The sequence below is a fragment of the Macaca fascicularis genome, chromosome 10 (genome assembly GCF_037993035.2).
Source record: "Macaca fascicularis isolate 582-1 chromosome 10, T2T-MFA8v1.1".
NCBI classification, from domain to species: domain Eukaryota; kingdom Metazoa; phylum Chordata; class Mammalia; order Primates; family Cercopithecidae; genus Macaca; species Macaca fascicularis.
This window is the reverse complement of record NC_088384.1, coordinates 51,519,006-51,591,094: the sequence shown is the minus strand read 5'-3', so window position 1 is coordinate 51,591,094 and position 72,089 is coordinate 51,519,006. Positions and strand designations below refer to the sequence as shown.

Below are 72,089 nucleotides of genomic sequence, written 5' to 3'. Positions count from 1 at the left end.
GTCACTGCGGGCTTCTTGGTTGCAAATAGGGAGACCACAGGCCATCTTGAGGAACACTTTATGTTCAAGTGCAGAAAGCAGCCAGGATTTGAACCCAAGGCACTTGGTCTTCTGTGGCCCTAGCCAGACTTAGAATTTGGCCCAAGGCAGGACAAGCTCACTCGGAGCAGAATGTTGGTAGCTGGGGTCTGTGCATGCCAGGCAAGGCCAAGCTGACTCAAAGAGCAGCCAGCCATCTCTGCAAGGGCGCACCTGTAGCAGTTGGACCAGCTGACAACCTCACCCACTTAAGGAAGCAGAGATGGCCAGATTCTAACAGCCTGAGTGGCTGCTGCCCGGTGGCTGATGGAGCAGAGTCCTGAGGAAAAGCAGATGGCAGTGGGGCCCTACCTCTAGGGTAGAAGAAATGGTGTACCCTGAGCAGCATCGAGTGAGGTTGGTGGCTGGTCTACTGGCTCCTGGCACACCCTTGCAGAAGTGGTTGGTTGCTCTTAGAGCCAGCTTGGCCTTGCCTGCCCTGAACAAGCCTCAGTATAATTATTGTCTTACAAATGGAGCCATATAGAGGAAATGAGCAGCAGGCTCAGGAGCGGGGTGTGCACTGCCTTGAGGGCTCCAGTCCATTCCTCAGGGCTCAGATGGCACTGCAGGATTCTTGGTTGCAAAGAGGGAGACCACAGGCCATCTTGAGGAGGACTTTCTGTTCAAGTGCAGAAAGCAGCCAGGATTTGAACCCAAGGCACTCGGTCTTCTGTGGCCCTAGCCAGACTTAGAATTTGGCCCAAGGCAGGACAAGCTCACTCGGAGCAGAATGTCCGTAGCTGGGGTCTGTGCATTGCCAAGCGAGGCCAAGCTGACTCAAAGAGCAACCAGCCACCTCTGCAAGGGTGCGCCTGTAGCAGTTGGACCAGCCTTCAACGTCACCCATTTAAGGAAGGAGGGATGGCCAGACTTAGAAATTGGCCCCACGCAGGACAAGCTCACATGCAGCAGTGTCTGTTTCTGGGGCTTGTGCATGCCAGGCAAAGCCAAGCTGGCTCAAAGAGCAGCCAGCCAACTCTGCAAGGGTGTGCTTAGAGCAGGTGGAGCAGCCACCAATCTCACCCACTCAAGGAAGCACGGATGGCCAGATTCCAACATACTGAGTGGCTGCCACCTGATGGCTGATGGAGCAGAGGCCTGAGCAAACGTAGATGGCACTGGGGCCCTACCTCTAGGGTAGAACTGATGTACCATGAGTGATAGCGAGTGAAGTTGGTGGCTGCTCCAACTGCTCCAGAGGCACTCTTGCAGAGGTGGCTGGTTGCTCTTTGAGCCAGCTTGGCCTTGCCTGGCATGCACAAGCCTCAGTGCTACAATTGTCTTACAAATGGCGTCATATTGAGGAAAAGAGCAGCAGGCTCAGGAGCCACGTGTAGGCTGCCTTTAGGCTCCAGTCAATTCCTCAGGGCTCAGATGGCACTGCGGGTTTCTTCATTGCCAAGAGGCAGACCAGAGGCTGTCTTGAGGAGGACTTTAAGTTCAAGTGCAGAAAGCAGCCAGGATTTGCGCCCAGGGGCCTAGGCCTTCTGTGTCCCTGGCCAGGCTCAGAATTTGGCCTCAGGCAGGACAAACTCACTCAGAGCAGCACTTTGGTACCTGAGGTCTGTGCATGCCAGGCAAGGCCAAGTTGGCTCAAAAAGCAACCAGCCACCTCTGCAAGGGTGCCCCTGGAGCAGATGGAGCAGCCACCAACCTCACTCACTCAAGGAAGCAGGGAAGGCCAGATTCCAACAGACTATGTGGCTGCCACCTGATGGCTGATGGAGCAGAGGCCTGAGGAAAAGCAGATGGCACTGGGGCCCTACATCTAGGGTAGAACTGATGTATCATGAGCAGCAGTGAATGAGGTTGGTTGCTCATCCACTGTCTCCTGGCACAGCCTTGCAGAGGTGGCTGGTTACTCTTTGACCCAGCTTGGCCTTGCCTGGTATGCACAAACCTCAGTGCAACAATTGGCTTACAAATGGAGCCATATAGAGCAAACGAGTAGCAAGCTCAGGAGCAGGATGTGGGCTGCCTTTAGGGCTCCAGTCAATTCCTCAGGGCTCAGATGGCACTGCAGGCTTCTTGATTGCAAATAGGGAGACTGCAGGCCCTCTTGAGGAGGACTTTATGTTGAAGTGAAGAAAGCTGCCAGGATTTCCCCCCAGGGGACTCGGCTTTCTGTGGCCCTGGCCAGACTTACAATTTGGCCCCATGCAGGACTAGCTCACTTAGAGCAGAATGTCAGTAGCTGGGGTCTGTGCATGCCAGGCAAGGCCAAGCTGGCTCAAAGGGCAAACAACCACCACTGCAATGGTGCGCCTGTAGCAGTTGGACCAGCCGACAACGTCATCCACTGAAGGAAACAGGGATGGCCAGGTTCCTGCAGCCTGAATGGCTGCCTCCTGATGGCTGATGTAGCATAGGCCTGAGGAAAAGCGGATGGCACTGAGGCCTTATCTCTAGTGTAGAAGATATATGTACCCTGACCAGCAGTGAGTGAGATTGGTGGCTCGTCCACCGGCTCCTGGCACACACTTGCAGAGGTGGGTGGTTGCCCTTTGAGCCAGCTTGGCCTTGCCTGGCATGCACAAGCCTCAGTGCAACAACTGTCTTACACATGCAGCCACATAGAGGAAATGAGCAGCAGGCTCAGGAGCGGGGTTTGCACTGCCTTTAGGGTTCCAGTCAATTCCTCAGGGCTCAGATGGCACTTCTTTGTTGCCAAGAGGCAGACTACAGGCCGTCTTAAGGAGGACTTTATGTTCAAGTGCAGAAAGCAGCCAGGATTTATACCCAAGAGACTCGGCCTTCTGTGGCCCTGGCCAGACTTAGAATTTGGCCCAAGGCAGGTGAACCTCACTCGGAGCAACATGTTGGTACCTCGAATCTGTGCATGCCAGGCAAGGCCAAGCTGGCTCAAAGGGCAACCTGCCACCTCTGCAATGGAGCTCCTGTAGCAGTTGGACCAGCCTTCAACCTCACCCACTGAAGGAAGCAGGGATGGCCAGACTTAGAATTTGGCCCCATGCAGGACAAGCTCACATGGATCAGTGTTGGATTCTTGTGCCTGTGCCTGCCAGGGAAGTCCAAGCTGGCTCAAAGAGCAACCAGCCACCTCTGCAAGGGAGCGCCCGGAGCAGGTGGAGCAGCCACCAACCGCGCCCACTAAAGAAAGCAGGGAAGGCCAGATTTCAACAGACTGAGTGGCTGCCACCTGATGGCTGATGGAGCAGAGGCCTGAGGCTCCTGGCACACCCTTGTAGAGTTGGCTGGTTGCTTTTGAGCCAGATTGTCCTTGCCAGACATAGACAAGCGTCAGTGCAACAATTGTCTTACAAATGGAGCCATTTAGAGGAAATGAGCAGCAAGCTGTAGAGTGGGGTGTGTGCTGCCTTTAAGACTCCAGTGAATTCCTCAGGGCTCAGATGGCACTGTGGGCTTCTTTGTTGCCAAGAGGCAGTCCACAGGCCATTTTGAGGAGGACTTTATGTTCAAGTGCAGAAAGCAGCCAGGATAGCAATCCAGGGGACTAGGAATTCTGTGGCCCTGACCAGACTGTGAATATGGCCACAGGCAGGACAAGCTGACTCAGAGCAGCACGTTGGTACCTACGGTCTGTGCATGCCAGGCAAGGCCAAGCTGGCTGGAAGAGCATCCACCCACCTCTGCAACGGTGGGCCCGGAGCAGGTGCTGATGGAGCAGAGGCTTGAGGACTCTGCCTTCTGTGGCCCTGGGCAGATTTAAAATTTGGCCCCAGGCAGGACAAGATCACTTGGAGCAGCTGGGGCATGTGCATGCAATGCAAGGCCATCCTGGCTCAAAGAGCAACCAGCCACCTCTGCAAGGGTGTGCCTGGAGGAGTTGCACCAGCCACCAACCTCACCCACTCAAGGAAGTAGGGATGGCCGGATCCCAACAGCCTGAGTGACTGCCACCTGATGACTGATTTAGCAGAGGCTTGAGGAAAAACAGATGGCACTGAGGCTTTACCTCTAGGGTAGAAGAAATGAGGTACAGGAGTGGCAGTGAGTGAGGTTGGTGGCTGGTCTACCTGCTCCTGGCACACTCTTGCAGAGGTGGCTGGTTGCTCTTTGAGCCAGCTTGGCCTTGCCTGGCATGCACAAGCCTCAGTGCTAAAATTGTCTTACAAATGGAGCCATATTGAGAAAAAGAGGAACAGGCTCAGGAGCAGGGTATGTGCTGACTTTAGGGCTCCAGTCAATTCCTCAGTGCTCAGATGGCACTGTGGGCTTCTTCATTGCCAAGAGGCAGACCACAGGCCATCTTGTGGAGGACTTTGTATCCAAGTGCACAAAGCAGAAAGGATTTCCACCCAGGGGCCTAGGCCTTCTGTGGCCCTGACCAGAGTTAGAATTTGGCCTCAGGCAGGACAAGCTCACTCAGAGCAGCACTTTGGTACCTGAGGTCTGTACATGCCAGGCAAGGCCAAGTTGGCTGAAAGAGCAACCAGCCACCTCTGCAAGGGTGCCCCTGGAGCAGGTGGAGCAGCCACCAACCTCACCCGCTCAAGGAAGTAGGGATGGCCAGATTCCAACAGCCTGAGTGGCTGCCCCCTGATGGCTGAAGGAGCAGAGGTCTGAGGAAAAGCAGATGGCACTGGGGCCCTACCTCTAGGGTAGAACTGCTGTACCATGAGCGGCAGTGAGTGAAGTTGGTGGCCTGTGCTTTATGTTCAAGTGAAGAAAGTAGCCAGGATTGAAACCCAAGGGACTTGGCCTTCTGTGGCCCTGGCCAGACTTAAAATTTGGCCCCAGGCAGGACAAGGTCACTCAGAGCAGCATGTCCATAGCTGGGGTGTGTGCATGCCAGGTAAAGCCAACCTGGTTCAAAGGGGAACGAGCCATCTCTGCAATGGTGCGTCTGTAGCAGTTGGACCAGCCTTCAATGTCACCCACTGAAGTAAGCAGGGATGGCCGTGTTCCCCCAGCCTGAGTGGCTGTCTCCTGATGGCTGATGTGGCAGAGGCCTAAGGAAAAGCAGATGACACTGAGGCCCTAACTCTATGGTAGAGGAAATGATATATCCTGACCAGCAGCGAGTGTGATTGGTCGCTGGTCCACCGCCTACTGGCACATTCTTGCAGAGGTGTCTGGTTGCTCTTTGAGCCAGCTTGGCCTTGCCCGGCGTGCACAAGCCTCAGTGCAATAATTGTCTTACAAATGGAGACATATAGAGGAAATGAGCAGCAATCTCAGGAGCAGGGTGTGTGCTGCCTTTACAACACCAGTCAATTCCTCAGGGCTCAGATGGTACTGCGGGCTTCTTCATTGCCAAGAGGCAGACCACGGGCTGTCTTGAGGAGGACTTTATATTCAAGTGCAGAAAGCAGCCAGGATTGCAATCCAGGGACTAGGCATTCTGTGGCCCTGGCCAGACTTTGAATGTGGCCACAGGCAGGACAAGCTCACTCAGAGCAGCACATTGGTACCTGCGGTCTGTGCATGCCAGGCAAGGCCAAGTTGGCTCAAAGAGCAACCAGCCACCTCTGCAAGGGTGCGCCTGGAGCAGGTGCTGATGGAGCAGAGGCCTGAGGACCCTGCCTTCTGTGGTCCTGGGTAGATTTAAAATTTGGCCCCAGGCAGGACAAGATCACTCGGAGCAGCTGGGGCATGTTCATGCAAGGCAAGGCCATGGTGGCTCAAAGAGCAACCAGCCACCTCTGCAACGGTGCACCTGGAGCAGTTGCACCAGCGTACAACTTCACCCACTCAGGGAAGTAGGGATGGCCAGGTCCCAAAAGCCGGACTGGCTGCCACCTGATTGCTGATGGAGCAGAGGCCTGTGGAAAAGCAGACGGCACTGAGGCCTTACCTCTAGTGTAGAAGAAATGAGGTACACGAGCGACAGTGAGTGAGGTTGGAGGCTGGTCCACTGGCTCCTGGCACACCCTTGCAGAGTTGGCTGGTTGCAAGCCAGTTTGGCCTTGCCTGGCATGCACAAGCCTCAGTGCAACAACTGTCTTACAAATGGAGTCATATAGAGGAAATGAGCAGCAGGCTCAGGAGCAGGGTGAGCGCTGCCTTTAGGGCTCCAGTCAGTTCCTCAGGGCTCAGATGGCACTGCAGGCTTCTTCATTGTGAAGAGGTAGACCACAGGCCGTCTTGAGGAGGACTTTATATTCAAGTGCAGAAAGCAGCCAGGATTTCCACCCAGGGGCCTAGGCCTTCTGTGTCCCTGGCCAGACTTAGAATTTGGCCTCAGGAAGGACAAGCTCACTCAGAGCAGCACTTTGGTACCTACATTCTATGCATGCCAGGCAAGGCCAAGCTGTCTCAAAGAGCAACTAGCCACCTCTGCAAGGGTGCCCCTGGAGCAGGTGGAGCAGCCACCAACCTCACCCACTCAAGGAAGCAGGGATGGCCAGATTCCAACAGACTGAGTGGCTGCCACCTGATGTCAGATGGAACAGAGGCCCGAGGAAAAGCAGATGACACTGAGGCCTTGCCACTAGGGTAGAAGAAATTAAGTACCTTGACCGGCAGCAAGTGAGGTTGGTGGCTGATCCACCGGCTCCTGGCACACCCTTGCAGAGTTGGCTGGTTGCTCTTTGAGCCAGCTTGGCCTTGCCTGGCATGCACAAGCCTCAGTGAAACAATTGTCTTACAAATGGAGCCACACAGAGAAAAGGAGCAGGAGGCTCAGGAGTAGGGTGTGGGCTGCCTTTAGGGCTCCAGTCAATTCCTCAGGGCTCAGATGGCACTGCGGGCTTCTTCATTGCCAAGAGGCAGATCACAGGCCGTCTTGAGGAGGACTTTATGTTCAAGTGCAGAAAGCAGCCAGGATTTTCACCCAAGTTCCTAGGATTTCTGTGGCCCTGGCCAGGCGTAAAATTTGGACCCAGGCAGGACAAGTTCACTCAGAGCAGAATGTCCATACCTGGAGTCTGTGCATGCCAGGCATGGCCACGCTGCCTCAAAGAGCAACCAGCCACCTCTGCAAGGGTGTGCCCAGAGCAGGTGGAGCAGCCACCAACCTCACCCACTCAAGGAAGCAGAGATGGCCAGATTCCAACAGACTGAGTGACTGCCACCTGATGACTGGTGGAGCAGAGGCCTGAGGAAAAGTAGATGGCACTGGGGCCCTACTTCTAGGGTAGAACTGATGTACCATGAGCGGCAGTAAGTGAGGTTGGTGGCTGGTCCACTGGCTCCTGGCACACATTTGAAGAGGTGGCTTGTTGCTCTTTGAGCCAGCTTGGTCTTGCCTGGCATGAACAAGCCTCAGTGCAACAATTGTCTTACAAATGGAGCCATATTGAGGAAAAGAGCAGCAGGCTCAGGAGACGCGTGTGGGCTGCTTTTGGGCTCCAGTCAATTCCTCAGGGCTCAGATGGCACTGCGGGCTTCTTCATTGCCAAGAGGCAGACCAGAGGCCATCCTGAGGAGGACTTTATGTTCAAGTGCAGAAAGCAGAAAGGATTTCCACCCAGGGGCCTAGGCCTTCTGTGGCCCTGGGCAGACTTAGGATTTGGCCTCAGGCAGGACAAGCTCACTGAGAGCAGCACTTTGGTACCTGCGTTCTGTGCATACCAGGCAAGGCCAAGCTGGCTCAAAGAGCAGCCAGCCACCTCTGCAAGGGTGCGCCCAGAGCAGCAGGAACAGCCACCAACCTCACCCACTCAAGGAAGCAGGGATGGCCAGATTCCAACAGACTGAGTGACTGCCACCTGATGGCTGAAGGAGCAGAGGCCTGAGGAAAAGCAGATGGCACTGGGGCTCTACCTCTAGGGTAGAACTGATGTACCATGAGGGGCAGTGAGTGAAGTTGGTGGCTGCTCCACCGGCTCCTGGCACACCCTTGTACAGGTGGCTGGTTGCTCTTTGAGCCAGCTTGGCCTTGCCTGGCATACACAAGCCTCAGTGCAACAATTGTCTTACACACGGAGCCATATAGAGGAAACGAGTAGCAGGCTCAGGAGCAGGGTGTGCACTCCCTTTAGGGCTCCAGTCAATTCCTCAGGGCTCGGATGGCACTGAGGGCTTCTTGTTGCAAATGAGGAGACCACAGGCCATCTTGAGGAGGACTTTATGTTCAAGTGCAGAAAGCGCTTGGATTTAAACCCAAGGGACTCAGCCTTCTGTGGCCCTGGTCAGAGTTAGAATTTGGGCCTAGGAAGGACAAGATCACTTGGAGCAGCTGGGACCCGTGCATGCAAGGCAAGGCCATCCTGGCTCAAAGACCAACCAGCCACCTCTGCAAGGTTGCACCTGGAGCAGTTGCACCAGCCACCAACCTCACCCACTCAAGGAAGTAGGGATAGCCAGGTCCCAACAGTCGGACTGGCTGCCACCTGATGGCTGACAGAGCAGAGGCTTGAGGAAAAGTAGATGGCACTGAGGCCTTACCTCTAGGGTAGAAGAAATGAGGTACACTGACCATCAGTGAGTGAGGTTGGTGGCTGGTCCACCGGCTCCTGGCACACCCTTGCAGAGTTGGCTGGTTGCAAGCCAGCTTGGCCTTGCCTGGCATGCACAAGCCTCAGTGCAACAACTGTCTTACAACTGGAGTCCTATAGAGGAAATGAGCAGCAGGCTCAGGAGCAGGGTGTGTGCTGCCTTTAGGGCTCCAGTCAGTTCCTCAGGGCTCAGATGGCACTGCGGGCTTCTTCATTGTGAAGAGGTAGACCACATGACGTCTTGAGGAGGACTTTATATTCAAGTGCAGAAAGCAGCCAGGATTTCCACCCAGGGGCCTAGGCCTTCTGTGGCCCTGGCCAGACTTAGAATTTAGCCCCAGGCAGGACAAGCTTACACAGAGCAGTGTCAGTTTCTGGGACCTGTGCATGCCAGGCAAGTCCAGGCTGGCGCAAAGAGCAACCAGTCACTTCTGCAAGGGTGCGCCTGGAGCAGGTGGTTCAGCCACCAACTTCACCCTCTCAAGAAAGCAGGGATGGCCAGGTTCCGACAGCCTGAGTGACTGCCGCCTGATGGCTGATGGAGCAGAGCGCTCAGGAAAAGCAGTTGGCACTGTCGCCCTACGTTTAGGATAGAAGAAAGGATTTACCATGTCTGGCAGCGAGTGAGGATGGTGGCTGGTCCACCTTCTCCTGGCACACTCTTGCAGAGGTGGTTGGTTGCTCTTTGAGTCAGCTTGGCCTTGCCTGGCATGCAAAAGCCTCAGTGCAACAATTGTCTTACAAAGGGAGCCATATAGAGGAAAGGAGCAGCAAGCTCTGGAGCAGGGTGTGCGCTGCATTTAAGACTCCAGTCAATTCCTCAGGGCTCAGACGGCACTGCGGGCTTCTTCGTTGCCAAGAGTCAGACCACAGGGCATCTTCAGGAGGACTTTATGTTCAAGTGCAGAAAGCAGCCAGGATTGCAATCCAGGGGACTAGGCATTCCGTGGCCCTGGCCAGACTTAGAATTTGACCCCAGGCAGGACAAGCTGACTCAGAGCAGCACATCGGTACCTGCGGTCTGTGCATGCCAGGCAAGGCCAAGCTGGCTCAAAGAGCAACCAGCCACCTCTGCAAAGGTGCGCCTGGAGCAGGTGCTGATGGAGTAGATGCCTGAGGACTCTGCCTTCTGTGGCCCTGGGCAGATTTAAAAGTTGGCCCCAGGCAGCACAAGATCACTCGGAGCAGCTGGGGCATGTGCATGAAAGGCAAGGCCATCCTGGCTCAAAGAGCAACCAGCCACCTCTGCAAGGGTGTGCCAGGAGCAGTTGCACCAGCCGCCAACCCCACCCACTCAGGGAAGTAGGGATGGCCAGGTCCCAAAAGCCGGACTTGTTGCCACTTGATGGCTGACGGAGTAAAGGCCTGAGGAAAAGCAGATGGCACTGAGGCCTTACCTCTAGGGTAGAAGAAATGAGGTACACGACTAGCAGTGAGTGAGGTTGGTGGCTCGTCCACCTGCTCCTGGCACACCCTTGCAGAGGTGGTTGGTTGCTCTTTGAGCCAGCTTGGCCTTGCCTGGCATGCACAAGCCTCAGTGCAACAATTGTCTTACAAATGGAGCCATATTGAGGAAAAGAGCAGCAGGCTCAGGAGCAGGGTATGAGCTGCCTTTAGGGCTCCAGTCAATTCCTCAGTGCTCAGATGGCACTGCGGGCTTCTTTTTTGCCAAGAGGCAGACCACAGGCCGTCTTGAGGAGGACTTTATTATATTGAAGTGCAGAAAGCAGAAAGAATTTCCACCCAGGGGCCTAGGTCTTCTGTGGCCCTGACCAGACTTAGAGTTTGGCCTCAGGCAGGACAAGCTCACCTGGAGCAGGTGGAGCAGCTGCCAACCTCACCCACTCAAGGAAGCAGGGATGGCCAGTTTCCAACAGACAGAGTGGCTGTCACCTGATGGCTGATGGAGCAGAAGCCTGAGGAAAAGCAGATGGCACTGGGGCCCTACCTCTACGGTAGAACTGATGTACCATGAGCGGCAGTGAGTGAGGTTTGTGGCTGGTCCACAGGCTCCTGGCACACCCTTGCAGAGGTGGCTGGTTGCTCTTTGAGCCAGCTTGGCCTTGCGTGGCATGCAGAAGCCTCAGTGCAACAATTGTATTACAAATGGAGCCGTATAGTGGTGAGGAGTAGGAGGCTCAGGAGCAGGGTGTGCGCTGCCTTTAGGGCTCCAGTCAATTCCTCAGGGCTCAGATGGCACTGCGGGCTTCTTGGTTGCAAGTAGGGAGACCACATGACATCTTGAGGAGGACTTTATGTTCAAGTGCAGAAAGCAGCCAGGATTTAAACCCAAGGGACTCGGTTTTCTGTGGCTCTGGCCAGACTTAGAATTTGGCCCCAGGCAGGACAAGCTCTCTCAGAGCAGCACTTTGGTACCTGCAGTCTGTGCATGCCAGGCAAGGCCAAGCTGGCTCAAAGGGCCACCAGCCATCTCTGCAAGTGTGCACCCAGAACAGGTGGAGCAGCCATCAACCTCACCCACTCAAGGAAGCAGGGATGGCTGGATTCCAACAGCCTGAGTGACTGCCTGCTGATGGCTGATGGAGCAGAGACCTGAGGAAAAGCAGATGGCACTGAGGCCTTACCCCTGGGGTAGAAGAAGTGATGTACCCTGACTGGCAGTGAGATTGGTGGCTGGTCCATTGGCTCCTGGCCCACCCTTGCAGAATTGGCTGGTTGCTCTTTGAGCCAGCTCGGTCTTGCCTGGCATGCACATACCTCAGTGCAACAATTGTGTTACAAATGGGGCCATATAGAGGAAAGGAGCAGCAGGCTCAGGAGCAGGGTGTGCACTGCCTTTAGGGCTCTAGTCAATTTCTCAGGTTCCCACAGCCTGAGTGCCTGGCACCTGATGGCTGCTGGAGCAGAGGCCTGAGGAAAGCAGATGGCACTGAGGCCCTACCTCTAGGATAGAAGAAATGATGTATCCTGAACGGCAGCAAGTGAGGTTGGTGTGCTGGTCCACCGGCTCCTGGCACACCCTTGCAGATTTGGCTCATTGCTCTTTGATCCAGCTTGGCCTTGCCAGGTATGCACAAGCCTCAGTACAACAATTGTGCTGCAAATGGAGCCAGACAGAGGAAATGAGCAGCAGGCTCAGTGGCAGGGTGTGTGCTTGCTTTAGGGCTCCAGTCCATGCCTCAGGGCTTGTATGGCACTGCGGGCTTCTTGGTTGCCTCCACAAGCCATCTTGAGGAGGACTTTATGTTTTAAAATGCAATTCAAATGAGCATAAAACATTTACAGCCTAGGAAAAGGCTTATGGCATTAGAATCCTTATTTATATGATTATTTTGTGTTTTTTTGAGATATGGTCTTTGTCTCTCATCCAGGCAGAAGTGTAGTAATTTTGTCGTAATTCACCACCGCCATGAACTCTGAGTCCAATCCATCCTTTTGCCTTGGTCTCCCAACTAGTTGGAGCTGCAAGCATAAGGCACCCTGCCTGGCTAGTTTTTTAAATGTGGTTTTGTTGTTGTTGTTGTTGAGAGTATGGTATCATTATGTTGCTCTGGCTGGTCTCAAATTCCCGGCCTAATGTGATCTTTCTGCCACAGCCTCCTAAAGTGCTGGAATTACAGGCATGAGCCACCATGCCTAGCGTAGAGTATTACATTATTTTCAAAGTCTTTTTCTAAGATCCATTTATTGACTTTGGCCTAAATAACTCAATATAATATCTCAGAAACTTTTTTTTGACAAATTTTGGGGCATGATGATGAGAGAAGGGGGTTTGAAACTTTCTAATAAGAGTTAACTTGGAGCCATTTAAGGAGGAACAAACACAAATTATCAGAAAAATAAAAGAAAGATCAAGTGCAGAAGTTCTGTGGCAAAGATGATAGTAAAGAATATATGATTGTGACTCATGGTGGCTTTTACTTTGTTCTTGAATTTCTGAGTAACTTAAGGGTTAACATTTAAAGAATGTATGTTATAGATAACATTTTATTGCAAGTAAATGTATTTCAAATTTTGTTACTGGTTTTGTATGAGATTATTCTCAGCCTCCTTCATTATCAAGCTGTATTATTTTATTATGTAGTTTGATGATCTTACAACACAGCTGGGAGCTGTATCTTCAAAATATGTCTATTTGACTAAATAAAATCAAGTTATTCAATGGGAGTTATTATCTATGAAAAAAGTACAACAGGAATGTAAAAAATTTCAGGAGGATAAAAATATGTTGGAAGAAGAAATATTAAATCTTAAGATGCTTATGGAAAGAACACACTGGTGAAGACAAATTGGTGACGTACAAAATTATAAATTGGATCTAGAAGAAAGCTCAATGCAGGCAATAGAAAAATGAGTAGAAATCCCTTTACAGGTTAGTTTGTAAAATCAGGTAAATTTATTTATAATGTGCTTCTATTTATTTCACTGCAAATTATATTTTGGAGATACATATATATATCCTCTGCCTCTCTAATAGCAATTTGCATTGTAGAATTCTAGCAATAAGGTGGCATCTGTTTTTACTTTCAAATATTTAAATTTCCATCATTATAACAAAATTGATTTTTCAGAGTAATGATTCTCACTGTGGAGTCATTTGATTAATAAGACCCATTGGCATAAGATTACATCTTCTGACTGCAAAAATCCTGGAAGAAAAACTAGGAAATATTCTTCTGGACATTGCACTTCGCAATGAATTTGTGGGTAAGTACTCAAAAGCAATTGCCAGAAAAATGAAAACTGACAAGTGGGATTTATTTAAACTAAATAGCTTCTTCTGCACAGCATGAGAAACTATCAAGGGATTGAACAGACAGCCTACAGAATGGAAGAAAATATCCACACACTATGCACCTGTAATCCCAGCTACTCGGGGGGCTGAGGCAGGAGAATCATTGGAATCTGGGAGGCGGAGGTTGTAGTGAGCTGAGATCACGCCATTGCACTCCAGGTCGAGACTGCGTCTCAAAAATAAATAAATAAATAAATAAATAAAATAAAAACAAATAAATAAAAGCTAGAAGTTCTATGAAAACATTAATGCACATATAATCTTTTAAAAATGTTTATTTTTTCTCTAGAGATTTCAATACCTATTCTAGCTTATTACAGTAACCTACAGTTTATATTATATCAACTATGGTATAAAAACCTTAAATTGTATATTTCTGTTTCCTCCCTCCTTTACACTATTTATGTCATGCATTATAGTCTCAAATATTATGAATTCCATGATGTGAAGTTACTCTTTTAAAAAAAAATTTAGACAATCCATGATCTTTGGAGCAATGTAAAATAATTGGGCTACATATCTTTATATCTTCCCTGGCACTCTTTACTTCTTTGAGTAGTTTCAACATTCATCTGCTTCCATATTCCTTTTGCCTCAAGAAATCGTTTTGACGTTTATTTTAGTGCAGACCTGTTAGCAAGGGACTCTTCCAGTGTTAATCTGAAAATGTCTTCATTTAATTGTTATTTTAGTTATATAGTTAATGGATATAAGATTGGGGACTGATTTTTTTTTTAGTTATTTAAAAATTTTGTATCATTGGTTTGTGACTTGTAGAGTTGCTGACAAGCAGTTCACTGTAATGTTTGTTTTTGTTTATCTCTGTAGACAATGTTCCTATTTTTCTGTGACTGAATTCAAGATTTATGCTAATCGTTGGTTTTCATCAGTTAGACTAGTGTGATTATTCTAGCATTCTTTAAATTTTTTATTAATCTTTCCTGGAGCTATTTGAGGTTGCTTGGGGTCCTCAGTCATCTTTTTCAAATTTTTCTTCTCTCACACTCTGTTTTTAATCTCCTTCTGGAATTCCAATTAATTGTATTTTAGTTAATTTTGTATTAGCAGAGAATTCTTGGACTCACCGGAGTATTTTATTTGCTTGGTTCATTGGTTTATTTTGTTTTCCTCTTTCTTCCCTTTGTGCTGCCATTCAAATAATTTGTGTTGGCCTAATATAAAATTTTCTGCTTCTTTCTTAACTCTGATGACCAGTCTGCTAATCAGCTTGCTGATGTAATTCTTCATCTCTGTTCTCAAGCTTTCACTTATTTCTAGCTTTTGCCTTTTACTGTTCCCATCTCTGCTGAAATTCCTCATTTTTCCATGCATGTCTTTTTTTAACTAGATCCTTTAACATTTTGATCATTATTATTTTAAATTACTTGCATTTAGTTCCAACATCTGAATTATCTCTGAATTTGATTCTATTGACTTTTTATCTTTTGAAAATATTATAACTCATAACTCAAATTTCTAACTTGCTTTTATGTGTCTCCCAATTTCTAAAAAATGCAAATCATCAGATGTACAAAAACAGCAGCTCGTGAGATAATTACTTATGTCAAGATTGTTTTATGTTTCTGTTTCATTTTGGTTTGTGTCATGCTATTAGTGTGGGCAGGAACAAAGGCTGGTTTTTGCTGTGGTGTCTGAAACATTCAGTGAACCATGTAACTTCAATTTCTCCAGCAGTAGGCTGCCATACCATGTGCCTTGTGTGGGGCCTTAGGCTCTGCAGGGCATATGCCAATGCTCCTGTTCCACAGTTACCTTCCGGTAGTCCTTACCACCTATGTCACAGAGAGGGTCTCTCTCCACTTTCTTGTTCCTCTCTAACTGTAGAACATCATTTCTTGTGTGTGTGTGACTATGCAGAAAATTGAGGTTGGGAGCAGAGGGATGATTCATGTTATTTTGGAGCCACTTTCATCATCGGAGTCTCAGAGAAGGGATATTTTTAGCACTTCGCGACTCTTATTCCAGTGGGAGTCAAACTGTCCCTTATCTGTGTTGGTTTTTGAGGAAGAAATAATATCTTGCCTCCTCCCACCTCAGTGGTAGAAAACCTTTGATTTATATCATTGAAAGTTTTCAAACCCACCATAAGGGCTAACTCTTTTCTTTCTCCTTCCATAGGAACAATGCACCTTTGTCTGTGGTCACTGGATGGAGATTTTCCAACCCTTTACCACAGTAGCACGACTCTGCATTAGTGCAAAATCCTGGGCCCCAAAACAATCCTTGTTCCTCTCCTGATGGAGAAGTATTTTTCCTCCATCCGTGCCCTAGAAGCAGTGATCCTTTGCCTGGTCTCAGGTGGGGTGGAGTAGGGTGTGAGAGGTTTCTTAACCTTCTCTGAAAGCTGATGTGTTTTGCTTCTTCTTATCTCCCAGAAACAGTAGACTTTTGCATGGCTTGTGTACCTAGATGCTTTTAAGCCACAGCAAATTAAGCGTTTTGATTCTTAGGAGAGAAGCAAATGTTCATGTAGTCCATTTTTTTCTTATTTATTTTTTGCTTTGTTTTCTTATTTCAGTCATGATGAGTTGAATATGATCATGATTTTCCAGTTAAGCCGCTTGCATTTCTAAAATTTTACTAGTCCCCCTTTGGTCTTTCAGCACTAAATCAAATGCAGATAATCATCACTTGTGTGAATAAAGTGTTTTTATTGAGAACAGAATTGTTCATATACACACGAATGTGGATATTATCTACTTAGCACAATATGTCATTGTTTCAAAATGTAAAATCTGCTTTAGGCTGAACAAAGAATGGTTCTTGAAACTATTTTCCCTTTGTGATCAATTAAAAAAACCCAGTACTTTCTATCTGATGGGTAGATTATTAAAATAATTACATACCTGATCTTCATTTTATGTTCTCTCTCTTCAAGATATTTCCTTCAAAACTACTTTGACTGATTAGTCTCTTTTGGATTACGTTATACTCTGTATTTTCTTCACAAGCTCATCAGGGTAAATCCTGCCTTTACATTTGTTATAAAAATTCTCTCTCTCTTTTTTTTTTTTTTTCAAATCTTATTTGAGCTGAAAGCTCTCCACCAAATGTCTCCTATGCCACAAAGCCTTATTTTACTGATCTCTCCTGTCCTCCTTGCTCAAGCTCATTTAGGAATTTTTTTAATGAAAATATTCAAGGAATACTTTTTTTAAAAAAGTATGAACATATAGTATTTGCAATTTGAACACAAAATACTGCTCTACTTGAAAACAAGTTTTAGAAACAATTAAATGTTTCTAGAAGGAGAATCAACAGTGTCATAAATATCATAATCCAATTTTCCTGTTTGTACTAAAACACACATTAGCAAATATTTACTGAGAAATTACTATCTGCCTTAAAGTATAATGCTTTTGATACATGTTATAAAAACTAGGTACTATTATTAGCAGTATTTTAAGAGTAAAAATATCGAGTCTTAGAGATGTTAAGCAATGTTCACAAATAGCATAGGGAAAGTTGGAGTTCTGAAATTCTGACTATGCTGTATGTATGATAGGAGAATCAATTCTTGTCAAATGTAACTGTCAAGTCATTGTGCAGATTCGGAGGTCTCTGATTGCTAGGGTCAGTACACTTAAATCATGTCCCAACTTAGTTAAATCTATTTCATTAAAGCAAAATTCCATGTATAATTTCACAAAGATTATTGGCACCAAAAACATTATTTTTCCTTCCTTCCTTTCTCCTTCCTTCCTTCTTTCCTTCTTTCCTTCCTTCCTTCCCTCCTTCCTTCCTGCCTTCTTGCTTTCTTTCTCTTGTTCTTTTGTTCTCTTTCTCTTTCTTTCTTTGAGATAGGGTCTCAGTCTGTTGCCCAAGCTGGAGTGCAGTGACACAATCATGGTGCACTGCAGTCCCAGCTTCCCCAGGCTCAGGTGATCCTCCCACCTCATCCTCCTAAGTATCTGGGACTACAGGAAAGCCACCACACCTGGCTTTTTTTTTTTCAAGACTGGGTTTCACTGTACTGCCAAACCTGGTCTGCAACTCCTCAGCTCAAACAATCCACCTGCCTTTGCCTCCTAAAGTATTGGGATTCCAGATGTAAGCCACATGTCTGGCAAATAATGTTATTCGATAAGTTCAATTTAACTATTAGATTTTGGACAATGAGAGATAGAATTTTCTATATCATAATTCATCTTGTGTTCTTATTTGAAGTAATATATAAGGATTTCAATTCCATTCAAATATATTTATTAGCAAATTAAATTTCTTTTTCAGGATTCCAAACTTTTGTTCAAGACATAAACGCTAAATGATGTCACTAATTTTAATTAGATTAACAGAAAGGTATTCTGGTGTTTAATAACAGAGACAGAATGGGCTATTGATTTTATTTTCTTTCTCTTTGTCTCTTTCCTCTTTTTAAAATATTTTACTTCTTAGGCTCTTTGGAATCTCAAAGATAGAGTTTTGAGAATTAAACAAAACACTCACAGAAACTGCCAATGCTAGGATGAAATATATTGTTACTGTGCTTTGGGATTAAAATAAGGAACTACAGTTTACAGAACTTTTATACTGATACAGAGACACTAAAAAGGGAAAGGGTTTGGATGAGAAGTTCTGCTATGCAATCAAGAATCTCAGCCACTCATTTCCGTAGGAGCTGCAGGAGCTCCCTGTAAAGAGAGGTTAGGGAGAGTGTAGCTTCAGAGTTTCTCCATTTTTCCCAGAGGTTCCCCCAAAAGGTCATGACACTTTATAAGAATGCTTCACTTGTGAAAAACAAATATCAAAGTCTTCTGGGAAATTATATTTAAGGACAAATCTTCATTCCATGTTTAATTTATTTAGCATTTTATGTGTGCAAATGTGTAAAATATCATCACCAAAGCTATATAACATGTTCTATTTCTATACTGTGATTACAGGTTTATAATTCTGGAAAGATATACAGAACAAAAGATTTACGTTTTTAATCACTTTAAGTGCACGGATTTGTGGCATTAAGTATATTTGCACTGTTGTGCAACAGTCACCACCATAGACCTCCAAAACTTGTCTTCTTCTCCAACTAAAACTCTGTACTCATTGAACACCAACTTCCTATTCCTCTCCCTCCCCCTCCCCGTAGCAATCACCATTCTACTTTCTGTCTCTACAAATTTCACAAAGTATCTCACAGAAATGACATGATATAGAATGTTTGAATTTCTCGAACTGGCTTATTTCACTTGGCATATCTTCAAGTTTCATCTATTTCATAGCATGTTCAGAATATATTTTAAGGCCGAATATTATGACGTTGCCGTATATACCACATTTTTTTAACTACTCATCCATCAATATTCACATGGGCTGCTCCTTCCCTTTGATTATTGTGGATAATATTGCTCATGGACACACTGCACAAACATCTGTTTGGTCCCTGCGCTCATTTATTTTGGATATGGATTTGCATTTTAATACAAAGGAGAAATTATGCAGCTTTTTAAAAGTGTCCAAATGAAAAGGAGCACAGCATCAGTGAAATATTAGAAAGTAGATTATTGGAAAAAGTAGGGAGAGAATTGAACCAAAATTTAATAAGCAGTGTAAGAGAGTTTCAAGAGGAGGGAAAAAATTGACAATATAAACAGAATTAAATAGTGAAAGGTCGATATTTAGAAAATTGTCACATGTACCCATATGTTGCCTGTGAGCTGATATTTACATTATTGTTTTATTCCAGGTTTCCAAAAGTAAGTGTAATGTGAGAGTTTCATGATGCTAAATAAACTGAAACGTGATACATATTTTGATGTATTGTCCTTGAGAGCAGGCTGGTGGTAATTAGTGCAATTTTAAATTATGATATGATAGTGGAGTCAATCTGCCAAACTGAGAAAAAATGTATATATACAATGTGTATATGTTTCTCAAAACCCCGTTGTATCATACAATTAAATTATGATTTAAAGCTACCTGACAATTACTGGAGGAAAAAATGAAACATTTACATTAATATTGCCATAATTTTGATATTATTGCAAATATCAAAGCGTGTAGTACTTAGGGATAAACCTGCAAAACAGAGAAATGTTTGAAAACTACGAAACTACAAAATATTGTTAAAATAAATAAGAGACCTCAATCAATGGAATGTATGAGTCATAAATCTCAATACTGTTAAAATGTCTACTCTTCCCACATTGATCTATAAGAATTCCAATCAAATCACAGCTGTATTGCTTATTTTAGAAAGTGAGAAACTAAAATTCTGAAATGTATGTCAATGGGTAGAGGACCTATAAAGGCAAATTACTTTGAAAGGAAACAATTACTTTGAAACCAGGTGCTGTTGGAGAATTAACAGCACCTGGTTTCAAGACTTATCAAGTTACAGTACTTAAGACAATGTGGTACAAATATAGATATACACATGTGTATCAGCTTTCAGCTAGTTTTTAATAAAGTTCTTAGAGCATTCATGGACATAACATTTTCAACAAATGCTTCTGAAACAATTAGATATCCCTGTGTGTGTGTGTGTGTGTGTGTGTGTGTGCGCGCGCGCACGCGCGTGTGTGTGTGTAGCTCAGTACTTCACACCTGAGAGGTAGGAGGGTGCATTACCAAGGGGAACTGAGAAGCTTTGAGAGTATTGGATATGCTCACTGACCCCTTCATGGTGATTGTTTAATGGGCACATGTATACAATCAAATTCATCTCATTACGCTTTAAATATTGGTAGTGTATTTTATGTTCATTCGACATGAATAAAGCTGTAAATGTTATCAAAATATTCACTTACTATGCTTCTATTCATTTTACTCTCTCTCTCCAGAGACCTTCAGATAGAAAATGCAGTTCAAAGATATTTCATAAAGGAAGAAAAGAAGTATGAAGACAGGTGAGAGATAGTACTCACTTTTTTTTTTTTTTTTCAGTGCAATCCTGGTCTTTTGTGACTAGCAATATTTTTATGTGCAGAAGTAGCAGAAAAGATAAATATTTTGTACAGTAGAGAAACGCATAATTTCTGTGCCATGGAAGAGATAACTCACAAAGATGACAGATTCTGACTATGTTGGATACTATCTAGTATTGTAACTAACCAACGATCTCACCTTAACATTGGCTGTAAAGCTACTTTAATGTTCCTTGCAATGATTTGAACCTTTTACTGGAAACTTCATTGCTTACTGAGTTGAATAACACTGTTGATACGTGTTTATCTTATATTAGCACTAGAGTCATAATTTTACTTCTTAGAAAATTAAAATTCTTAGAAAATGAAATTATATATTTTTAATGTTTCAACTGTGATCTCACTCCACATGCATCTTTCAATTCTTATTTGATACAGGATAGCAAATACAGAAAGAATTCTTGTGATAATAGAGAACACAGAACTGTTGAATGGTGTTGAAGCTGAGCTGGAGAGAGTCACCGAAGCTGGCGCGGAAGCTGGCAAGGTCGGAGAGTTTCCTGCCTGGGCACAGCTTGAGCTCACCCCTGCGCCACCGCCAGTGGCAGAAACTGCAGACCCAGCTGGGCCCTGAGGCCTCCGCCCCATCCTCCCATCTGCCAGGAGCTGTGTTGAGGTCGCAGATAGGCGACCCTGGAGGGGTGCGCCTGAGGGAAGGCGGCCCATGTTCCGGACAGCAGCAGGACACCAGGATCCAGGGACCCACCTACCGCCGCGGGAACCCCAAACCTTGCCTGGCGCCCCTTGCTTGCTCCGCCTGGCCTCCAGAGGCCGGTGTGTGTCCTGGTCATGAGGATGCACAGCAGGTGCCCGGGAGTCCCCCTCCGCCATGGCCTACCACTCTGCCAGTCATCACGCCTGGTTCGCGGACCGCAGCGCAGCCTGGCTGCCTCTGATCCCGCCAGGCCGAGACCTGTCCTCCTCCTGGGCGACCAGCTGGGGGAATGCACACTGCCCGGTGGCCTGCACAGCCCCTGGCCGCCCATCCCCTCTGGCGCCTCCGGCCCAGGCCAGGACCTTCCTGTAGCACAGAACCCACCTTCCTTCCCGCCGCAGAGCTGCTCCGCTTCCGCCACCCACAGGGAAAAACTCAGATCTCCAAACAAACAGAAATCCGCGTGTGACTCCTCTGCTTGGATACTGCCAGTCCCCACATTTACTTCCAGGAGTTTTCTTGGCAGAAGGTGTCCGACATTTGATGTTTCACCAGCGATGAGGCTGAAAAGTGACAGCAATAGAGAAACACATCAGGCTTTCCGCAACAAAGATGACCTTCCCTTCTTCAAAACCCAGCAATCTCCAAGTTCCATAAAGGACTCAGGACAAGATGACTGAGCTGGAGTACTCCGCCCAGGAAATGCAGGCCCAGAGCGGGTCACCTCCTTAGGACAGGCCCAGGCTTCTCCTGGCTGCCTGGGTGCCTTTCTCCTCACTCCCACCCAATGCAGGGGACCCCACAAACTCGGCTCTCCAGGCTCCCTGCACCTCCCTCCACAGGAGCCACCTCCTGCCCGCCAAGCTGGGGCCTTCTGGGGCGTCCTGGGCTGAGAGGGCAAGGTGCCAGCTCTGCACGCTGGAGAAGGAACACCGCTACACTGTCACACTGACACACCGCCACACGAAGACACTACCACACGGGCACACCACCACATGGCCACATGGACAGACACACACATGGAGATGTCACCATATGGACACACAGACACACCACCACACTGTCACATGTACAGACACACGGAGACATTACGACACGGACACACTGCCACACTGTCACATGAACGGACAGACAGACATACGGAGAAGTCACCACACAGGCACAGCACCAGACTGTCACACGGACACAGACACACGGAGACATCACCATAAGGACACACGACCACATACCACAGGGACACACAGACACACAGAGACATTACCACACTGTCACAGGGACACACCATCACTCTCACACGAACAGACAGACACACTGCCACATGGACACTGCCACACACACAGACACACCGCCACACTGTGACATGGACACACCTCCACACTGTCAGACACCACCACACAGACACTGCCACGTGGACACAAGGGCACACAGGCACAGTGTCACCTGGATACACAAACCTGGGAAGCCACATCTGAAGGAACTGCCAGGTGACTAGGGCCATAAGTCAATCAAAGTAGACTTTCCCTGGCTTGCATACAAGTCATTTAAACTGTGGTGGGATGGTATCTCATTGTAGTTTTAATTTGCATTTCTCTGATGATCAGTGATACTGAGCACCATTCTTATACCTGTTTGCCATTTGTAGGCCTTTTTTTGAGAAATATCTATTCAAATCTTTTACCCCCTTTTTAAAACCAGGTTATTTAGATTGTTTCTTAAAGAGTTGTTCGAGCTTTTTATATATTCTGATTATTAATCCCTTGTCGGAAGAGTAGTTTGCAAATATTTTCTCCCATTCTGTGGATTGTCTCTTAATTTTGTTGATTGTATCATTTTCTGGGCAGAAGCTTTTTAACTTAGTGTGATCCATTTGTCCATTTGTGTTTTGGTTGCCTGTGCTTGTGGGTATTGCTCAAAATATTTTTGCCCAGACCAATTTTCTGGAGATTTTCCTCAAACTTTTTTTGTACTAGTTTTATTGTTGGAGTTTTAATCAACTTTAATTTTACTTTCATATATTATGAGAGATACTAGTCTGTTTTCATTCCTCTGCATATGGATATCCAGTTTTTTCAACACCATTTACCACCAGTGTATGTTCTTGGCACCTTTGTCAAAAATGAGTCCACTGTAGCTATGTAGATTTGTTACTGCGTTCTCTATTCTGTTCCATTGATCTATGGGTCTGTTTTTATGCCAGTACCATATTCTTTTGGTTACTATAATTCTGTAGTATGATATGAAGTCAGATAATAGAATTCCTCCAGCTTTATTTATTTATTTATTTATTTATTTTTGCTTAGGATAGTGTTATTTCTTATACTGAAAGCATTGTTATTTATTATTAGTCTACTTTTATAGTTTTACAATGCTATCCTCTTTTACAAAGCTATGATCAACTCAAGGTGTCCAGATCAGGGTTAATTGTAGCTATTTGAAAAAGTAGCAATATTCTGGCTGGGCATGGTGGCTTATGCCTGTAATCCCAGCTGTTTGGGAGGCCAAGGTGGGCAGATCACCTGAGGTCACGGGTTCAAGACCAGCCTGGCCAATGTGGTGAAACGCTGTCTCTGATAAAAACACAAAAATTAGTTGAGGATGATGGCAGATGCCTGTAATCCCAGCTGCTCAGGAGGCTGAGGCAGGAAAATTGCTTGAACCCAGGAGGTGGAGGTTGCAGTGAGCCCAGAATGTGCCACTGCATTCCAGCCTGGGTAACCAAGCGAGACTTCATCAAAAAACAAACAAACAAACAAAGGAGCAATATTCTGTGTAATTGTTGACAGCTTAATTCACTATTATGTGGATCAGAGAGCAGAGGATTCTGAATGCATGAACATATCTAACATTTCAATACATTACTCATAATTACTAATGAACTAAAGAGAAACCGAGAAATTATGGTGATAGTTATATTGACCTGGAGAAATGTAGACATAAAAGAACAGTAAGATGAGAAATGTGTTCACATGGTCTATAAGAGCACACAAGAATAAAAATGGGGAAGAAAACATGAGAGTTTTCAACAGATTTCTGGTCATGTAAGTCAATTTGTATCAGTTAATTTTTAAAAGGTTTATTTACATGCAATAAACTGCACATACTTCAATTGTACATTTTGATTATTCTTGGTATTTGTAGCTCTATAAAACCAACAACATATTCAAATAAAAAGCATATCCATTACCTTTACCACCAAAGTTTTCTTGTGTTTTTTCTACTCACTTTCTCTTGCCTATCCCCATCCCATCCACAAGCAACCACTGATCCACCTGTAGTCCCTGTGAGTTTTTATTTCCAAATACATGAAATCATAGGGTGGGTATACTTTTTCATCACTCAGCATCACTATTTTGGAGATTTATTCATGTTGCTACATCTATCAATTGTTCTGTTCTTACTAGGGAGTATTATTTCATTATATACATACACCACAGTAAATTTTTCAGTCACAAATTCACCTGTCCATGGACATTTGGACTGTTTTCAGGTTTTGGCTGTTGCAAGTAAAGCTGCTATGAAGATTCATGTAAAATCCATTGAATGGGCATATGCGTTAGGTTTTCATCTCCACTGGAAATGGAATAGATAGATATATGGCTATCATGTCTATAACACGAAAACACAAAGCCTGACAAAACCCATTTCTAAAGTGGAAACTCCACCAGAGAACCTTGACTCCAGCATGGCTTTTGAGACTATCTCCTATGTCTGGTGCAATGACTGGTCCTGGGGTAGCCACATGACCCAAGGAGGACCATGTTTAAACTTCTGAGTTTTCACCGAGATTAATATGCATTTGTTGAAAGAGAAGCCCCTTTGCCTCCTCTCCCCCCTGCAAATGCTTTCAGGGATCACATCATGCTGGAGCATGTGGTTACAGTGTTTCCTAAACTTTGCGGGGAAAAATTGTTCAAGTGGGTAAAAATGGAGTAAATACAAAGAGAAAAGCAGTCCAGAAGTATCAAATAAAAAAGAAACAGCCTCCATAAAATCATTTGAACTTATGATTAATTCAATAGTCATTAAAACCAGTTTAGTGTACAAAGAATCATCCCCTCCACCACCCTTTCTTCCTTCACCAGGTTTAAGGTACATTTTTTAACTAGCAAACAAAAGTTTTGTCATTGACTCAGACATTAAAATCCCTTGTCTCCAAGAGCAATCATTCAATTCTGTCCCTCTCATTGTTAGAATAATATGTTCACTTTATTCTGCATACACCTCTCCTTTGCCCTTGTTTGCCTATTCTATTAGAGTTATATTCAGACATGTATTTCATTTTATATCAAAGAAACTGTATAGATGTTCTTAACCTTACAAAAAGTTCTGAGTAATTTTTTGCCTCATATTTGATTTTAAGCTACCCAAGAAGCATTATTTTCTCATTTAGTATTTTAACTTTTCTAACCTAGTACTTTTATAGTAGATATTATGTCTTTTTCTAAATGCTTTGCTTCAATTTACATTTTAAATGTAATTTTTAAAAAGTGTATGTTTTAAATATTTGCATCTTGCAGCTCAGGCCTAAATATCCCTTAATAACAAATATTGTCTTTTTTTCTGTATATTTTTCACATATTTCAGTTGTGAGGTATATTGCCACAATAAAAGTTTTTGTCAACATAACAGAACACATAGGCAAAATATTGTTTCCAAGTGATTGATGATGTGATGCTTTCAGTCTAGTGACAATCCCTTGAAGTAATCATCATCCCTATATCTAATGAAATATGAAATAAATATTTCACTTTGTTTCTAAAATTCAGCCGACAAACACATAGCCTGTCACATACAGCCTGTAACACCAACATATAAAAATTAAAGCAGTTCCTTCTCCACTCCCACTGCTTCACTTGACTAGCCTTAAAATATGATAACAATAATAAAAAATAAAAGCAAAACGGTTCCTTATGTTTGAAATTTAGTGGATAGCCTATCATAAAAGCACTTATATGTATGGAGGGCCTCTGTAAAATATAGACTTTTAACAGAAAAGTAGACATATATGATAGTTAAATTAAAAACACAATTATATATAGTACCATCACAAACGCACCAGGACTTGTTTTAGAATGCAAGATGTAATTGACTAAACCATTTAGGGCTAGACCTCTGAAACAAAAGGCATTCACACTTTGCGATTCTAGGGGGACAATATTATTCAAAATAGAAGCATGCAGAACCTTTACCTGATCATGATAAAAATCTTTCCTACTTGTTGTTAATCCGCCGCAGCTTTTACAAGATCAGCAAAAAGAGATTATCCCACAGTATAAGCTGATGGCCAAAATTATCCGCTTTACTTTAGGTAACATGAGATCTATTAACTGTAAATGTATTCTGAAAGAAAACAGAAACATTTTTCTCAGAAATGTCTTTAGATGAAGATCTGGCACAACTGTTTTGCTCGCTTTTTAAAATTTTGTTTTTATTGATAAATAAATATATATGGATACAATGTGGTACAATACATGTAAATATTGTGAAATGGACAAATTAGGTTAAATAACATATCCTCCACCTCACATATTTATTACATTATGGTGAAACATTTGAAACGTAGTATTTTAGCAGTTTTAAGATACGCACTTCATTATGAGTAACTGCTGTCACTTTGCTGTGCACCATATCACCAGAATGTATCTCTCCTTGCTGAAGCATTATCCCATTGAATAGTTCTCCTTTTCCCAGCCCCTACTCTGCCCTGATCAGCCTGTGATAAACCGCCATTCTAATCCTAACTTCACCCCCGCCCTGCTCAGCCTCTGATAAACCACCATTCTACTCCCAACTTCCCCCCCCCCCGCCCCGCTCAGCCTCTGATAAACCACCATTAAACTCCCAACTTCCCCCCCACACCCCGCTCGGCCTCTGATAAACCACCATTCTACTCCCAACTTCCCCCTCCAAAGCCCTGCTCAGCCTCTGATAAACCATCATTCTACTCCCAACTTCCCCCCCACAAGCCCGGCTCAGCCTCTGATAAACCACCATTCTACTCCTAACATCTGTGAGTGCACATTTGTGGATTTCACATATAAGTGATATTATGAGATATTTGTCTTTCTGCATCTAGCTTATTTTACTTCGTATAATATCCTCTAAATTCATCCATGTTTTTACAAATGACAGAATTTCATTCATGTATAAAGATAAGTAGGATTTTTGTATGCATCCTACATATACTTTAAACTTCCCACAGCTTTATTGAGATATTATTCATACTTTGTGTAATTCACTCATTTAAAGTACAAACTTCAAATTCTTTTAGTATATTAACTGGGTGAAGAAATAATCATCATAGTATAATTTTAGAACATTTTAATGTGCCTTAAAGAGACTTGCGCCCATTAGCAAACTTTCCCCATTTTCTCCAGCCTTTCCTAAAGCCCTCCTAGTCTAGGCGACCACTCATCTACTTTCTGAATATGAATTTGCCTATTCTGGACATTTCACATAAATGGAATCATTATAACACATAGTCATTTTTTACTCACTTCTTTCACTTCACATATTTTTAATGTTCATCCATTCTGGAGCATGCATTAACACTTTTTTCCCTTTTATTGCTAAATAAGATTCTATTTTATGGATTCATTTGATTTATCCACTCCTCAGTTGATGAACATTTCTGTTGTTTTCTACTTTTTGTTGCTATAAACATTTGTGTACTACTGTGTGTAGCATTTGTTTTGTTTTCTTTTTGGTAAATACACAGGAGTGGAATTGCTGCCTCATGTGCTAAGTCTATGTGTAACATTTTGAAGAACTGCCAGACTGTTTTACATTTTGAAAGCTCACCAGTGGTGTAGAAGGGTTCCAATTTTTCCACATATTTTTATCCATTCTTCAGTTGATAAGCACTTAGGTTGTTTCTAATTCATGGCTATTATGAATAATGCTGCAATGAACATGAAATTGCAGATGTCTCTTTTTGACATCCTGATTGAAATTCCTTTGGACATATATCCAGAAGTGGGATTGATGGATCATAGGGTAAATATATTTATAATTTCTTGAGGAAGCTTCATACTGTTTTCCAAGATGGTTGTACTAATTTCCATTCCGACCAGCAGTGTACAGGGTTTCTTTTTCTCTACGTCCTCATCAACACTTATCTTCCATCTCTTTTTATGATAGCCCTAGTAAAATGTGTGAGGTGATATCTCAGTGTGGCTTTGATTTGCATTTCTCTGATAATTAGGAATGTTTGTGATTTTTTCATGTACCTGTTAGCTTTTTTGTATGCCTTAGGAAATGTCTATTCAGGTTCTTTGCTTATTTTTTTTAATAAGCATAATTTTTTTCTTATTTTTGAGTAGGTTGAGTTACTTTTATATTATTATATGAGCCCCCTTATCTGATGTATGGTTTAAAAATGTCATCCCATTTGTGGGTTCTCTTCACTCTATTATTGCTTTTTTTCCTGTGGAAAAGCTTTTTAGTTTTATGCAATCTCATTTGTGTGTTTTTGCTTTTGTTGCCTGTACTTTCGGAATAATCTACAGAAAATCATAGCTCAGGCCAATGTCAGACAGTCTTCTTCTCTATCTCCTTGTGGTAGTTTTACATTTCAGTTTTTAATTTTGATTTGATGCTTGTATAAAGAGAAAAATAAAAGTCAAATTTTATTCTTCTGTATGTGGATAGTCAGTTTTTTCTATACCATTTATTGAAAATAATTTTCTTTCTTCTTTGTGTATTTTTTAGTTATTTTATCAAAAAACCGATTGACCACAGACATGTGGATTTATTTATGGGTTCTATATCCCTTTTCACTGTTCTACGTGTCTCTTTTTATGCCACTGCTATGCTGTTTCAATTACTACAGCTTGGTCATATAGTTTGTAATTGGGTCGTCTGATGCCTCCAGCTTTATTCTTTTTGTTCAAGATTGCTTTGGTTAGTTGGGGTCTTTTGTGGTTCCATACAAATTTCAGGAGTAATTTTTCTATTTCTGTGAAGAATGACATTGGAATTTCATAGTGCTTACATTTAATCTGTAGATTGCTTTGGGTAGCATTGACACTTTTAAACTACTAATTTTTGAATTCATCAATAAAGGATGTCTCTCCATTTATTTATGCTATTTTAATTTTGTCATCAATGTGCTATAGTTTTCAGTGTGCAAATCTTTCACGTTCTTGATTAAATTTACTCCTGTCTTTTATATATTTATATATCTGTTTTGATTCTATTATAAATGAAATTGCCTTATCAATTTATTTTTCAGGTAATAGTTTGTCATTATTGTATAGAAACAATAATGGTATTTGTATATTGATTTTGTAACTATTAACTTCATTGAATTTCTTTATCGGCTTTAACCATTTATTTTGGTGGAGTCTTTAAGATGTTCTCTATCTTAAGATTATATTTTCAGAAAACAGAAACAATCTTACCTCTTCCTTCCCTATATGCATTTATTTTATTTCTTTGTCTTGTGTAATTGTTCTGGCTAGGCAATTACACATAATGTTTTCAGCATTTGTAATTTTACATCAAATCCATTCATTGTAACACATTGATTGCTACTTTTCAACTTGTAAACCTGGACATTTATCACTACTCTTCCCCCAGTACAGGAGTCCATGACGTGGTGTGAGCCCTACTGGGCCACAGTCCAGGGCAGGCTGGGTGGAAGTTCTCTCCTGCAAGAGTCCGTGACTCTGTGGAGGAAGAGTTCTCCAGTGCCTTAGTCCAGGGTGAGGCAGGGGTGGGGCTCCTTCAGTAGCTCAGTCCAGTGCGCTGCCCTGCAAGGGTCTTCCTGTGCAGGAGTACACAATGTGGCCGGAGTCCTACTGTGCCTTAGTCCAGGACGCCGGGTGCTGGGTCCTCCGGTGCCCTTGTCCCGGGCGCGGGGAGCTGGGTTCTCTGATGCCATAGTCCAGGGTGCGGCGGAACAGGAGTCCTGTGGCGCAGTAGTCCAGGGCGCACTGGACTGTGGATCCTCAGGTGCCACAGTGCAGAGCGCCACAGGGCGGAATTCCTGCCTTGCTATATCCAGGGTGCAGTCGGGCGGGGGTTCTCTTGTGCAGGAGTCCAGGACGGGACTGTGAAGGAGCGGGAGTCCTCCGTGTAGGAGTCCTGGGGTGCTGGAGTCCAGAGCGCAGTGAGGCTGGGTACTCTCGTGCCATAGAGTAGGGCTTGGTGGGACAGGGATCCTGCCCTGAGATAGTCCAGTGCTTGAGTCCACAGTAATGCAATGGTCTTCCAATACTGGAGTTTATGGCGTGGTGGGGTCGGGGTCATTGCCTGACTTAGTTCAGGGCATACCAGGGCGGGGGTCCACAGTTGCCACAGTGAGGACCTCCGAGGAGTGTGGTTCCTGCCTTGCTGTAGTCGGGGGAGCAGGGGGCAGGAGTCCTCTCTTGTCAGAGTCTCTGGCACGGTGGGGCTGGGGGTTTTCCTATGCGATAGCCCTCAGGGCGGTGAGGCTGGGTCCTCCCGTGCCTTTGTCCAGGGCGCAGGGGGGCGACGGTCTTCGGTGGTGGAGTCCATGGAGCGACGGGATTGGGGTCCTCCAGTGCTGTATTCCGGGCGTGGCGGAGTGGGGGACCTGTCCTGAGGTGGTGCAGGGCATGCGCGAGTGGCGGTCCTCCTGTGCCATAGTCCGAGGTGCGGAGGGGCGGGGGTCACCTCGTCCTATAGTTCGCCACACACGAGGCCCCAGTCCTGCTGTGCCTCAGTCCAGTGCGCCGGGGGACGGCTGTCCTGCTGTGCTGTAGGGCAGGACGCAGTGGAGCAGGGGTAGTCCAGAGAGCGCCCTGGCAGGGGGTCCTCCAGTGCTGGAATACAGCCCATGACGGGTAAGCGGTGTTACTGTGCCGGAGTCGGTTTGCAGGGTCCTCCCCTGCCATAGTCTAGGGGGAGACGGGACAGGGTTTTCTAGTGTAGGTGTCCAGGGTGCGGGGGGACAGGAGTCCTCTGGTGCAGGAGTCCAGGACGTAGCCGAGTGGGAGTCCACCAATGCCAGAGTCCAGGGCTCTGCGAGGCCGGATTTCCCATGCCAGAGTGTAGGAGGCGTTCAGGCGAGGGTCTTGGCGTGCGGTAGTCCAGGGTGCGGTGGGGCAGGAGTGGTCCATATCTCCGTGGCGGGGATCCCTCTGTGCTGGAGTCCAGTGCTCAGCGAATTGGGGGTCCTTCCGAGCTGTAATCCAGGGCACTGCAAGGTATGGGTCCTCTGGTGCCCTAGTACAGGGGGTGTCGGGTCCTCCTGGGTCTTGGTCTAGGGCCCGGCAGGACTGGGGTCCTGGAGTCCACGAGGTAGCCCAAGTTGCCACAGGACCAGGTCCTCTGGAAACACAGTCCAGCGCGCTGAGGGGCAGGAGTAGTTCAGGGCGAGCCAGGGCCGGAGTTCTCCAGAGCCAGAGTCCAGGGTGTGGAGGGGCGGGGGTTCTGCAGTGGCACAGTCCAGGACACCGCCGGGCGCAGCAGGGCCGGGATCCTCCGGTGCCTTAGTCCAGGGCGGAGAGGTCCTTCAGCAGCATAACCTAGCTCTTGGCATTGCAGGGGTCCATGGAGTCACCGGTCGGGGTCCTCCCGTGTTTTAGCCTAGGGCTGGGAGAGGACGGGGTCCTCCTTTGCCCTAGTCCAGGGCATTGTGAGGCCCGGCTCCTGAACACTTACTGTCTGTGCCACTACCGCGGCGGGGGAAAACTACACCATCTCAGGCAAGCCTAACAGAGCAGCTGTCCTTAAAAGATTCCCAGTTGAGCGTGGCTTGGAGCAGGCCTGAGAAGTGTGCCCTTAGATGGCTTCAAGGGCTCTGAGCAGTGTTTAAGGAATCCAGCTGACCTCAGTTACTCCAAGCCCTTTTCCACTCAGCAGAACTTCTTGCCAGTCGGTCCCCCATCTGCGGAGCCTTTTCATCATCCCAGATCCCCACAGGGTGGACTCCCTCTCATCCTCACGATCTCAGCTCAGGCCTCATTCATCACCACATTCCTGGCTCCAGGTCTGGCCCAGAAGAAATGGGTCAGATTAAGAGCTCAATGTGCTTTCATGGTCACTTTTCTTCAGCCCTCCTTTCTTTGTGCCAACATCTTTGGGTTTCCGGTTAAAGTTTTCAGCAGCTGCATGCAGCTCCATTTTTCTTACCAGGTAAGAGACTGTGCTTGAGTCCGCAGTAAGGCAATGTTCCTCCAATGCTGGGGGACTCCAAAAGTCTTCCTGAAAACAAAGGCACAATGCTTGTGACCAGAGAACTCCCAGTCCTCTCCCTGCATAGGAAAACTGGACTTCTCCGGAAGGCTCTAGTTCCTGGCAAATCTCTAGGGCCACTGAAATCGGCTGTCCCCCACCTTTGCTTCTGGTTCTGAAGGGACTGAAGTTGGGAATCCTTTCTAAGTCTCTACACACGGAGCCCTTCTTTTGTGGGAATGTTTTGCCATACACTAGGATTCTCATTTACCTTTCAGGGCCTTCAAGAATCCTGATGTGCTTTGGCTTCTGTTCCTGGCAGGGAGGCCACTGAACTGCTCTGGAGCTGAAGTTCAAATATTCATCACTGTTATTAAACCTTTATATAGCATGTTCTTTCTTTCTGGCAGGCTCATGGTTTGCTTGTATGTAGATGGGCTTGTATGTAGATGGAGTGGTTTGCGTCCTCATTAGGTAACACCCTCAGTCTTTCATGGTGAGATTGGCCATTTTATTTGTAACTCACTGTACAATCCATTTGCTCTTCCAGTGTCCCTTAGAAGGATGCAGAGTGTTCTGTAGAATGCCATAGAGACCTGGGCTTAAGGAAAATATTTGACCCAAAGTCCGCCAACTCACATGAGTATCTCCCCACAACTTGTACAGGGCTAGTCTCTGGGTGTATAGGAAATGAAACCGTGCCTGAGCAGATGTTACAAACACCCTCCCCTGAGAGACTCCAGGGCTGCTTTATTCAATCACACCAGTGTGCTCTAATAAGCTCAGAATTGAGAGAAACATGTTTTCATTCCATCTTTCTTAAAAACTCCCTTTGTGACTTTAGACATAATAATAACACTGCCTGGGTAGTGAACACCTCTGTGCCAAGAAGTATGATGATCGTTGCCTGAGCTGTAATTCTCACCATAGTCCTGCAGGAGAGCTGCTATTACCTTATTTGGGGAGGACTTCACTGTTTTTACGGCTGAATAGTATTCTATTGTGTATATATACCACATTTTCTTTATCCATTCTTCTATTGATGAGTACTTAGATTGGTTTCATATCTTGGCTATTGTGAATAGTGCTGCAATAAACTGTGTGTGTTAATTTAAGTAAGCCAGAGAGTACCCAGATTATGTACTGTTTCTGGGTATGTCTGTGACAGTAGGTTCTGGGTGATATTAGCATTTGAGTTGGTGACCTTAGTAAAATAGAGTGCCCTCCCCAAAGTGGTTGGGCATCAATCTGTTGAGGGCCTGAACCGAACAAAATGTGAAGGAAGGAGGAATTCACCCCTTTTCCCTCTGCTTCCTGACTGAGCTGGGATATCTCATCTCATCTTTTCTAAACCTTTGACTGAAATTTATGTCATCAGTTCTCCTAGTGATGGTAGCAGCAGGCTTTCCAGAGCAGCTGCTGTGTGGACACCAGCTGCAACAGGGGAGGTGCAATCAGGCCTAGGACTAGGTGGGAACCCCCTCAACTACTGAGTTGGCAGGGTAGGGCCCCATGCTCCCGGGTGCAGCTACAGCCACCCAGCTGCAGCTCTAGACCCAGCTGTCACTCTACTCTCAGGGACCCAGGAAATCCCCTGCCCCTGCAGGCTTCAAAGTGCCTGCTCCATCTCCCTGGCCTCTCCCCACTCCCAGTGCCTGCTCTGGGGCAGAGCAAAGTTGTGGCCAAGTCTGAGTGCTGTCAAAACCTGACCAGGTGTGCATGAACTCAGCGCAGTGCTGACATACCAGCCCCATCACCTTGACTCCCTCTGGACTTTGAGCACCGAAGAGCACAGGAGTGGGGCCAAAGGGGCTGAGGGTAGCTCCGCACAGGCCTGTGGGCTCCTCTCTGTGTGGACAGCCTGGGCACCATGGATGGCATGTTAAAGGCAGACAGGTTCCTAGGCGGGAAGGAGTGGGTCCCTGTTGAAACCTCAACTTCAGGCCACTGAGGGCCTGAAGTCTAGGTGCCAGGCTCCCAGTCCTGGGTGAAGTCCATGGCCCAGAATGAGAACTTCATTGATGACCAATTAGCCAATCAGATCTGCTGGTGGCTGCCCATGGACCAATCACCACACGCTTCCTCCATTTTGGAAACATAAAAACCCCAGAAACAGCCAGACTCGTACTCTTGCTAGGATGACCTGCCCATAGAAAGGAGCTGCCCACTTTGAGTCTCCTGAGAGCTGTCTGTTGCTTGGGGAAGCTTCTCTTCATCTTGCTCATCCTCCAGTTTTCTGCTTACCTCATTCTTCCTGGTCACAGGATAAAAACTTGGGACCCGCCAAATGGTGGAACTAAAAGAGTTGTAACAGAGCTAAAATATCCCCCCACCACTACCACTTGCCCATGTTGTGGGCAATGAGAAGGAGAGAAAAGTTGTGGCCCTTCTGGGAGCCCAGACCTCAGGGCTTCCTAAGCCAGGGCTGTGACACACTGTAACACCCTCTTTGGAACTCTGCAGATCCTGGCATCTCTGAGCTCTTGGGTGCCATCACATCCCGCTTGTCTAGATGCTGGTGCCGGCAGCAGAATCCACTTGCAGTAAGTCTGGTCCAGCCTCAGCCTCACATGGAGCTAGTGCCTGTGCTGGGGCCTGGAGCTGCCAACCCCACCACAGCCAGTGCACTTACCTGTGCATAGTGGCTGGACCCCAAGCTCGCTTGCTCACACACCCCCCATCACTCTGTGCCTGGCTCACCCTTAGCAGACATGGGATCTAAGTTGGTAGTGTGAACCGAAAGCAGCCTGCAAGGCCAGGTGGGCAGAACAAGCCCAGTGGGCACAAGCAAAACCCAAGCAGTGGTGCCTCCAGCCACAGAGGTTTCTAGCTGGTGAAAAGACACCTTAATGATCCCGTGACACTAGTTCTCAGTCCTTAGATGGGGACCAAATTAAACCACTGGCTTTCATGAGTTTCTAGCTTGCAGATGGCAGATTCTAGGACTTTTCAACCTTTATAACTGCGTGAACCAATTCCTTAAAAAAAATCATGGCAGAAGGTAGATGGATCTCACTCTATCTAAACACAGACACACATACACACACGCATACATACATACAAAAACACACACATCTTACAGCTGTGGGGTCCGTTCCACAGACCCTGACCCAGTGATGGATGAATAACAAACACTGACACAGATACTCTGCCTGTCAGTTCGGCTTAGGGTCCGGACCCCTCACAGACATCAAGGAAGGTACTGTAAAGAGTAGCAGCCTCCACCCTGTTCAGCCAGTGAATTTATTCAGTATAGATTAAATGATAAAGGTATTGAGTAAACACCACTAGAGGGTAATTGACCTGGTTGCCCATCCCCCAAGTAGAGAGCAATTATGCACCTGCGGTTGATCAAAGGTTGGTCTTACAACCACATCAGTAAACGAGCTATTTAGATAAACTACTCTACATTCCTTTGTACCTACTTTAAGCTATTTACTCAAGGTAAGGATTTAGGCTGCTTTCAACCATAACTCTATCTTGAGACTTTTACAAAATCTTCTGGCCTTCCAAGAGCATTTGTGTCTATATCCTATAATTTCATCTTAAAATTTTTCCCACCAGCCTGACTGAACTCCCCCCCCCCCCAAACACACCACAAACAACACCCTGTTGTTTCTATTTCTCTTGAGAACTCTGGCTGATATAATGATGCAGGCTACACAGAGAAGTGAGGTAGACCAACACCCCAGGAAGAGAGAAAGGTGATAGTGTCCAGATATGCACATGAGCAGCAAGTATAGAGGACATTGCAGCAGATCAAAAGACTTTAGGAAAGACTTAAGAAGAAAGTGGTTAATTAATTGGTGTAAATGAACACCTAAATATAAGATTTAGTGAACAGTAAAGAATTTGTGACTGGAGTATTGATACACGGAAAGTTAAGCAAAAGCAGCTATAAAACATGTATTACATGCAAGGGAAAGTAAACATATGCAGATATGACAAAGTAAGACTATCTACCGTGTGGCTGTTTTGTGAATATAAGTTACTACCTTTTAAGCTCGATAGTCAATATTAGCCTCACAAATATAATTATATGTTCACTTATGTAGGATCACAGGTGGACAATTTATGTCTGTGTACTGGGGCTGTGGGAAAGAAAGAAAGTTAAGTCTTCAACTTCTGTGGTGAAAAGTCAATAGACAATGCCTGAAGGACCAATTGACGCATGTCCTCTGGAGACATGGAAGTAAATCACAAGAACTAAGTTTTAGTAGATTTGAAAACAGTTAACTGAGGAAGAGAAAATAAGAAATGAAAAACTGAGGTGGCCTACAGCCTGCTTTATTTTTTAAATAAACCTTATAAAATATTTGTCTCTTTAAATTACATGGAAGCATAACTTTGATAAATTGAATTATTATAATAATTCTAATCAGGAAGTATAGAGAATAACGTAAGCATAGCTATATACAAATCATGAGTTGTACATAATTTTTCAGAGAAGATGTGCCATGTCCAATCAAGGTAACAATTATCAAGAAACTAGATGGAATAAAAGACTAATAAAGTCAACTTTAACTTACAACTAATTCATACGTGTAATGAAAAAATGATTATTCAATGAGAAATGTGGTTGATAAATCAGAGAGAACTGAATATGCTTGTAAATTCTTTGATGATAGGTGGATATTGTATTTGGCCTGAAGTAGTGTTAATAAGACCACAAGAGAAATGTGCTGTGTAGAATTCCCTTTTAAGTACCAAGTGAATTAACATTTAATCTTTTTGATTTAGTCAATTCCCTCCTTTGTTCTTTTCACAAAATAAATCAATTTGTTTCAAATAAGGCTTAATATATTTTTATATGGTGAAGGTTTGTTTTTGGAATTTCTGTTTATCCTATTCTGTTTTTTGGCTTTTTGAATGCAATAGATGGAAGTTTCTTTTTACCCTCTATTTCTAACATCAAAATATGTGTTCTATAGCATTTGTGGAGTTACATGTTAATCAGCAATTTAATTTAAAAAGGTAAGACTGCCTGGTTAGGTGGAAAAGTAATTAATATACCTGAGGGTGATACATTTGGGGGGCTTATTATTTTCACCAAAAAAAAAATCATTTTTATCTCTACCAAAACAAAATATATAAACAAACATGAAATTTCCCTACATTGGAGTTGTTTAATTAATTTTATGACCATCACGGAATCTTTTAAATCATTAACAAAAAGGGAGTTTAGATATCTGATAACTTAACTATTCTTCTATTAATATCTATGTATATTTCTACTCCCCATTAGAAAGTTTCTTCACATCCAAGTTAGAATGAGAAATTTCTTTTATGCTGTATTTTGAGTTATCTATATTCTATAGTAAAAAATTTAGAAAAATACTTTGCAGATTAAAAATGCCTATTTTTCAGAATATGTCAACCCAATAAATCTCATTTTTTTTCATTTTCTTAACTTTTGTATTTTGAAACTTGCCGAATTGTTTCATAGAACTGATGTTTCTGGTATCTTTTGAACAAAGATAGAAACTGACCTTCCAAATCTTAAAAGTTTAGACAATTACTTTTGTCTTATCTGAGTTCCTTTCTCAAGAAACCAACCATCATACCTCTCATGCAGTATCAAGGAACTGAAACTTACCAGATCATTATATCTAAACAATGAAACCCCAGACCCCTCACCTATCATGCCTGAGTAGCTGGGATTATAGGTGTGTATCACCATTTCTGGGTTTTTTTATTATTATTATTTCTAGTAGAAATGTGGTTTTGTCATGTAGGTCAGGCTGAACTTCAACTCCTGGGTTCAAGTGATCCATCTGACTCAGCCTCCCAAAGTGCTGAGATTATAGGCATGAGCCACTGTGTCCAGCCTATTACGTTTAAATATGAAATTCCCTACACAGGTTTAGTCCTGTACCTATAATCATTGTCATTCCTATTAGTGAAGAATTATTACTCATTTCACAGATAAGAAAACAGAATAAGATGAAGTTGTAATTGAGAAAGAAAAGAATTTTTATCTGAGTAATGCAAGCCTTCTTTAATTATCAGTCACAGAGAGGCATTAAAATGTGATAGCATATGACAGCAGTCATACCTCACTTTCTCCCTCGAGCTACAGCCCTTTGAAACCACTCACCATGAGGGCACTAGATTAACGAACACCAAGTTGCCATAAAAGGCCATATGCTGGGCACCAGAACTCATAACCTTGAGATTCAACAATGTATATCCAATCACTATACAATGTTATTTCATAAAAATACATAAATAACCTTATAGTTCAACAATGTATAGCCAATCACTAGTTAATGTTATTTCTGTAAATTAATACAAATTCTTATTAAACAACTTTGTATCAACACACTCCTTGCTCTCTTTTGCCTTTAAAAACATGCTTTAAGGAAGGATTAACAAAACACTTTCCAAGGCAACATACAAGTGTTTCCCAGGCAGCTGTCCTTACTTTGGCTCAAGTAAGCTCTTTACAATTATATCTTGTGCCTCATCTGCTTCAAAAAGATTCTAACAGGAAAGCTCCTGCTTCCAATAGGTTATGCTTATTTTCAAAGGACCTGTTGATTCCAGTTGTCAATGTGGTGTGTGGCTGACAGAATAAGTTTCTTATCTTCTTTTATTTTTTCTGATCAGTGCTTTCTGACTTAGTAGTAATATAGGCTTCATGAAGAACTAAATAAACAGAAGCAACAACAACAAAAAATCAAAACTCCACAGAGAGTAGGAAATCTTATAGCTATTATCACTTATCTCTGAGAGGTTATCTTCCAATACGATATTAACTAATCAGATTTCCACTAAATACCTTTTGTTGGAGTGCATAAAATGATTACTCAAAATATGGCACTTGGGCATATTGAGTGCTTTTGAACATCAAAAGGCCTCAGAAATAAGCCTCAGGATCCCTCTAACTTTGACTTGCTTCCCTCTCTTCCCCCACAAACTCAAGGAGGGACACATTTTCTGGAATGTCTTTATTTGACCAAGAAATGTTTTACCAAAGGAAACACAATTTTCCTCTATCCCCTCCTTGAAATCTCATTATTTCACTAAAGAATAGTAAAGAATGCAACCACACCTGGATGGAGCTTATTTTCACAAGACAATGTCTGTCTCTTGGGTCATTCCAATTATTTGCAAGTTAGTTTCTATCTCTCTCGTCTATTCATTCTCCCTAATAATTATCTCCTGCACCTCAACAGAATCCTGTACATTTTCCATCTCCTCCCTCCCCTATGGGAAAGGGTATACAAGCTTCCACACCCCATTGAGGGTGGGGGTAATTAACCCGTGATTCTGCTTGTGTACGTTCATATACGTATATGCCTTTGCTTGTATGCTTTTTACCCATTGATTTTTCAGTGAGGTTTCAGAGGGCAAAGTGGCAGTTTTTTCTTCAACCCAACATTTTGCTATTGTTGGTAGAGGAGTTAATTTAAAAAGGTCAACACACTGACTAAGTTTTATTACATGAATTTATTATATGAAATATTTAAACTGAAATTTTATTTAGCTGGCAATAAAAAGTATTGGCATGAGTCAATTAAATTATAAATAACCTCAATATGCCTACTAAATGACTAGCACAAGTTTAGAAACTGTTTATTAAGCGATTTTCAGTATGTGTATTGACAATGTGATGAAAATCTCTTATGCTATAAAACACTAGTATAATAGATTTATTTTACCACCTCTGTAATTTTATTTTCATGCTATTTACAATGTTATTGGAGACTCTGAGGTGTCCTCCAATTAATAGAATTCCTCCTCTGCACCTATGTTTTAGGTAACTGAGAAAGCTAATACTGTACACAGTACATGGAAGCTCACATATCAATTTTGGAGATCATAGTTTAGTGTGGAAACGAAAAGTGTTTGCTAAGTGGACTACAGAATTGTCAGATGTGTACTATTCCTAGACAAAACCTTATTTAGACAATCTCCTTATGTAGACAGTCTTGGAATGGAAGGGTGAGACAGAACTCATGCTGATTGCAGGTAAGCCAATTTTGACATTTTCAAATGTATGAAGAAGTCGTGTCTACATACTCCCAGGAGAATGTGAAGCTCATCTAAGTCTCAGGAAACATTTCATGGAAATCAAAAACTGGGAGAGTGTATTTCCCCTGAACACACCAAGTATTTATTTACTTAGATTATTATACAATTACAAGCATCATTAATTGCATGAAACATTTCTAACCGAGACTTGGATTTAAAAAGCTTCTGGTAAGAGGTGTGGGCAAAGCCAAGGGTTAGCCAAGAGGTAATCTAGGTGACATGGTTTGGCTGTGTTCCCACCAAAATCTCATCTTGAATTGTAGTTCACATAATCCCCAAGTGTCATGGGAGGGACCCAGTGAGAGGTAATTGAATCATGAAGCAGTTACTTCTATGCTGTTATACTTGTGGTAGTGAGTTCTCACTAGATCTGATGGTTTTATAAGGGGCTTTTCCCTCTTTGCTCGGCACTTCTTCCTGCCACCATGTAAAGAAGAGCATGTTTGCTTCCTCTTTTGTCTTGATTGTAAGTTTTCTGAGGCCTTCCCAGCTCTGAGGAACTGTAAGTCAATTAAACCTCTTTCGTTTATAAATTACCCAGTCTCAGGCAGTGCTTTTTAGCAGTGTGAGAACAGACTAATACAGTAAATTGGTCCTGAGGTAGTGGGACACTGCTGTAAAGACACCCAAAAATGTGAAAGTGACTTTGGGAGCGGGTGACAGGCAGAGGTCAGTTTGGAGGGCTCACAAGAAGATGGAAAAATGTCAAAAAGTTTGGAACTTCCTAGCAACTTGGAGGACTCAAAAGACAGGAAGATGTTTGAAAGTTTGAAACGTCCTAGAGATTTGTTGAATGACTTGGACAAAAATGTTGATAGTGATAAGGACAAAGAATTCCAGGTTTGAGGTGGTCTCAGATGGAGATGAGGAACTTGTCTGAAACCGGAGTAAAGGTCACTCTTGCTATGCAAAGGGACTGGTGGCATTTTGTCCCTGCCATAGAGATCTGTGGAACTTTGAACTAAAAAAAGAGATGATTTAAGGTATCTGGTGGAAGAAATTTCTAATCAGCAAAGTATTCAAGAGGAATCAGAGCATAAAAGTTTAGAAAATTTGCAGCCTCATAATGTGATAGAAAAGAAAAACCCATTTTTCTCAGGAGAAATTCAGGCCCTTTGCAGAAATTGGCATGAGTAACGACGAACTGAATGTTAATCACCAGTTAACACCAGTTAATCATCTCCAGGGCATATCAGAGACCTTCATGGCAGCCTCTACCATCACAGGCCCAGAGGCCTAGAAGAAAAAAATGGTTCTGTGGGCCAGGCCCAGGGCCCCCTGCTCTATGCAGCTTAGAGATATTGTGCTCTGCATTCCAGCTGTTCCAGCTCCAGCCATGGCTAAATGGGGCCAATGTACAGCTCAGGCCGTTGCTTCAAAGGGTGGAAGCCCCAAACCTTGGTGGCTTACATGTGGTGTTTGACGTGTGGGTGCACAGAAGACATGAATTGAGGTTTGGGAACCTCCACCTGGATTTCAGAGGATCTATGGAAATGCCTGGATGTCCAGGCAGAAGTTAACTGCAGGGGCAGAAACCTCATGAAGAATCTCTGCCAGGGCAGTGCAGAAGGAAAATGTAGGGTCAGAGTCCCCACACAGAGTCCTCACTGGGGCACTGCCTGGCAGAGGTATGATAAGAGGGCCACCATCCTTCTGACCCCAGAATGGCAGATCCACCAATGGCTTGCACTGTACACCTGGAAAATCTGCACACACTCAATGCCAGTCTGTGAAAGTGGCCAGGAAGGGGATTGTACCCTGCAAAGCCACAGAGGTGGAGCTGCCCAAGGCCATGGGAGCACAGCTCTTGCATCAGTGTGACCAGGATATGAGACATAGAGACAAAGGAGGTCATTTTGGAGCTTTAAGATTTGAGTGCCTGCCGGATGTCAGACTTGCATTGATTGGGCTTGTAACACCTTTGTTTTGACCTGTCACTCCCATTTGAAATAGCTGTATTTACCCAATGCCTGTACTCCTACTGTATCTAGGAAATAACTAACTCACTTTCAATTTTACAGGCTCATTGGCAGAAGGGACTTGCCTTGTTTCAGAATGAACTTTGGACTATGAACTTCTGAGTTAATGCTGAAATGAATTAAGACTTTGGGAGACTCTTGGGAAGGCATGATTGTGTTTTGAAATGTGAGGACATGAGATTTAGGAGGGGCCAGGGGCAGAATGGTATGGTTTCACTGTATTCCAACCAAAATCTCATCTTGAATTGAGGTTCTCATAATTCCCACGTGTCCTAGGAGGGACTCAGTGGGAGATAATGGAATCATTCGGGCAGTTACTCCCATGCTGCTGTTCTTATGATAGTGAGTTCTCAGGAGATATGATGGTTTTATAAAGGGCTTTTCCCTCTTTGGCATTTCTCCTTCCTGCTGCCATGTGAAAAATAACATGTTTGCTTCCCCTTCTGCCATGATTATAAGTTTCCTGAGGCCTCCCCAGCCCTACAGAACTGCGACTCAATTTAACCTCTTTTCTTTATAAATTACCAAGTCTCAGGCAGTTCAGTGTTTCATAGCATTGTGAGAATGGACTAATATACTAAGGTAAACCAGTGAATGCAACAAAATTTCCAAAATAATTAAACATAATTGCAAAGAGCTGTAAATCAAGATAGTATCTGTTATAGTCCATTTTATGCTGCTATAACAGAAAACCTGAGACTGAGTAATTTATAATGAGCAGAAATCCATTTCTCACAGCCCTGGAGAATGGGGATTCCAGGATTGAGGGGCTGGCAACTGGTGAATAATTTTTTGCTGCCTCATAACACATTGGAGGTATCAGATCATGAAAGGGCAAAGAGAGGGAAAGAGAGGGGAAGAGGAGAGAGAGAGAGAGAGATTGCAGAACTAACCTACTCCTGCAATAATGACATTGATTCATTCACTCTGACCTCACAGTCTAATCATCCTTCATTAGGATCTACCTCCCAATACTGTTGTATTAGGAATTTAGGCTTCAGCACAAGCCTTTTGAAGATCATATTCAAACCACAGAAGTGTTCTACTTTTTCTTAGGTTGCTGTATCTCTTGTTATAAAAGACATCTTTGCTTGAAACATTTTTCTTCAAGTAAATTAAACATTACGTGTGGAAAACTTATATTTCTGATCAGTAGATTATGTTTTACAGCAGTGTCAGGAAGTTCTAAATTATGTCTATAAAATATACATACAATTTTTAATGCAGAGAAGTGTACTGAAGTTTCACTGTTGTTATCATTGTGCGTCTGAATTATTTTCTAATTTGATGTTAGTTATTTTACTTCCATGAAGACTTCTTTTACTGAATTCAAGTGGTTCAAAATAGTTACAATATGCAGTCATAACTCCCAATAATTAGGCATTAACACTTTTTTCTGATTTTACAGAGTGAATCAAAACTTAGATGTAAACTAATTCTTATAAATAATACACTCATATCACATAGTTATGAATTCTCAAGAGTATATTGTTTTATTATTAGTTATTACCAAAATGGTTGACTAGAGGTTTTGTTGTGTTTTTCTTTGTGTGTGTGATTTTTTGAGTTTGGATCTAATAACTGAAGAGTAAGAAATTTTTAGCTTCTACCTTTGTAGTTTGCCTCAAATTGGATTCTTCATCTTGACTGATACAGGGTTTTATCAACTGCCCCTGTGTGCCTCAAGGTGAAGATAATTGAAACTCAAATTTACCCTATTGCAAATATTCTTAATGAAAAAGCCAGATATAGAACTTTTATTTTCACTTAGTTTTGGTATTTAAATATTTCTAACTATATCAGTATTTAATTAATTCCATTCAAAACATTTTTTTAAAATGTTTAATTGTGCATTTTTGATATTTTTCTCTTGCTTTCCCAGTAAGATCGTCAATAAATCTCCTTAGTCTGCTTGCTGAAAAGAAACCTCACATGTTTAAAAACTATACCTACATTTTAAAAATATTATTTTTAGACATACAGGCTCTAGCACAATCTTTACTTCATATTAGAGACATTTTAAATGTACTTATTAAATGCTTATTTTGCATTATAATGAAAGGAAGCACTTTGTTTCTTACTACTCTTGAATGTTCATCCATGAACAAATATATTTTTCTTACACTTTCCCACCAAAATTGTAGAAGTGTTTTTGGATTGATGTTATTTTGATGCTCACCATGATCCACGCCTCCCAGATTTCATGCTTGGGGCAGTCCTGTCACGCTTTCACAGTGAGCTGGTTCATATGACTGGCTTTGGTCAATGGGACATTAGAGAGTGTCACAGGAGAAACCCAATGAGAGTTCTTACTTGAAGTATTGTCCTCTGAAAGTGTTTTTTCTTTGAAATTCAACTGCCATATTATAAGAAAAATAAAGCTATCAAATCAAGAGATATCATCTGTAGGAAACAGAGACTTGTGGTCAATTGCCACAGCTGAGCTTCCAACTAGGGCGCGGTGGCTCAAGCCTGTAATCCCAGCACTTTGGGAGGCCGAGACGGGCGGATCACGAGTTCAGGAGATCAAGACCATCCTGGCTAACACGGTGAAACACGGTCTCTACTAAAATACAAAAAAAAAAAAATTAGCCGGGCGAGGTGGCGGGCGCCTGTACTCCCAGCTACTCGGGAGGCTGAGGCAGGAGAATGGCGTGAACCCGGGAGGCGGGGCTTGCAGTGAGCTGAGATCCGGCCACTGCACTCCAGCCTGGGCAACAGAGCTAGACTCCGTCTCAAAAAAAAAAAAAAATAAATAAAAAAAAATTACTTGCCATTTAAGTGAGTGAGCCTTTATGAAAGTGTAATTTCCAGCCCAAATCAAGCTATGCTAGGTGAGGCTAAGTAGTGCAAATAAACTAGTCTCGCTAAGCTCAGTGCAACCCATAAAACCCTAAGCCATTAAGTTTTAGGATGAGTTCGTTATATTGCAATAAATAGCTAATAATGTTATTGTTAAATGTAGAATATAGCCTGTGAAAATGAATTCATGTGTATTATTAAGGATAATACCTTAAGCAACTATGAATAGTTTTGAAATAAATGAACTAGATATTTCTATTAAAGGTCATGGGGTCATCTGAAGTTTGTTTTCTTAAACCATTCACGTAACTTTTTAAGTTTGATTTCCATCATCTGTAAAATGAAAAATAATACTATTAAAAATTAACTTGCATGGAAATTGTGGCTACAAAGTGGAACAATATATGTGAAAACAAACCTACGTCAATCCTAGACAGATAGATAAAAGTTCATAAATAATTGCTATTAGTATTAGTCTGTTATTACATCCAAAAAATGTAACTTTTTAGTGTTAAATATATTCCCTTCTCTGTACAGGTTTTCTTAGTTCCATACCATAGAAATTCTTTAATGCAGGCAACCCTCGGAGATACTGCAGGTTCAGTTTCAGACCAACACAGTAAAACAAATATTGCAATACAGCAACTTGTTGCAGAGAGTTAGTCCATGAGTAGAGGAGGAGAGGGCTCTCTCCCCCACCCACCAGGACTGTAAGGTGATCATTGGATTACGGTTTGACAGTTATCACGTTGCCTCTCTAAAAATGATAATTTGGCAGTCAGTGCCAGAGAGTGACAATCTCATGATGGTCCACAGCTGTCGCATTAAAGCATTAATTGAATGCAGATGCCAGGAAGAGGTAACTCCCGGGGCATGAACATCAAACGACAAAATGGAGGAGTATGACTTTTCAGGAACAGCCACTGGAAAAAAGGAAGAAAGCCTCAGATGGACATGCATAGAACTTCCTATAATTTCCTCAGCACACTGCGCATGCTCACTTCCGAAGTGTAAGGCGGGCACTGCATTTGTGACAGCCCACCCTAAGGGAAGATTCATGGGAAAGGGGCACAAGATGCCAGAAGTGGGCTGGTCTATAACATTCTAGGATCAAGGTAAAATGCTGCATTTGACCTTCTTAGTGCCCACTTGGGTCTCTTCCTATTGTACTAGCCTTTCTTTACTGCTCTAAAGCTTTTTAACATACTTCCACTCCTGCTCTGAAACTTGCCTCGGTCTCTTTTTTCTGCCTTATACCCCTCAGTCAAACTTTCTTCTGAGGAGGCAAGAATGGAGGTCGCTGCAGATCGGTACAGATTCACCACCGGTAACTTGGATCCCTTCTACCATTCACAAAGTTACACAAACCTTTTTGTTTCCCAGTGAATATACTAGTTATATTAACACTAGACTGTAGCTTATTAGTTACTAAATATACAGTAGCATTGTGTCTAAAACAACTAAGTGTGTAATATTATTGTGTCTAAAAACAATATACATAATTTGATTAAAAATACTTTATTGCTAAAAATTGCTAACATTTATCCTAGCCTTCAGTGAGTTCATAATCTTTTGGTTGGTGCAGGTTCTTCCCTCAGTGTTGATGGCTGTTCACTGATTTGGGTGGTGGTTGCTGAAGTTTGGGATTGGCTGTGATAATTTCTTAAAATAAGACAACAGTAAAGTTGGCCATGGCAATTGACTCTTTCTTTCATGAAATATTTCTCTGCAGCATGCCCTGTTTGATAGCATTTTACTCACAGTGGAACTTCTTTCAAAATTGGAATCAATCCTTTCAAACCCTGCTACTGCTTCCCCAACTATGTCTTCTGTTGTCATTTCAATAATGTTCACCACATCTTCAGCAAGACTAGATTGTCTTGCTGTATCAGGAAGATACTTTCTTTGCTCATCCAAAAGAAGTAACTCCTCATCCATTCAAGTTTTATTATGAGAATGCAGCAATTCTGCCACATCTTCAGGCTTCACTTCTAATTCAAATTATCTTGCTATTTCCACCACATCTGCAGTTACTTCCTCCATTGAAGTCTTAAACCCCTCAAAGTTATCCATGATAGTTGGGATCAACTTATTTCAAACTACCGTTCATGCTGATATTTTGACCTCCTCCCTTAAATCACAAATGTTCTTAATGGATCTAGAATGGTAATCTCTTTCCGGAAGATGCTCAGTGTGCTTTGCCCCAGATTTCTTAGAGGAATTCCTATGTGTGGCAGCTATAGCCTTATAAAATGTATTTGTTAAATAATAAGACTTGAAATTCAGAATTACTTTTTGATCCATTAGGAATGAATGTTTTGTTAGCAGGCATGTAAACAATGCTAATATCCCTGGATATTGGAGTGCTTGGGTGTCAATTGCATTGTCAGCAAACACTAATATTTTAAAAGGGCTTTTTTGTTGTTGTTGTTTTACTGAGCAGTAGATCTTTACATTGGGCTTAAAATATACAGTAAACCATGTTGTAAACAGATGTGCTGTGATCCAGGCCTTACTCTTCCATTTACAGAGTACAGGCAGAATAGATTTAGCATAATTCTTAAAGGCCTAGGATTTCCTGACAGGTAAATGAGCACTGGCTTCTGCTTCAAGTCACTAGTTGCATTAGCTTCTAGCAAGAGAGTCAACTTGCTCTTTGAAACTTTGAAGGCAGGCATTGACATCATCTTGCTGGCTCTGAAAGTCCTGAATGGAAACTCCTTCCATTAGAAGGCTGTATAATCTAGATTGAAAATCTGTTGTTTAGTGTAGCTACCTTTATCAAGGATATTAGCTAAATCTTCCGGATAACTTCCTGAAGCTTCTACATCAGGACTTGCTGCTTCATCTTGGACTTTTATCTTATGGAGACTGCTTCTTTCCATGTACTTCATGAACCAATCTCTGCTACATTCAAATGTTTTTTCTGTACCTTCCTCATCTCTCTAAGCCTTCATAGAATTGAAGAGGGTTGGGACCTTGCTGTGGATTAGGTTTTGGCTTAAGGGAATGTTATGGTGGATTTGATCTTGCAACCAGCACGTTCAAATTTTCTCAGGATCGGCAATGAGACTTTTTTGCTTACCTTAATTTCTTGCAAAATATTTTTCTTAAATTTCCAACTGGGCTCACTATTTATTGCCAGAGATCTAGTTTTTGGCCTATCTTGGCTTTTTTTTTTTTTCCTTGAGACAGAATCTTGTTCTGTCATCCAGGCTGGAGCGTCACCCTCAGTTCACAACAATCTCCACCTCGAAGTTTCAAGTGATTCTCGTGCTTCAGCCTCCCGAGTAGCTGGGATTATGGGTGTGAGCCACCACATCTGGCTAATTTTTGTATTTTTAGTAGAGACGGGATTTCACTGTGTTGGCCAGGCTGGTCTCAAACTCCTGACTTCAAGCAGTCGGCCCATCTTGGCCTCCCAAAGTGCTGGAATTACAGGTGTAAGCCACTGTGCCCGGCCTCCATCTTGGCTTTTGACAGGCCTTTTTCACAAAGCTTTGCATTTAAAGTGAGAGACATGTGACTCTTTCACCTGAACACTTAGAGGCTATTGTAGGGTCATTCAATGGCTTAATATCAATAATGTCGTGTCTCAGGGAATAGAAAGGCCTGAGGGAGAGAGACAGAGGAGAGGCTGGTGCGTGGCACACTGGGGACACAAACAACATTTATAGATTAAATTTCCTGTTGTACATGGGTGTGGTGTGTGATGCCCCAAACAATTACCTTAGTAACATTAAAGATCACTCATCACAAATCACCATAATAGATAATAATAATGAAAAAGTTTAAAATAGTTTGAGAGTTATCAAAATGTGACAGAAAGACGCAAACCGAGCACATGTTGTTGGAAAAATGGAGCCAGCAGAGTTGCCACAAACGTTTAATTTGTAAAAAACAAAAAAGCAACAACAAAAAACCCTCAGTATCCTTGAAGGACAATAAAATGAAATCCAATAAAGCAAGGCATTCCAAAATGTTTTCTTTTTATTATCAATCCATCTTTTTCATATTTTCTCTGACCTTGCATCCAATTTTCTGCACATTATCTGTGTAAAAGTTAATAAATAGTTTGATACTTTATTGAAAGATAAATTTTGTATTTACTTGTCTTTCAGTTGCCAAAAGATTTCTTATCACTGGGCACTGTAATTTTCCTATTTTTTCCTTTTCATCTAATCACATCAACCACACCAGAATTCCCTATCAAATAGAACATTTAGTGCTTACAACTATGTACTCTAACATCCTTCACATGCAATTAAACCATAAATTGGGAACATTGCTGAAAATAATTATTCTTTCATCCCATATTTTTCCTGAGAATAATGTATTTTCTTTGGTTTTAAACTTGATATCCAGCTGTGTCTAACTTTAATAACTCTGTTGTAGAAGAGATTACTGGGAGCCATTTGAGTTATTTCTATCAGGTGGCAAAAGATGAATTAACAGTGTCAAAACACCCAATTTGTGGTAGTACACTGTTGAAGAACACACACATCTCCCAATTGGAAATTGACAGCTTTGGCACTAATTTGAACTAATCATTGCTAGCATTCACACTAGCCTCCATTTCTGCAAGCTCTATTAAGTCATTAAAATGCCATGACAATCTTCTCCACAGGTGTGGAATACCAGATCCTTGCCTGTGGCAGACTTAATTAGAATAACAACTGGATAGTTAAACTTAAAAAAGATAAATCTAAGAGATGATAATGTTTTTCGAAGTGCCCCAAATGAAAACACTAGTAGGGGAGTGGATTGTTTTTATTTTATCCAGATTTTGTTAGATGGGAATTATATAATTTATAGATGCTTGCTAAATATGCAACAAAATTATGATTAAAATGTTAACATAATTAAATAGTACATATATTACGATTGAGTTAAATAATTTTAAACTTGGAGTTTGTGGCTTTACTGATACCTCCTGGATAGTAAGAACATGCATTTGCTGTTGCTCATGTTTTTCCTCCATTAAACAGTCTATTTTTCTCTCTTAATTACAGAATTCGATATAACCATTCCCAGAAGCTTATTGGACTTTGAATGCAAGAAGAGAGTAAGAACAACAACATAAATTTTGTTGTGACAGAGGAACTATTACTAGCTGATAACAATTTGGGTGGGTCACCACAGCATTTTTCTCCCAGAAAAATATTTGTCCTAACGTTTTCTTGAACAGCAAGATATTACAGAGATTTAAAAATCCTATATGATACAAGAAATCTGGTTCCCCACAAACTATCACCTTTCTTAATTTGAGTCCAGAGTCTGCCTTTAGTATAGATTATTAGTGAATCCTAATCTTATCTTAAGTCTGACCTATTAAAACTACTTTGTAAAATATATGCAGTAAGCAACATTTCTATACAGAAACATATTATTTTTTAAACTGTTTTCATCTCATTTAAATTTTCAATATATCTCAATACGTATTTGATTATATATATTCAAACCATTAGATATATAAAATTAAACTTCAGTTTATATCTGTTTATCTCTTTATATTACTGTGTATCTATGTCTATCTATCTGTTATAGGCTGAGCTTTATCCTGCAAAATGTTCATACTGAAGTCATAATCCCCAGTACCTCAGAATGTGTCTATGTTTGGAGATGTGGTCTTTAAAGATGTAATTAAGTAAAAATTTGGTCATTTATGAAACATGTCCCTATGAAAAGAAGACATTTGGACACAGATTCACATAAGAAATTCAGCCTGAAGTCTGTCTTTGGACTCAAATGGAAGCATTTGATCATCCTTGGGTCTCTAGCCTATAGGTATATCCTGGAAACTTACAGATTCTGGACTTGCTGGCCTCCATCCATAATTAAGTGAGCCAATTCCTTAAATAAGTCTCTGTGTTTACACACACACACACACACACACACACACACACACACACACACACATCCTGTTGGTTCTGTTTCTGGGGAAAAAACCCTGACTGAATATACTATCTATATGTCTGTCTTTCTGTCTGTCTATCTGTCTAATGACTGGGAGGGAAAGAGATTTTGTTAAGAGAATTATTAAATTGAGCACTTCAAAGTATACAAAGTATTTCAAGTATGAAAATAAAATTCTGTAAGGAAGGTAAAATAAAAAGATAGCTTCTATGAAGAAAATGCAAATATATGAAATGCTCAAAACTTAAAGAATAGCTTCTATGGACAGATAGGTGGAGAAATTGATAATGATAGTGACGATATAACTGCTGTGGTAATTTCAATAGAAAAATTAAAAGAGAAATATACCTATTTTAAAAATCCTTGGGGTGAAGCAGTGGCTCACACCTGTAATCCCTGCACTCTGGGTGGCTGAGGTGGGAGGATCACTTTGGGCCGGAAGTTTGAGACCAGCCTGGGTAACAGAAACCCTGCCTCTACAAAAAATAAGTTATCTGGGTATGGTGGCATGTGCCATGTGTAGTCCCAGCTATTTGGGAAGCTCATGTGGGAGAACTGCTTGATCCCAAGAGGTTGAATTTCAGTGAGTCAAGGGCATGTACCACTGCAATCCAGCCGAGGTGACAGAGTGACACCCTACAAAACAAAAACAAACGACAGTAACAGAAATCCCTCAGAATTATAAAATGCTGACAGATACCTCATTTGAACTGTTTAATCCCATGTAGAAAACACACTAAAATGTTTGAAGAGGTATATAAGCCCCACATGAAATGAAAATTACATTAGGGATACTGAAACTGAAATGTATACAGGGCTCTGTTTACTTAGTTAATAAATCTAGTGGTTTAAAAACTAATGTTAAAAGTGTATCATTAACATTGTAACAGGTAGGTGTCTGTTGTAACAAAGACAGCCTCCAACATATACACAAATGATTAATCTTTTATATATTTATATTATGGTTATTTATGTATATATTCCTTCATTTTAAATCCAGTATTACTGGAAAATCATACTTTTAGGGCAAACAGTAATATTTATCAGTGTGAGGAAAGTGCTAGCTGAAAGAATAATTTTGTGTTCAAATAATGCAGTTTAATTATTTTAAACAAATTTTGCAAGTGTATCAGATTCTGAAGTGACTTTATTAGTAGTCACAGATGAACCAGAGAGAAAAAAAGTAGTCAATTATCTCCAGCCTCAAAGAGCTTACCTATATGTCATAAATTAAAACACAGTGTAATACGATGCATGCTAAGTGATAATAGGTAACACACAAACCCTAAGTCACAGAGGATATCTAAAAACCTTTCCAGAGAATGCAGACCTTGAACTTAAAGAGGAAAAAACAAATGAATAAATAATAGTCAACCAGATACACGACATTGGCTCAGAGAGAATCTGGAGGCAAATATAAAATGTTGAACTGATATGACTTGAGTGACTATCAGAGAATTATATTTAGAGATATACTGGAGTGTTATTACATTAGCTAGTATCAGTACATTGAAGGATAATTTTCCTGACAGTGATGTGAAGATTTCCAAGAATTTTATAAAATTATCAGATAAAGTTTTAGAAAGGTTTTTACTGGCACCAATTTGGAGTATGTATTAGTGAAATTAAAACTATAATAATAATATGACTTTTAAGCAATTGTTATTTAGGGAGTCAAATAAATTGGCCCAGCAGGCATTCTGATTACATTCTCTTAAATAAATATTGAAAACAGAATTGTTTTCTGTATTGTTAGCACAAGTAAAATATTTGAACAATTAGATGATGTGTATACAGTTTTTTAAAAAGTTCTAAATCATCCCCTCTTTCATTTGCTGGACTTAGGGATTATGGAGATTGTATTGCAAACATACTTTCAGTTGTAGCTCTAAAACTTTAAGATGATTTTCATAAAATTTCTGCCTATTCTATCAATGCAACACTCAGTTCTGCAAATCAAAATAGCTTCCAGTTAATGTTGAAGTGTAACCTTTTCACAGGTGTAGCACAACACAGTAGGTGGTTAAAAGCACCAATTAGAGATATGTAATTATAAAGTGTGTGGCAATATAATTACACCCATAAACTTATCTTTGTGTTTTCTGTAATATTGAAAATGATTTAATGCACTGTTATCTGAAACAATTATATGAAGTTATTCTTTAATAATGCCCCCTAACGTTTCTGAAAACTTTGACATTAGCACTAGGTAACATTTTTTTACAAGTATACATTTTACTTGTTTTTTAAAAAATGGTTTAATTTTCTTTTTAAAAAAAATCTTGTGTGATAATTACTTCAGAAAAATTGGGAAATATGTTACAGAAAAACAAAATTCATAATCTATTGTCAATCTTTCCAAATAATACTATTAAACACATATTTTATTCAATCATATAATCATAAATATGTGCATATGTATACATAATTAAAGCCCCAAATAAATCTGTATCTATATGCAACCGTATATTAATTGATAAAATAAATAAGATTATAAATTTACAAATGCTGACTAATTTTACAATTTGTTTTACCACTATTTGAACCCACGTATTTAATATTTAACATGCTTATGTCTTTAAAAATCTATACTTAAATTGACATATTTTAAACTTGTTACATATTGGTAAGTGTATTATAAATGCTCATTTATTCTTGTACAGGGAGAACATGGATGGTATAAAGAAAACTATTTAAAATTCAGATACAGTCACGCGTCTTAATTTTTTTCTTCTTATGTATGGCATTAGTCACTTTCATGTCAGGACTTGACATAGGATAACAAACAGAAGGCAATGCTGTAGAGCAAGCATTGACATCCAACAGTATGAATATGGAAGATAAATGGTCTCAAAATTGATGTCACAGCATGCATAAACTCGGTCTGTTTCTTTCTTGTTCTGTACCCTACTTTATAAAGAATGATGATTTTTTTTGTACCTGGGGTGGAGTTCCTGAAACAAATTACATGAATAAAAGTCAGGTTCTGTTAATAAATGTAAAGGGGGTACAAATGCCAGGTAAGTGTTAGTAGTATCTACCATATGTGCAAGGACAAAATAGGAATTCTTTAGTATTACTATTTTCTTGCTACTTTCTTGTAATTTATCTGGCATTCTTTAGTTAATATTACATTACAGAATGCACCATGCCTTGTCCTCTAGGAAGTCTTTGACCTTGGCATACATTGAGGAATGTGTGGAATGTATGGAAACATGCAGTCAGCACATCACAGTTAAGCATTGTTTACTCCTTAAACATCGGATGCATTTCTGTTTGTACAGGTTGCTTAAATTATATTGCAGTCAGCCTCTTCAGTTATGGTTCCCTTTCCGCCATATTTTCAAAAATTCCATAACATTTTTTCTCCAAAATAAATTGCCATGATAATGACTAGAGCTGTATTTGGCCACAAGTTGCTGCTAAGTTACCTTTTGTACTCAGGTCATTGATGAGACTTAAGAGTTTAGGTGTGCAGTAGATCATTTAACTAATTCATTATCTTCTTCATTCTATAAAACTCTTAAAAAACATATTTTTTCATCATAAGAAAGATGAAATAGTAAAAGAATGGGATACATCTATCAGTCAAAATAACTCATAAATCCAAAGCACATGTTCTAATAACTGGAGGTAAACAGTACTCTTTTTGGATTCACATTTGTACAAAATATTGTCCTCAAGGAAAATCAGGGCAGAGTAAAGATCCATTTCCCCAGAGATTAGATAAGGGAAATTAAATGTATTATACATGTAGAAGTAAAGAGAATTTCCTTTCCCTCCTTTCTGAAATTGTGATAATTTGTTCTATAAAATTAGTCTTATAAAGACCTCATTTTTTCTTCCTCCAAAGGACTAGTTCGCTTACCAAGAATCAAACACTGGCCACAACATTAAAGGAATGGAATCTTAACCACTAGACTACGTACGGCACTTCCTTTTATGAGCCCTTCAGGGGATTCAAATCAGGCATTTTGAGCATACAAAATATTTTAATTTTTTATTTGATTTATACAAATCCATTGGGAAAAAAGGAACACACATTTATTACATGCACTCATATCCATAGTAGTCATACAAAACAGAAAAACTCAAAGAAAGGGCCAGATGGCCGAACTTTTTTTTATCATCCAGAGTTTACAGAATAAGGACAGACTTGGAGAATGGCAAGAGAAGTAACAGGATGGAGAGGTGGAGGAAAGGCATGGAGCAAAAGTGGTCTTGTTATGCACAGAAACGGTCACAGGTAGCAGCTCTCAGAAAGGAAATATGACAGTCTGTGGTAACAGTTTCTTTGTCAGACCTTTTGTCTTCTTTTTCTATGAGATAATCTGTCCTAGATCAAAGAGGGAATTCAGAGAAAGCCTGTGTGTATCTGTTGTTAATTTCTTCTGCAGATGCAAATCTGTTCTATGAGGGACAGCTTTTCAGCTATTCCTGTGTTTTTAGCTTCTTTGAATGGCCATCTTGAAATATGCCAAGGAAGTACATTTTGAGCATATTTTTGGTTCCCTTCATACACAGCCTCAAATGAAAAACATTGCATATAAACTCTGTCCCTAATTGAAGTTATTAGAAAGGAGGAAATTTACCTCTTTCTACCTACTCATCTATAACATTTTAGCCATTTAGTAGAAAAACTAAACTAAATTGTTTTTTCCCAACCTACCACACTTTTTCCTTTTTTAACCAGTTTAAGGCCTTATTAAGAATAATTGTTTTTCATACACATTACAAATGTCTTGGTGCATGTCATATGTTTATAATGAGGAACAATTTATTTATTTGCAATTATGGGTATGTGTGAAATATTTTTTAAGGAGATATTAATGAATCATTACTCGTATACTTTATTAACGATTTATCACAACTAGTAACTACTAGTGTATAATTACTCCACATACCAATGCCTAATTTATCATCATATATGCCTATAATGACTTATGGTATACAAAAGAATGACATTTGCTATTATGCCAGCAATTTTTTACTCCTATGTTACTACTATTGGTATTTCTTGCCTTAAGACTTATTATATATTTATAGTGATTAATACACAGCATCCCACGTATAATAAAACTTCAACATCTCTGTCTGTGTGGAAGTATCATTAATGTCTAGTAAGGATTCTGATTATCTTGAAACTCTCTTGGCTTTTACATAAAATATAAGCCTGTACTCCATGAGGGTTGAGCTGTGGGATGTTTTCAAAAGTATCTCTAATCTAGACTCATCTTGCATTCTCTCCAACAAAAATCCATGCAGCCTATCCTTTATAAAATTCTGATTGAAGTCATATCTATCTTAGAAAGTTTAATATCTTAAAATATGCTAAGAGTTGGGAAATTTATGATCAAAGTAGCTATGAAAATGCAAAATATGACTGTCATTGTTCTCGAAAGGTAAATAGCAATCATTCATGGGCTTTGTGCAGTTTCCTCCAGTCACTGTGATCTGATCTGTTCCCGTGAAGCTGGTTTGCCATTGATTAAATGCTCTTATCTCGATTGCCAAGTTAATCTTGTGTGGCATCCAAGCTTTTATTTTATCTTCTTTACACAGTGCCCTTCAGGCTCTACAAATGTGAGTAAACTTTAAAGAAATCACAAACCAGCAGTCATCCTTTTCTTCTCAACAAGTTGTTGTTCATAAAACCCTCTGTAAGTTGCTAAGTTCTCTCTAGACACTCACTTCCCTTTTTTTAAGAACTGAAAATATGTTAAGGGCTAGAAAATTTTGATGTCTCCCTGAGAATTACTGTTACAAGGAGATGCTTAGTCAAGGTGTTTGTGTGATAGGCTAAGGTCCTCACATAGAAGGAAGGAGTTGGGGAGAGGAAGAAGCATGGAGGAATTTAGCTGTGGGCGATGAATTTTGATAATTTGTTTTATGTATTAACACATTTGGCGGGATTGTTCTCATTATAACATTAGCGCATATGAATACTAATACCTGTTCCATTATTTAGCTATTGTTCACTTATCAGAAATATACAACAAATTAAAAATAAAACAGTTCCTCATTGGGCCGGGCGCGGTGGCTCAAGCCTGTAATCCCAGCACTTTGGGAGGCCGAGACGGGCGGATCACAAGGTCAGGAGATCGAGACCATCCTGGCTAACACGGTGAAACCCCGTCTCTACTAAAAAATACAAAAACCTAGCCGGGCGAGGTGGCGGGCGTCTGTAGTCCCAGCTACTCGGGAGGCTGAGGCAGGAGAATGGCGTGAACCCGGGAGGCGGAGCTTGCAGTGAGCTGAGATCGGGCCACTGCACTCCAGTCTGGGCGACAAAGCGAAACTCTGTCTCACCAAAAAAAAAAAAAAAAAAAAAAAATAGTTCCTCACAAGATGGCCTTGTACCTTGGCAGAATCTAGTACTATACTACATGAATCTTGTAGAAATTCTGGTTTACTGTGATAAGCAGAGAGAATATAGCCTCAGCTTTAGATACTAGCATCAGTGAGAAGGAGTTCAGTGAGCTTGACTTCTTGAGTCTACCAAGTTATTAGGTATAGGAGATAAGTTTTGGTGTGTCAATGGGAATCTCTATTTTTGTTTAGGTCCTACCAATTTGTGGGAAACCTCAAATAGGGATCAGTGAGTCACATCCAGCATAATGTCCTAATAATATTTTCAACAGTGTTTATAAAGACATATCATCCAATTCTAACTTCAAAATACTAGAGTAAAAAAACCCTTTTCGACCGGGCGCGGCGGCTCACGCCTGTCATCCCAGCACTCTGGAAGGCCAAGGTGGGTGAATCACGAGGTCAGGAGATCGAGATCATTCTGGCTAACAAGGTGAAATCCCGTCTCTACTAAAAATACAAAAAACTAGCCGGGCGAGGTGGCGGGCGCCTGTAGTCCCAGCTACTCTGGAGGCTGAGGCAGGAGAATGGCATGAACTCGGGAGGCGGAGCTTGCAGTGAGCCCAGATCGCGCCAGTGCACTCCAGCCTGGCGACAGAGCGAGACTCCATCTCAAACAAACAAACGAACAAACAACAAAAAAAGTCCTTTTCGTGACCAGTGAGCCTATTATCATTGTAGCTAGATACTAATAAACAATAAGAACAATTAATCTTCTGCATTAAAAAGGTAGAACTGAGCAAGGCAAACTTGATAAACGTTTAAATTAAGAGGGATACATTAGCTTAAGATTTACCAGATTAGTACCTCTATATTAGAGAGTGACATATATCATACATATACGGACACTTTATTCACACACAGAATAACAGAAAATAATAATTTAAAAATGTGGTTACCTACTTCAGAGAGCACATGTCTCTGGGTTTAGATAAATTAATTTCAATTAATTATCAAAGACAGTAATGGTAAAGACCACATTCTCTTAACTGCAATACAATGAAATAAAGAACACCATTATAGGCCGGGCGCGGGGGCTCAAGCCTGTAATCCCAGCACTTTGGGAGGCCGAGACGGGCGGATCACGAGGTGAGGAGATCGAGACCATCCTGGCTAACACGATGAAACCCTGTCTCTACTAAAAAATACAAAAAAACTAGCTGGGCGAGGTGGCGGGCACCTGTAGTCCCAGCTACACAGGAGGCTGAGGGAGGAGAATGGCATGAACCCGGGAGGCGGAGCTTGCAGTGAGCCGAGATCGCGCCACTGCACTCCAGCCTGGGCGACAGAAGGAGATTCCATCTCAAAAAAAAAAAAAAAAAAAAAAAAAAAAAAAAAAAAAAAAAAAAAAAAAAAAAAAGAAAGAAACTGATTAAATGGACAGATTTTAAAAGTAAATAAAAACATCTATCTAATTACTCAATAAATTCGGAAGCAATTCAAGTTACAATTGTAAAATATTCCAAATATGGTGTTAATTACATTAATATATAGTATATGAGAGGTAGGCATAGCTATACAAGAGATTCTTTTCCATACATGGTATTACCATATGCACCACCATGACAGAAAACAATGGGATTAGTTTTATTTTTTAACCTTTAAAATGATAGATAATTTATGAAAAATACAAACCAAAATCTTTGTGTTTTTCTTATCTAAAAATGTATTTAAGAAGTAATGAATTGAATATGATCTTATTTTTACATGAAAGTTCAGTTAATAATACTCTTAGTTTAATATTAGTTTCGGTCTTTACATACTGAAACTGAAACTATCTTCGAAAGAGCCAATCAATTTTCATTTTCAAAAGATAGTAGAGATGTACTCAAGTGCAGCTGCACATTGAATCAGACTGTTGCAGTATTTCAATTTGCCTTATAATTTATTGTGCATGACAATCTAATGTTATAGAATAGAGATCACAAAGGAGGTAGAACAGTATATAAGAAATTCCAAAAAAAATTATAGCAGTAAGAAATTGGTTTGAGTAAAGCATCTCTGAGCTTGAGGATATGTTTATATATCTATATCTATGTATATACGTATATAGATATAGACATATGTGGGAGAGAGTATTTTAATGACTTATAATAAATAAATTATAATAAATGAATACCTTAAATCTTTCCATGTAACAATATTAGTAAGCAAAGGAAATTATTTACATTGTCAAAGAGAGGAGAACAAGGAAGAATTAAGGCAGTGAAGTTTGAATTATACTACCAAAAGTTATTCCCCCGGCTATACTATTTTGTATATTCAAAAAGTATAAATGAACGATATTAAAATTCTTATGAAAAATTTGTGCATTGGTGACAGAGTGAATGGCTTTTATGACTTGTGACACCAAGGTATGAGAGAAACAGTGTATCTACCTACTAGTCTGGAAGAGTAGTACTGTGGTGTGCCATGCGCTAAGATGTTGTATGAAATTATGTTTACATTATACCCAGAGTCTTTCTGTAATAAAAACATTTACGCAGGATGATTGCTTTACAGCATATCATGAGATTGGTACATTTTAAATTTGTCCATAAAAACTAACATTTTACTAATCATATTTTGATCATAAAATATGCTAAATAAACTACTTTGATCTGTCATTTAAGTATTCACTGAAGTTGAAAATGTTACATGACTAGGAATACAATAGAAAAAAGCTGGATAGAACTATTATCTATTTATTATCTCTCATAATCATACATATTCTGATTTGCCTAATAATATTTTAGTAAAAACTTGTATGATTCATGGCTTATCTTTATGTAGGTGTTCTGTCCTTTCTGAAGTTTTGGTGGCATAACAAACATTTGTGTTTTTTTGTGTGTTGTTTTCCATATATCCTGACACAGTATGCCATTTTCTGTTCTTAAAATTATGAGGGCTGAAAATGACTTCAGCTTCATGTGATTATTTCAGCTAATCTCCTTTGTTCTCTATATTTAATGTATCCAGACAAACAAGTATATAGAGAGTTTCTCTCAATCCGTAGATGTGACACTAAGAACATCCATGTCACTAATACTGAAAGACCAGAAGGAATCACAGATCACTCACACTTGGTTTCTGCTTGTGATTCAGCCTGCAAAGCCAGTTCTGGAAATTCTAGTCCACAATAGTAAACAAATCTCGCCTATTTTTTTGGAGTTCAGGAATAATAATTGTCCATGTCACTTCTTTTGAGAGTAATATATGCCCATTTGAGAGTAATATATGCTGTTATATAAAACCTAGTATTATAGAGGCTACCTAACAAAGACATATGTGTGATTGTCTTTACCTGCAAAATGGGAAATGAGAGCAATTGTTATGTATTTTAGGCAAATAAATGAACTTTCTGTTGCTACTGTTTATATTTTAAGTTTGTGTTTTAGCAGAAAAAAATACCAGCAATTTTTAACTGAAAATATGCTGGACTTTGAGTTGCTTTTTTGGTAATAAGGTAATTCGAAGTTACTGGTTCTTGTGATGAATCATGTAAATATACCATTGTAGATGAAATTTTGTCCACCTTAAGGATCTTATATTGAAGTCCTAACCCTCTCCTGTAATTGTATTTAGAGATAGGGTCTTTAAAGTGGTAATCCACGTTAAGTGATGTCATAAGGGTGGGCCTTAACCCAATAGGACTGATGTACTTATAAGAAGAGGCAGAGACATCAGGGATGTAGATGCACGCACAGAAAAGGCCATGTGAGAACACGGCAAGAAGGCAGCCATCTGCAAGCCAGTGCACCAGGTCTCAGGAGAAACTAGACTTGTCAATACTTTGATCTTGAGCTTCTGGCCTCGAGAACTGTGAGAAAGTAGATTTCTGTTGAATAGGTCATTCAGTCTGTGAAGCTTTGTTATGGTAATCTTAGCGGACTAATACCGGTAATAAAAGCTAATCAGACTCTGGACAGGTTGCGGTCAGAGGAAAATTGTGTCTGATCACCAGAACATACCTTCAAATGCTAACTGTGGAGTATAACATAAGCCAGTTGACTAAACTCAAGATCCATGTACAATGTCAGCCATCCGATCCTCCTCCATCATCAACCTTATTAGGATGAAAACAGTTTCCTGAATCATCCAATTTTAGGCTTTTTGACTGTATGCAATTAATAGGCTGTGGCTTAAAAGCAGGGAGGACGTTGATCCTATGGAACCCTGTTCTGAGCGTTTGAGTGCAGTCAGAGGCCACTCTGACATGATAAAATCCCTCCACTAGAAGCTGCATTGTGTCTGTCATGTGTCATGGGAGAACAGAATATTTTTGGCTTACCAAGGGAAAAGGTAACAAGGAATTGTGGCACTCCCGGACATTCCTGTATTAATCCATTACCTTCTGCATAACAGTAGAAAAATATTGCATTTGGTAAAAGAGTGGTTGTGGTGTTTGTTTCCCTCCCTGGTGTGTGTCTACTGCCTGATTCTGGAACTATCCCAAGTTCCTCAATGCCAAGGACGACTATCTTACATTCTGTTAGTGGAAACTACTTGGATAAATCAACTATAATAATCATCTTGTTATTTGATGTGAAAATAAAGCAGACTGTTTCACCTAGATTTTCATCTCCTTTAGATCAAAGGCCTTATCTGATATTTCATTTTAATTCCTACAAATATAAAGCACATATCCTTTCATTGAGAATACTTTAATTATTTGATTTTATCACCCAGGAATATTTCTGCTTCTGTCTGTCTAAGAAGGAAGTTAGGAAGAAGGAAACTTGCAGAAAGATAGTTTGTTCTTAGCAAAAGATTTCTGTATTTTTTTAAATTGTACTTTAAGTTCTGGAATACATGTGCAGAGCGTGCAGGTTTGTTACATAGGTATACATGTACCATGGTGGTTAGCTGCCCCTATCAACCATCATCTAGGTTTTAAGCACAGAATGCCCCGGGTATTTGTCCTAATGCTCTCCCTCTGCTTGCCCCCCACTCCCTGACAGGCCCTGGTGTGTGATGCTCCCTCCCTGTGTCCATGTGTTCTCATTGTTCAAATAAGATTTAAAATATAATCTTGTCCTTGAATATACTCCGTATATGTAAGTTATTTTTGACTGGTTAGTGGATGATACTACAACCTGGGTAAATAATATGCTTGCTATATCAAGAGAACATTCAATTATAAGATACTCTATGTCTCTTTATGCTACACTGAGAACACAGTAAAGATAAGTTGGGAACACAATGATACACCTTAATGTTTCTGACAGAGAGAAAGCAAACTTCTAAAGTACTTTTAGTTAGTTTAAACATCAGTAGAAAATCTATAACAAAGACATATTTAGCTTCTAGATGTTATTGATACACATCTTAAAAGTATGTCCTCATATTTTTTAATTTTTTAAAAAGAAACAGCCTCCCATATAGCCTAAATTATATTTAGTATTCACAAAAGCAAACATTTTTTAAAAGTAAGATTTTGAACAAAAATTTTAAAAGCACATTCTTAACACCCTTCCTTGAAAAACTAAACAAAAAATATTGGTAAGATGAGTAGTTTTTAAAAAGCAAATAATTTTACACATCTGTTTAGTAAATACAGCAACAAAAATATTTGTAAAAAAGAATGCTGAATAAAAGCCTTGTTTCTGTGTCAGGAATACTAGTTACCAATCTATCTTCTGAAGTAAAAGTGACTTTTAAAAATTGAGGTATAGACTATTTATGTTAATTCAGTAATTAAACCAATTTATTATTACAGGGAAAGGTAGGTAAAGTGATCACTGACATTAATGCTTTTTGTAGATTTTATTGCTTTTTACAGTATCAACATTTTCATGATACACAATTAGATGCTTTTAATGGAGTAAGAATAATTATAGAATTTTTGAAGATGTAAGATGCAAAATATAACTCCAGATGCTAGAGTTGCTATTTTTCTGCTTTCATCTACATATATACACACTTAAAATAACTGATAATAAGCAAATTCTTCTCCATTGCCTTTTGTCTATATGAAACGTAGATTTTAGGGTAAATATTTGATTTCAGAATCCCAGGTAGATTCCCATTTACCACTGTTTTATACTGTATCTATGAAATTAAAATTATTTTTAATTCTTGCTGTTTTTTAAAAGACTAATTTTCAAAAGTATCTTTACCCTGTGAAGCAGTATTTTCAGAGAAAATTCAGGTTTTCTTAAAGGAAACCCCTGGAAATCCTGGCCTGATCATATTAATCTTATCTCCATTATCTGAAACCAACTTCAGATCATTGTTTTATATCTCTGAGGAAGAGAATCCCTCTCTTTTTAGAGGTTAATCCCATTATCTGTGTTCAAACCTCTATTTCATGTTTTTTCTCTAATCTTCTTCTTTCTGCATCTTTCACTTTTTCTTTTCACAAATTTTCCTCAAACTAAAGGCAAGTTCAAAACTCTTCCAGTTTAAGATAAATAGAATATGATGTAAATGTCCATCACTACAAAATTCACTGAATGCCATTCTTTATTTACTGATTCTACTTCCTTACTTTCAAATATCCTTTCAATATGTTTCAATTACTTATATTCATATTATTATCTATTTCAAAAAACTTGTATGTCCTGCAATACCTCTCTTATACTATCATCAATACATTTACATAAAACAGAAATATGTTATATTACTTTCTTCACCTTGAGAGTTTATAACCAATTATTTATTTATCAAGGTATGTTCATTATATTTTATCATCACCATTTGTCTTAATCTGTTCAGGTTGCTTGAATAAAAATGTCATAAACTGGGTACCTTACAAGAAACAAAATTATTTCTCACAGTTCTGGAGACTAGGACGTTCTAGTTCAAGTCATCAACAAATTTTCTCTTTGGTGAGTGTTCTCTTCCTCACAGACAGAACCTTCTGTGGCATCCACAGAACCTTCTGTGGCAGAGGGAAGAATGAGCTCTCTGTTTCTTTTATAGAATAACTAATCTCATTTATGGGAGCTCTGCCCTCATGACCTAATCACCTCCCCAAAGCCCCACTCCTTAATACTACCACACTGAGGATTGGGTTTTACAATATAAACTTTGGGAGGACATAACTTTCCAGACTACAGCAACATCCTCTCTTTTCTGCCTGTCTCTCTTTTCATGGATATTAATTTTAATCTTTACCAACTTTCACCTGCCTATGTAAATAGTTCTCCATCTTGTTACCCTCCTCCAAATTTTTCTCAATTTGGACTTCTACAACAGGGAACTTAATACAATCTGTATTTTACTTTATTCTTTCTGCTTAAAACAAATTAATGCAGCTTTTTGAAAAAATTAAATTGTTACAGCAATGTTTTGGCATGTCTTGCTTGATACAACCCTAATACCCATTTTTATGCCACAGACTATTGTGAGAGGTAGGGTAAAACAGTGAACTTAACAAAGACCACGTTCTTATGGAGATTATATTCCAGAGGAGCAAAATTAATATTCAATACATAAGAGTTAAGTTGGGTTAAAAGATGGTACATTTGGAAGTATTTTTTTAGGGCTGCCAGGGATGATCTCTATGTTGAATAGAAACTTGAATGAAATGGGCAATAAACCCCATTGTAGCTGAAAGAACAATGATTTGGAACTATGTTTTCTCTGAGGCCAGAGTTTTGACAGAAGTTTTTGAGACCAGGGTTTTGACGGAAGTCTACCATAATCCAATTTTTGTTCTCAGTGCTGTCACTTTGCCTGTTATAGAAGTCAATGGTGGAAAAAAAAAAAAAAAAAAAAAGAGGCTATTTAAGAGTTGAGTTAAAGTGAATGAGAATGGTAGAAATTGGATTAGGGACATGGTGTGGAGAGAGGTACCAGAACGTAGCTTAAAGCCATAAGGGGTCTAGTAAGATCAGAATTGTTTATTGTTTATTTGTCTACTGTGAATAGTGAAAAACTCAGAAATATTTAACAAAGGAGTAAAAAATTGTTTTGCTTTTGGTTAGGAAATGCGATGGAGGCAAGAGTTGAAGAGGTCCTCATTGTAGTTTATTGCAGCACAGACAAAAGATAATAGTAGATTTGACTAGTGTGGGGCAAGCTGATGGTATAAAGTTTGAAAGCCTTTTTTTTTTAAGTTTAAGAATTTACCAATGAATTATATATGTTGTGTTAGTGAGAGACAAACTAAGGTTAAACAAGGGACCCTCAGAAATAGTGACCAGTAAAGAAAACAGAAAATGTAGTATGTATGTGTGATCCCAAAAGTCAAGACAGAAAAAAATATCAAGGAGAAATAATATATTATATCTAATATTTACAATAAGTTGAAGAAAAGAAGTTTGAGATAAACCATTGTATTTGAGTCTGTGAATATTATTGATGAACTTGTTATAGGCAAATGGAAATGGAACTTGTTATAGGCAAAAATAAATATACAGGGCATTTCTTGACGTACCTCCAAATTTCTTTCTTTTCTTTGATACAGTAAGCAGTCATTTTGACAATAATTTCTTTAAATGTTAATTACCATAGAATAAAAATTATAAATTATCCTGCAACATAACTCATGTAAAATTTTTTTACGGTTCATTGTGTATTAGCTGTCTTATATTTCTCTCAATATCTTATATTTCTCTTCTTCAAATGTTTTGTAACCTTTAATACAGCTAGATGGAAGATGATTTTTCATGGATGTGATTGAACATGACTTTGGAAGTTTTCCTCCATGTGAGTTTCAAAGTAGTGTTAAAGTAAATAAGAAGGAGGGCGATCACAAGGTCAGGAGATCGAGACCACGGTGAAACCCCGTCTCTACTAAAAATACAAAAAATTAGCCGGGCGCGGTGGCGGGCGCCTCTAGTCCCAGCTACTCAGGAGGCTGAGGCAGGAGAATGGCGTAAACCCAGGAGGCGGAGCTTGCAGTGAGCCGAGATCGCGCCACTGCACTCCAGCCTGGGCGACAGAGCGAGACTCCGTCTCAAAAAAAAAAAAAAAAAAAAAAAAAAAAAAGAAGGAGGCCATTACATACAGAGATTTTCTCTGCTTGTCTCTGTAGCAGAAACTCTCGTATTAGCAAAACCAGGACTTAACTTAAAAAACATTTCTTGTAACTAAGAAAATAAAAAGGGAGCCTCAGTCAGTCACCACCAATCAACCAGCCAATGCATTATACAACTAGAAACCTCCCACCAGAACATGCCCAAGTAAGGTAAATGCCTCATCACATTGTGCAGAAATAAAGCAAAGCTCTCGCTGTGTTTAATCACGTAATTTCTCTGCTTCTGCATTTGCTGCTCATGCTACTGGGTGTAGCTTTCTGAACCTCTTCTGGTTCTGAATGCTGCCTGATTCATAAACTGTTATTTGCTCAAATGAACTCTGTTTAATTTAATTGCCTAAAGTTTTTCTTTTAACAATAATATAATTTTAATTATTTTTCTATGAAATTAATCTAATTTTGAGTTATTTTTCCTTCACAAGTTTTCAATTTGCTCTAAAGCCCATGTTCTAAATGGAATTAAATAGCTAAAGTAATTTTGGATCTTGGCTCTTTTAGTTAACTTTGTGAATAGTAGTATACCAAGTAATTCTGTAGTGACTAAAGTTATGATGCTATATAATTGATCTTATTTAGCTTTGTAATATTATTTCAATGTTTATAACTAGTTTTGACTTAAAATTATATAATGCTATTCATTCAGTTGTTCTTATTTACTGTATCTATCTCATGTACCCTCTCATTTACATAACATGAAATACATTTTCCTATTTACCTATATAAAACTATTTATTAGTTTCTAATTAGATGTATTAAATATCATGATTTATTATTGCATTCTTCCAATAATACCTACAATCTATAAGCAATTCATACATAGAATTTCAAAATATAAATCAGTTTTTACAAACATTAATAAATATAAATAGAATATTCACAATAAACATTCAATGAAACTGAATATTTAGACTTTATTAAATTGAATCAAATGAATTTTCTCTAATTATGTTCATTAGAAATGATGGTGTTCCACACAATCAAATGATCATTGATCATGGCACAAATTCAAGGATCCTAGAAATAACATTAAAATTGTAAAAGGAAGTTATTCAGTTTTCAAAATCCTCAGCTGAAAGAAAAAGCTAAATTGTTGACTTTTGATGAATATCTAGGGTAAAGCTAAATTACTGCTCTGTGTGTATGTCTGTGTGTGTGTGTGTGTGTGTGTGTGTGATATTAAAACTTAACAAAGCAGTACAGCAGATCCTAGATTAATGGCTTTTTGTTTAATGTTGTTTTGTTATAATGTTTATGAGGAAAAAAATATCTATTTCCAGCCAGGGCCAGTGACTGTGTGGAGTTTGCCTATTTTCCTTATGTTTGCATTAATTTTCTCCAAGGGCTCCCTTTTCCTCCCACATCCCAAAGATGTGCATATTTGGTTAAATGGCATTTCTGCAACATCCCAATTTGAATGAGTGTGGGTGAGACCTGTGATGGGATGGCATCCTGTTCAGGACTGATTCCCATCTTGTGCCTTTAGTTGCCAGGAGAGGCTTTGGACACCCATGACCCTGAGCTAGACTAATTGGGTAAACAATTAGCTTTTTTTTTTTAAAAAAAATGTCTTAAATGTATGTGTAGCTTGTATTTATTTTAATGTTTAATATTAGATGTATTTTGATATTTATTTAGATATGTAGTGATCTTAATATTTTATGACCAAAAATTTGCTATAAATACTTAGCTCTTATTTATATTAATTAGCCTATTGGAAAATTGGTTTCATTACATGTCATTTCACTTAAAGTTACAGTTTTAAGAGCCTATTCATGATGTTAAGTTAAGCCTTATTGTACTTTATTATATATGATACATTCTCTTATATTCTCATTTTGACCAACTCTGTTTTTATAAAATATTATAAACTTATTAAATTGATTTTTCCCATTTAATGTCTTTCAACCTGAAGCTCAAAATCCCTAAAAATTTAAGTGTAAATTATTTTTTAATACATACCACCGAGATATCAGCTGTTTTATTTAATTAATTTATTTTTTTGAGACAGTCTCACTCTGTCTCCTAGGCTGGAGTACAGTGATATGATCTTGGCTCAGTGCAACCTCCACCTCCCGGGTTCAAGAGATTCTCCTGCCTTAGCATCCGAGTAGCTGAGACTACAGGCACGCCACCACGCCCAGCTAATATTTGTAGTTTTAGTAGAGATGTAGTTTCACCATGTAGGTCAGGCTGGTCTTGAACTCCTGAACTCCCACCTTGGCCTCCCAAACTACTGGGATTGCAGGCGTGAGCCAATAGCCCGGCTGATACCAGCTTTTAATAGCAGAAAAAAATAAACATTTTGAGTGCCTCAGAACCTAAAGAAGATACTTTTAAGAAGAGATTTAAACATTGTATCATGGGAGAGTGATATTTGGGTAGCTGTGAATGACACTGAGAATTCTGAATCTTGAAATTTCTGAGAACATCTTTGGCTGAAAAAGCAGGCCCTGCTCCATCACATCTGAGTGCACCAGTATTTTCAGAAACTGCATTAGCAAAATCTGAAACTAGATATCCTCCAGGACCTCCTCTCCACTTCCCATGTCATTGCTTACAGGCCCAAAATAAGTTGAACTCCATTATGTCTTGAGCCAGAAGTGTTTACATCTTGGTTCATAAAGGTATAGTCCGTACACTGAAGGCCAACCTCTCATTAATTCATATAGTAAAATTCAGAAAGGGTTATGGTTCTTGGATGGCAAAGAAGTTGCTGTGGTACCATGTTAATGCAGCTGGCTGGAAGTCTGCCTCAAGTATGCCAGGGAAGGCTGTTCATGAGTAGCTTCTTTGGAGGTTCTTTGCTATATAATTGCCTAATTTGGATGCCAAGGGGAGCTGGTGGCCACTGGGAATTGATGGCCGCAATGTGTTGCAGGAGCCAAGTCCCCTGGATAAGCTGCGAGAAGAGCAGGAACCCGGTGCAGGGGGAAGCCATGTAGGCCTCAGGAACTTGCCAAGTGAGTACATCAGAACCAGGAAGCAGAGTTCTTCTTCTTTTTTCAATAGGCTTTAATATCTCTAGTACCCTCCACTGACACAGTTTCATTGTCAGTTGTCAAAATTTTTGTTTTTAAAAAGCTACTTTCCTTTTTAACAGAGTGGGTAAAAAGAACAAATTTGGAGCTTAGAAGCAACAAATAGAAAACCAGCACACTTCTCCATATAAAGAATGAAATTAGATGCTTTCATCTAATTTTGAACTATTTTACTTTAACATAGAATGGATATAGGTCTTTCTAAAGACCAAAGCTTTTTAATGCATTATAAATGTCATTACTAATTTCATGCATCTAAAGTGAAAGGGAGAAAAAACTTACAAGAAATGAAATATCTTTTTCACATAGGACGATAGCAGCATTTAATTTTAAGAATGTATTAATGAATTGCATTTAAAGATACACTCCTACTGATTTTAAAAATGAACATGTGAAAGCCATTTGTTCTATAACTTCAAGAACTACATCACATTGTTACATTCTTAGTCTTTGACAGAGTTTTGTATTTGAATAGACTGATATATTTTGACACCTTTCAAATATTTTAAGGCATTTACTAAATATAATGTGTCAAAGAGTACTTGTCACAATTATTCTTAAATTACACAAGGAATGCTGAGCCTCCTCCAATCAGATTAGACTCCCAAGGGCTACTAAAATAACTGTTGGAAAATTCAAAATATTTCTCTAAGCAGAATCACTCCTCCGAAGTCTCCCCGGCTGATCAGATGTGTCTCCTCCTCTGTCCCCTCCCTTCTCTCAGGTCACCAGCACCCTCGGAACCCAGAGGCCCACGCTCTGAAGGTGATCCCCCTGGAGAGGAAGGCGATGGCCCCTGCGAGGACTATGGCCGGCACCCGCCTCGCCCCGGCCCGCATCCCTGCCGTCGCCTTGTGGCTTCTGTGCGCGCTGGGCCTCCAGGGCACTCAGGCCGGGCCGCCGCCCGCGCCCCCGGGGCTGCCCGCGGGAGCTGACTGCCTGAACCTCTTTACCCCTGGGGTGCCTGCCTTCGTGCTGGACACCAATGCCTCGGTCAGCAACGGAGCCACCTTCCTAGAGCCCCCCAGCGTGCGCCGGGGCTGGGACTGTGTGCGCGCCTGCTGCACCATCCAGAACTGCAACTTAGCGCTGGTGGAGCTGCAGCCCGACCGCGGGGAGGACGCCATTGCCCCCTGCTTCCTCATCAACTGCCTCTACGAGCAGAACTTCGTGTGCAAGTTCGCGCCCAGGGAGGGCTTCATCAACTACCTAACGAGGGAAGTATACCGCTCCTACCGCCAGCTGCAGACCCAGGGCTTTGGAGGGTCTGGAATCCCCAAGACCTGGGCGGGCATAGACTTGAAGGTACAACCCCAGGAACCCCTGGTGCTGAAGGATATGGAAAACACAGATTGGCGCCTGCTGCGGGGTGACACGGACGTCAGGGTAGAGAGGAAAGACCCAAACCAGGTGGAACTGTGGGGACTCAAGGAAGGCACTTACCTGTTCCAGCTGACAGTGACTAGCTCAGACCACCCAGAGGACACGGCCAACGTCACAGTCACTGTGCTGTCCACCAAGCAGACAGAAGACTACTACCTCGCACCCAACAAGGTGGGCCGCTGCCGGGGCTCCTTCCCACGCTGGTACTATGACCCCATGGAGCAGATCTGCAAGAGTTTCGTTTATGGAGGCTGCTTGGGCAACAAGAACAACTACCTTCGGGAACAAGAGTGCATTCTAGCCTGTCGGGGTGTGCAAGGAGGGCCTTTGAGAGGCAGCTCTGGGGCTCAGGCGACTTTTCCCCAGGGCCCCTCCACGGAAAGGCACCATCCAGTGTGCTCTGGCACCTGTCAGCCCACCCAGTTCCGCTGCAGCAATGGCTGCTGCATCGACAGTTTCCTGGAGTGTGATGACACCTCCAACTGCCCCGACGCCTCCGACGAGGCCACCTGTGAAAAATACTCGAGTGGCTTTGACGAGCTCCAGCGCATCCATTTCCCCAGTGACAAAGGGCACTGCGTGGACCTGGCAGAAACAGGACTCTGCAAGGAGAGCATCCCGCGCTGGTACTACAACGCCTTCAGCGAACACTGTGCCCGCTTTACCTATGGCGGTTGTTGTGGCAACAAGAACAAGTTTGAGGAAGAGCAGCAGTGCCTTGAGTCTTGTGGCGGCATCTCCAAGAAGGATGTGTTTGGCCTGAGGTGGGAAAACCCCATTCCCAACACGGGCTCTGTGGAGATGGCTGTCGCAGCGTTCCTGGTCATCTGCATTGTGGTGGTGGTATCCATCCTAGCTTACTGCTTCTTCAAGAACCAGAGAAAGGGCTTCCACAGCCACCACCACCACCACCACCCACCACCCACCACCCACCACCCACCACCCACCACTGCTAGCTCCACTGTTTCCACTACTGAGGACACGGAGCACCTGGTCTATAACCACACCACCCAGCCCCTCTGAGCCTGGGTCTTGCCGGCTCTCACTGGGCCCTGCTTCCTGCTTGCCAAGGCAGAGGGCTGGGCTGGGAAAAACTTTGGAACCAGACTCTTGCCTGTTTCCCAGGCCCACTGTGCCTCAGAGACCAGGGCTCCAGTTCCTCTTGGAGAAGTCTCAGCTAAGCTCAGATCCTGAGGAAGGGTTTGGAAGGAGCAGAAAACCCTTGGACCAGAAGTACCAGACTAGATGGACCTGCCTGCATAGGAGTTTGGAGGAAGTTGGAGTTTTGTTTCCTCTGTTCAAAGCTGCCTGTCCCTACCCCATGGCGCTAGGAAGAGGCTTGGGGTGGTATCAGACCCTGGAGGCCCCAACCCCGTCCTCCGGAGCTCCTCTTCCACGCTGTGCGCCCAGGGCTGGGAGGAAGGACTTCCCTGTGTAGTTTGTGCTGTAAAGAGTTGCTTTTTGTTTATTTAATGCTGTGGCATGGGTGAAGAGGTGGGGAAGAGGCCTGTTTGGCCTCTCCATCCTCTCTTCCTCTTCCCCCAAGATTGGGCTCCCTGCCCTTGACCAGCCCCGACCTGGCCTAGACTGGCAGACAGAGCCAGGAGAGGCTCAGCTGCATCCCGCAGCCCCCACCCCCAGGGTTCTCCAACATCACAG

The 72,089-nt window shown here is 41.3% G+C and overlaps 2 pseudogenes; one reads left to right on the top strand and one right to left on the bottom strand.

The window, feature by feature from the left end:
- Positions 1–30,687: 30,687 nt before the first annotated feature.
- Positions 30,688–32,208, bottom strand: LOC141407764 (uncharacterized; annotated as a pseudogene).
- Positions 32,209–69,715: 37,507 nt separating this feature from the next.
- Positions 69,716–72,089, top strand: part of LOC135965514 (kunitz-type protease inhibitor 1 pseudogene) — a 2,419-nt pseudogene continuing 45 nt past the window's right edge.